Genomic DNA, 72,089 nt, shown 5'->3' on the forward strand with positions numbered 1-72,089 from the left:
CCCCTCCCTCTCTCTTTATAATCACATCTATCCCCAACACCCCTCCCTCTCTCTTCATAATCACTTCTAACCACAACACCATTCCCTCTCTCTTTACTAAATTCTATCCCCAACAACACACCCACTCTTTATAATCACTTCTATCCCCAACACACACTCTGTTTATAATAACTTCAATCCCCAACACCCGCTTCCCTCTATCTTTATAATCACTTCTATCCCCAACATCCCTCCCTCTCTCTTTATAATCACTTCTATCCCCAACACCCTCCCTCACTTTTTATAATAACTTCTAACACCGACACACCTCCCTCTCTCTTTATAATCAATTCTATCCCCAACTCCCCTCCCTCTCTCTTTATAATCTCTACTATCCCCAACACCCCTCCCTCTCTCTTTATAAACACTTCTATCGCCAACACACATCCCTCTCTTTAAAATCACTTCTATCCCCAACACCTCTATCTCTCTTTATAATCACTTCTATCCCCAACGCCCCTCCCTCTCTTTATAATCACTTGTATCCCCAACACCCCTCCCTCTCTTTATAATCCCTTCTATCCGCAACACCCCTCCCTCTCTCTTTATAATCACATCTATCCCCAACACCCCTGCTCTCTCTTTATAATCACTTCTATCCCGAACACCACTCCCTATCTTTATAATCACTTCTATCCCCAACACTCCTCCCTCTCTTTATAATCACTTCTATCCCCAACACCCCTCCCTCTCTTTATAATCACTTCTATCGCCAACACCCCTCCCTCTCTCTGTATAATCACTTCTGTCCACAACACCCCTCCCTCTCTCTTTATAATCACTTCTATCCCCAACACCTGCTTCCCTCTCTCTTCATAATCACTTCTAACACCCATACACCCCTCCCTCTCTTCATAATCTCATCTATTCCCAACACACCTCCCTCTCTCTTTATAATCAAATCTATCACCAACACCCCCTCTCTCTCTCTTTATAATCACATCTATCTCCAACACCCCTGCTCTCTCTTTATAATCACTTCTAACCCCAACACACCTCCCTCTCTTTATAATCACTTCTATCCCCAACACCCCTCCCTCTCTTTATAATCACTTCTATCCCCAACACCCCTCCCTCTCTCTGTATAATCACTTCTGTCCACAACACCCCTCCCTCTCTCTTTCTAATAACTTCTATCCCCAACACCCCTCCCTCACTTTTTATAATAACTTCTAACACCGACACACCTCCCTCTCTCTTTATAATCAATTCTATCCGCAAAACCATTCCCTCTCTCTTTATAATCACTTCTATCACCGACACCCATTCCCTCTCTTTAGAATCACTACTATCCCACACACCCCCTCTCTTTATAATCACTTCTATCCCCAACACCCCTCCCACTCTCTTTATAATCACTTCTATCCGCAACACCCCTCGCTCTCTCTTTATAATCACTACTATCCCCAACACCCCTCCCTCTCTCTTTATAAACACTTCTATCGCCAACACACCTCCCTCTCTCTTTAAAATCACTTCTATCCGCAAAACCCCTCCCTCTTTATATTCACTTCAATCCCCCACACACCCTCCCTCTCGTTATAATCACTTCAATCCCCCACACACCCTCCCTCTCTTTATAATCACTTCTATCCCCAACACCCCTCCTACTCTCTTTATAATCACTTCAATCCCCCACACACCACTCCCTCTCTCTTTATAATCACTTCTATCCCCAAAACCCCTCCCTCCCTCTTTATAATCACTTCTATCCCCAACACCACTCCCTCCCTCTTTAGTCAATTCTATCCCCAACATCCCACCCTCTCTCTTTATAATCACTTCTATCCCCAACACCCCTCCCTCTCTTTATAATCGATTCTATCCCAAACACCACTCTCTGTCTTTATAATCACTTCTATCCGCAACACCCCTCCATCTCTCTTTATAATCACTTCTATCCCCAACACCCCTCCCTCACTTTTTATAATCAATTCTATCACCAACACCCTCTCCCTCTCTCTTTATAATCACTTCTATCCCCAACACCCCTCCCTCTCTTTCTAATCACTTCTATCCCCAACACCAAAGTCCCTTTATAATCACTTCTATCCCCAACACCCCTCCCTCTCTCTTTATAATCACTTCTATCCCCAACACCATTCCCTCTCTCTTTACTCAATTCTATCCCCAACATCACACCCTCTCTTTATAATAACTTCAATCCCCAACACCTGCTTCCCTCTCTCCTTATAATCACTTCTATCCCCAACACCCTCCCTCACTTTTTATAATAACTTCTAACACCGACACACCTCCCTCTCTCTTTATAATCAATTCTATCCCCAACACCCCTCCCTCTCTCTTTATAAACACTTCTATCGCCAACTCACCTCCCTCTCTCTTTAAAATCACTTCTATCCGCAAAACCCATCCCTCTCTTTATAATCACTTCAATCCCCCACACACCCTCCCTCTCTTTATAATCACTTCAATCCCCCACACACCACTCCCTCTCTCTTTATAATAACTTCTATCCCCAAAACCCCTCCCTCCCTCTTTATAATCACTTCTATCCCCAACACCACTCCCTCTCTTTAGTCAATTCTATCCCCAACATCCCACCCTCTCTCTTTATAATCACTTCTATCCCCAACACCCCTCCCTCTCTTTATAATCACTTCTATACCCAAAACCCCTCCCTCTCTCTTTATAATCGATTCTATCCCAAACACCCCTCTCTGTCTTTATAATCACTTCTATCCGCAACACCCCTCCATCTCTCTTTATAATCACTTCTATCCCCAACACCCCTCCCTCTCACTTTATAATCACTTCTTCCCCAAAACACCTCCCTCCCTCTTTATAATCACTTCTATTCCCAACACCTGCTTCCCTGTTTATAATCACTTCTATCCCCAACACCCCTCCCTCTCACTTTATAATCACTTCTATTCCCAACACCCCCTCCCTCTCTCTTTATAATCACTTCTATCCCCAACACTCCTCCCTCTCTTTCTAATCACTTCTATCCCCAACACCAAAGTCCCATTATAATCACTTCTATCCCCAACACCCCTCCCTCTCTCTTTATAATCATTTCTATCCCCAACACACACTCTGTTTATAATAACTTCAATCCCCAACACCCGCTTCCCTCTCTCCTTATAATCACTTCTATCCCCAACACCCCTCCCTCACTTTTTATAATAACTTCTAACACCGACACACCTCCCTCTCTCTTTATAATCACTACTATCCCCAACACCCCACCCTCTCTCTTTATAAACACTTCTATCGCCAACACACCTCCCTCTCTCTTTATAATCACTTCTATCCCCAACGCCCCTCTCTCTCTCTATAATCACTTCTATCCCCAAAACCCCTCCCTCCCTCTTTATAATCACTTCTATTCCCAATGCCCCTCCCTCTCTCTTTATAATCACTTCTATCCCCAACACCCCTCTCTCTCTCTATAATCACTTCTATCCCCAAAACCCCTCCCTCCCTCCCTCTTTATAATCACTTCCATCCCCAACACCCCTCTCTCTCTCTTTATAATCACTTCTATCCCCAAAACCCCTCCCTCCCTCTTTATAATCACTTCTATTCCCAACACCTGCTTCCCTCTTTATAATCAGGTTTATCCCCCACACACCCTTCCATCTCTTTCTAATCACCTCTATCCCCAACGTCCCACCCTCTCTCTTTATAATCACTTCTATCCCCAACACACACTCTGTTTATAACTTCAATCCCCAACACCCCTCCCTCACTTTTTATAATAACTTCTAACCCCAACACCCTCCCACTCTCTTTATAATCAATTCTATCACCAACACCCCCTCCCTCTCTCTTTATAATCACTTCTATCCCTGACACCCCACCCTCACTTTTTGTAATAACTTCTAACCCTGACACACCTCCCTCTCTCTTTATAATCAATTCTATCACCAACACCCCCTCCCTCTCTCTTTATAGTCACTACTATCCCCAACACCCGTCCCTCTCTCTTTAAAATCAATTCTATCCGCAAAACCCCTCCCACTCTCTTTGTAATCACTTCCATCCACAAAACCCCTCCCTCTCTCTTTCTAATCACTACTATAGCCAACACCCCTCCCTCGCTCTTTATAATCACTTCTATCCGTAACACCCCTCCCTCTCACATTATAATCACTTCTATCCGCAAAACCCCTACCACTCTGTTTATAATCACTTCCATCCCCAAAACCCCTCCCTCTCTCTTTATAATCACTTCTATCCCCAACACCCCTCCCTATCTTTATAATCACATCTATCCGCAACACCCCTCCCTCTCTCTTTATAATCACATCTATCCCCAACACCCCTGCTCTCTCTTTATAATCACTTCTATCCCGAACACCCCTCCCTATCTTTATAATCACTTCTATCCCCAACACACCTCCCTCTCTCTTTCTAATCACTTCTATCCCCAGCACACCTCCCTCTTTCTTTATAATCACTACTATACCCAACACCCCTCCCTCGCTCTTTCTAATCACTACTATACCCAACACCCCTCCCTCACTCTTTCTAATCACTACTATACCCAACACCCCTCCCTATCTTTATAATCACTTCTATTCCCAACACCCCTCCCTCTCTCTGTATAATCACTTCTATCCCCAACACCTGCTTCCCTCTCTCTTCATAATCACTTCTAACACCCATACACCCCTCCCTCTCTTCATAATCACATCTATTCCCAACACACCCCCCCTCTTTATAATCACTTCTAACCCCAACACCCCTCCCTCTCTTTATAATCACTTCTATCCCCAACACCCCTCCCTCTCTCTATATAATCAATTCTACAACCAACACCCCCTCCCTCTCTCTTTATAATCACAACTATCCCCAACACCCCTCCCTCTATCTTTAAAATTAATTCTATCCGCAAAACCCCTCCCACTCTCTTTATAATCACTTCCATCCCCAACACCCCTCCCTCTCTCTTTATAATCACTTCTATCCGCAACACCCCTCCCTCTCTCTTTATAATCATTTCTATCCCCAACACCCCTCCCTCTCTCTTTATAATCACTTCTATCCCCAACACCACTCCCTCTCTTTATAATCACTTCTATCCCCAACACCCCTCCCTCTCTTTATAATCACTTCTATCCTCAACACCCCTCCCTCTCTCTTTATAATCACTTCTATCCCCAACACCCCTCCCTCTCTTTATAATCACTTCTATCCCCAACACCCCTCCCTCTCTTTATAATCACTTCTATCCCCAACACCCCTCCCTCTCTCTTTATAATCACTTCTATCCCCAACACCCCTCTCTCTTTATAATCTCTTCTATCCCCAACACCACTCCCTCTCTTTATAATCACTTCTATCCCCAACACCCCTCCCTCTCTCTTTATAATCACTTCTATCCCCAACACCCCTCTCTCTTTATAATCACTTCTATCCCCAACACCACTCCCTCTCTTTATAATCACTTCTATCCCCAACACCACCCCCTCTCTTTATAATGACTTCTATCCCCAACACCACTCCCTCTCTTTATAATCACTTCTATCCCCAACACCACCCCCTCTCTTTATAATCACTTCTATCCCCAACGCCCCTCCCTCTCTCTTTATAATCACTTCCATCCGCAACACCCTCCCTCTCTCTTTATAATCACTTCTATCCCCAACACCCCTCCCGCTCTCTTTATAATCACTTCTATCCCCAATACCACTCCCTCTCTTTATAATCACTTCTATCCCCAACACCCCTCCCTCTCTCTGTATAATCACTGCTATCCCCAACACCACTCCCTCTCTTTATAATCACTTCTATCCTCAACACCACTCCCTCTCTACTTATAATCACTTCTAACCCTCACACACCCTCCCTCTCTTAAAAATCACTTCTATCCCCAACTCCCCTCTGTCACTTTTTATAACTTCTATCCCCAACACCCCTCCCGCACTTTTTATACCAACTTCTAACTCCAACACACCTCCCTCTCTCTTTATAATCAATTCTATCACCAACACCCCCACTCTCTTTATAATCACTTCTATCCACAAAACCACTCCCTCTCTCTTTATAATCACTTCTATCCCCAACACCCCTCCCGCACTTTTTATACCAACTTCTAACTCCAACACACCTCCCTCTCTCTTTATAATCACTTCTATCCGCAACACCCCACCCTCTCTCTTTATAATCACTTCTATTCCCAACACCCCTCCCTCTCTCTTTTTAATCACTTCTATCCGCAACACCCCACCCTCTCTCTTTATAATCACTTCTATTCCCAACACCCCTCCCTCTCTCTTTATAATCACTTCTATCCCCAATACCACTCCCTCTCTTTACAATCAATTCTATCCCCAACACCAACCTCTCTTTATAATCACTTCTATCGCCAACACCCCTCCCTCTCTCTTTATAATCACTTCTATCCCGCACACACCCATCCCTCTTTATCATCAGATCTATTCCCAAAACACCCTAACTCTCTCTATAATCACCTCCATCCACTACACCACCTCCCTCACTTTATAATCACTTCTGTCACCAACACCCCTAGCCTCTCTCTTTAGAATCACTATTATCCCAAACACCCACTCTCTTTATAATCACTTCTATCCCCAACACCTGCTTCCCTCTCTCTTTATAATCACTTCTAACCCCCACACCCCCTCTCTCTTTATAATCACTTCGATCCCCAACAGCCCTCCCTCTCTCTTTATAATCACTTCTATCCGAACACCCCTCCCTCCCTCTTTATAATCACTTCTATCCCCAACACCCCTCCCTCCCTCTTTATAATTACTTCTATCCCCCACACTCCCCTCCCTCTCTCTTTATAATCACTTCTATCCCAACACCCCTCCCTCCCTATATAATCAGATCTATCCCCTACACCCCCTCTCTCTTCATCACTTCTACTGCCAACACCCCTCCGTCTCTCCGCATCCGTTTCCAGCCCCTACAGTTTTCCTTCTGCAACCTCTCTCGGTCCCTATACCCTCCTTCTTGCCCCCATACACCTCCTTGTTTTATAACCTTTCAACCCCTTGACCCCTCTATCTCACTGCTAACTCTCCTGTCCTATACTCATTTCTGTCACTACAATCTTCCCCAGTTCCTACACCTTTCACTTTCTATAAACTCTTTCAGCCCTTACACCCTTCTAAACAATATCCAGCGTTCTAGGAACCCTCATCTGTGTCCAAAGACCAACTCCACACTCTGTCACCAATCCATTTGTGACAGTGCTGTTAGTTTGGCCCCAGACTCTGGAATTCACTCTATAAACCTTCTCTCTCCCGAGCCATAGCTCTACAAATTTCAAAGTAAATTTATTATCAAAGTGCATATATATCACTATATGCAGCTCTGAGATTCATTTTCTTGTGTGCATACTTAATAAATTTATAATAGAATAATAACCATAAGTCAATAAAAGACCAGACCAACTGGATGGATACGTGGAGCTTAGAAAAATAGAGGGCTGTGGGTAAGCCTAGGTAGTTCTAAGGTAAGGACATGTTCAGCACAGCTTGGTGGGCTGAAGGGCCTGTATTGTGCCCTCCTATGTGGTTTTCTGTGTTTCTAACTTGAGTGTTCAACCAATGTGCAAAAGACCACAAACAGTGCAAATACAAAAAAAGTTATAAGAATAAACAAACCAGCAATAAATATCGATAACATGCAATGAAGAGCCCTTAAAAGTGTTGTGAGATCAGCTCAACCATGGAACAAGTTCAAGAGCCTGATGTTTGAAGGGTAATAACTGTTCCTGAACCTGGTTGCCTGAGTCCTGAGGTTTCTTTTTGCAGCAGCAAGGAGCCAGCATGTCCTGGGTGGTGGGGACCCCTGATAATGGACGCTGTTTTCCTGTAACAGTGTTTTGTGTAGATATGCTCAAGGGTGGGTGGGTGGGGGGGGGGGGGGCTGCCCTACCCATAATGGACTGGGTTGTAGGGTTTTCAGTTCAAGGACATTGGTGTGATTCAGCCAGTCAATATACTCTCCACTACACATCTACAGAACTTGCAGATATCATGTCGAATCTTCGCAGACTAAGGAAGCCGTGTTGATGCGATGCTCTCATTGGAATTGTACTTACGCCCAGGACAGATCCTCAAATAACAACACCGAGGAATTTAAAGTCACTGACCCTCTCCACCTCTGCTCCTCCGATAAGGACTGGCTCGTGGACATCTGGTTTTCTCCTCCTGAAGTTAATAATCAGCTCCTTGTTCTTGCTGACATCGAATAAGAGATTGTTTCTGTGGCACCACTCAGCTAGATTTTCAATCTTCCTTCTGATACGAAGGATCTCAGCTTGAAACGTCGACGGTTTATTCCTCTCCATGGATGCCTGAAATCTTGACCAACAAACACAAAACACTGGCTAGGAATAAACAATTAAGACCCAGCCCGAAACGTCAAACTTTTATTCCCTTTCATAGATTTTGCCCGACCTGCGGGGTTCCTCCAGTATTGTGTGTGTGTGTGTGTGTGTGTGTGTGTGTGTGTGTGTGTGTGTGTGTGTGTGTGTGTGTGTGTGTGTGTGTGTGTGTGTGTGTGTGTGTGTGTGTGTGTGTGTGTGTGTGTGTTACAGTGTGTCTGTGTCGTGCAGAGTATGAGTCGTCCCTGTGCCGTCCCAGTATGAGCTTGAGAAAACTACACACACAGAAAAAAGACGAAGTGACGAACGGAACAGGTTGTACACTGAAGGGCGTGCCGCTTAAACTGTAGGTGTGTCAGATGTCGGTGCTGATTCTGCCCCAACCCCTCCCTCCCTCCCTGCCCCGTATAAGTGGAGGCGATCCGCTGACGCTGGCTACTGTGCTCCCTGAGCGAAGCCTAGATCTCGTTCCGCACCGCACCGCTGTCTTCCTGACAATCAGCCGACGACCGATAGCGCCACGGCCTCAATGTCCGCACGATACCTCAGTTCCGGCAACATGAGCCGAAGTTCGAACCGTTCCCTGGGCAGATCTGTCCAGCGCCCGTCCTTCACTAGTTTCTCGATGCAGAGCTACGGCTCCAGGCCTCAAGCCAGCATCTCCTCGCTGGGGTATGGGCGAGGGGCTTCAGTCCTGCTGGGCCCCCGAGCCGCAATTGGCTCGGCTCTCGCCTCCGGCTCGTTCTCCATCGTGTCCGGCGGCTGTATGACCGGCAACGAGAAAGGTGTCATGCAGGGCCTCAACGACCGTCTCGGCAAGTATCTGGATAAGGTCCAGATGCTGGAGGCGTGCAACAAGGACCTCGAGAAGCAGATCAGGGAGTTAGCCTCAAGTAATACCGTCCAAGGATTCGATTGGTCCATTTACAACAACACAGTCAAGCCTCTACAACAACAGGTATTTTCACAGAGTGTTGGTTGACAAGGGTGTCAGGAGGATTTCTTTAGCCAGAGGGTGGTGAATCTGTTGGCGCCAATTCACTGCGTATATTTAAAGCGGACACTGATAGGTTCTGGATTAGTAAAAATTACTGGGAGGAGGCAGGAGAATGGGATTGAGAAGGTCAATAAAACAGCAAAGAGGGAATGGCCGAATTCTGCTTCTCTGTCTTGTGGTCGTATTGGCAATGTTGGACAGGGCGAATTGGAATTGGAACTCGCTTCTTATTGGCACAGTTACTGAGATAGAGTGAAAAGCTTTTATCGGCCTGCTGTCCGGACAGTGATCATTCTGCACATAATTGCATCGAGATGGTTAGAAAGGAAAAACAGAATACGGTGTTGCAGAGAAAGTGCAATACAGGGAGACAGGTAAACAGCGGGGTAGATCGGGAGGTCGAAAGTTCATCTCTTAGCGTATGTGAGTTCCGTTCAAAAGCCTGATAACAGCAGGATAGAAGCTGTCCTTCAGCCTGGTAATGCATGTTGTCAGACATTTGTATCTTCGGCCTGACAGAGAGAATGGCCGGGCTGGAAGAGGTCCGCGATTCTGTTGGCCGACTTCCCGAGGTGGTGCGAAGTTGTGAGACGCGCAAAATGCGAGAGGGACTCAGCAATTCGGGTAGTATCTGTCGGGCCCCCGAAACTTCGACTGTCTGCTCCCCTGACTTGCTAAGTCCTCCACTATTTTGTGCGAATTGCTCAAGATTCCCAGCACCCGCAGAATCTCTTGCGTTCGCGAGGTTGTGAGTTTAATTTTCGTGTGCGCGCACAGCTCCATTGAACAGAGACTGGATGTGGACTGCTGGTGGGGTCACACTCCCGCCGATGCAGCCTGTAGGTCTCCTCGGGTAGGGAGTCACACCCCAAGGAGGCGACGGTCAGGGAAATTGTGGATTTCCTCCCGCGATGCTTCCCTCCACCTCTCAACCCTCTTGACGCCATTGCTTTTACTTTCCCCAGATCGTCAAAGCCATCATGGACAACGCTCGCATCGCCCTGGAGACTGACAACGCCAAGCTGGCTGCTGAAGACTTCAGGAACAAGTACGTGATCTGGTTCTAAGCTTTAAACCCCTAGCTGTGGCATTTCATGCGTTGGGAATCCTAAAGCGTGTAAGCCATAACCCTCTGCAACTTTGCCTCATTTTAGCAATGATATAGCAAAAAAAAACCGCTAGAGGAACACCAACCCCTCATTCCACATCAGGAAAACTAAGGAGCTGATTGTTGACTTCAGGAGGGGGAAGCAGGGTGAATATGTACATCAGGAGGTGAGTGGTAGAGACAGCAGTCAGCAGCTGTCAATTCCTGGGTGTTAACTCATTGGACAACTTGTCCTGGGCCCAGCACATACACACAGTGGCCACCTGATTAGATAGTCCTGTAGCTAATAAAATGGTCACTTAACATATATTGGTGGTCTTATGCTGCTGTAGACCATGCACTTCCAGGTTTGACATGTTGTGCGTTCAGAGATGCTCTTCTGCACACCAATGCTGTAATGTGTGGTTGTTTGAGTTACTGTCACCATCCTGCCAGGTTCAACCAGTCTGCCCATTCTCCTCTGACTTCCCTCCTCTCTGATTAACAAAGTTTTTGTTCATAGATCTGCCAGTCATTTGATTTTTCTTTTTTTTTGCACCATTTTCTGTAAACTCTACAAACTGCTGTGCATGAAAATCCCAGGAGATCAGCAGTTTCTGAGATACTCAAACCACCCCATCTGTCACCAATAAGCATGCCATGACCACAGTCATTTACGTCACATTTCTTCCCCATTCTGATGTTGGTCTGAACAACAGCTGAACTTCTCAAACATGTCAAGAAGTTTTAGGCATTGAATTAAAATTAGAATTGATGCTTAGAAATTAGCATTAATGATCAGGTGTACATGTGTAGCTAATAAAATGGTGGTACTGAGTGTAGATACAATCACAAGGAAAGCTCACGAGTGTCTTTACATTCTTCTGGAAGTTAAGGAGGTTTGGCTTATCACTGAACACTCCTAACAAACTTCTACAGATGTACTATCGAAAGGTCTTGACTGGAAACTTGTTCACTCAGAGTGTTATGACAGCGTGGAATGAACTGGAAGCTGAAGTGTTGGGTGCAGGTCCAATTTCAATATTTATAGAAATTCCGGTAAGTACATGGATGGGAGAGGTACGCAGGGCTATGCTCCAGATGCAGGTTGATGGAACTAGGCAGATTAACAGCAAAAACTAGCTGTTTGAAATGTTTCTGTGCTGTAGTGCTCTATGACTCTACGACTGGTTCATCATGGTTTGGTAAGGCAATTTGATTTAAGGCAGAGGGCAGTGGCCTTTGCCGAATACATCACAGGCACATACCTCCCTACAAGGGGTAATGTCAACAAGAGGTGCTGACTCAAGAATGCAACATATATCATCAAAGATCTCCATCATCCAAACCAATCAAGGCTGCCGTCAGGCAGGAGGCACAGGAACATGAAATCCCACACCGCCAGGTTCAATTCTTGAGCCAACTGGCACAGCCCTAATCACTACAGTTTTGCAAAACTAGGCCCAGGTGATCACTTTCTACTAAACTCGTCTTTATTTTTGTTCTAATCGTGCTTTTTTTCTTACAAAGGCATTTATTGTTTATATTTTTCTAGTGCATACTGCTTATATGATGCTATGTGTCTGTGATATAGCTGCAAGTCTTTCATTATACCTACAAAAAAAACTCATTGGGTCAGGCAGCATTCATGGAGGGAAATGGACAGTGGAATGGACCTTTCACCCCGCCACAGATGTTGACTGACCCGCTAAGTTCCTCCAGCTGTTTGGTTTTCACTTTACTGTTGATTCCAGCATCTACAGTCTGTTGGGTCCCCAGGTGAATTGGGATCAGATTCAGGTTTATCGCTGACTTGTATGATGTGAAATTTGTTATTTTGTGCCAGCAGTAAAATGCAAAGGCATAAAGTTACTATAAATTATCAAATAAATAAATGAATAGTGCAAATGAAATTTGGTTGACCGACATAGATTGGGTGACTGCTTCATCGAGCCCCCTCACTCCATCTGCCACTAAAGGGATTTCCCTGCAGCCACCCATTTTAATTCTACTTCCCATTCCTATTTCAGCATGTAGGTCCATGGCTTCTGCAGTCACACTGAGGCCACTCTCAGACTGGAGGAATAACTCCTCATATTCCATCTGGGTAACCTCCAACCTGATGGCATTGACATCAATTTCTTTAACTTCCAGTAATATTCCCCCTCTCCATTCTTTCTTTTTCCATTCCCAGTTCTGGCTCCCTTCTTACCCTTTCTCTTCTCCTCAGTTATCTATCAGTTCCATCTAGTGTCCCTTCTTCCCTTTCTCCCATGGTCCACTGTCCTCTCCTGTTAGATTCCTTCTTCTTCAGCTCTTTCCCTCTTTCACCTATTGTCTCACAGCTAGGATTTTCTATCAAAGGACATTGGTGTTTTCATTCCAGTCCGTGATGCAGCCAGTCAATATACTCACCACCACACTCTATAGAAACTTATCGAAGTTTTAGATGTCATGCTAAATCTTCACAAACTTTTAAGGAAAGAGAGGCACTGCTGTACTTTCTTTGTAATGACCTTCCATGCTGGACCCAGGACAGATCCTCTGAAATAACAACACCAAGGAATTTAAAGTTGCTGACCCTCTCCACCTCTGATCCTCTGAGGTCCATCTTATGAGCCTCTGTTTCCTCCTCCAGAAGACAATAATCTGCTTCTTGTTCTTGCTGACATTATGTGAGAGCTTATTGTTGTGGCACCACTCAGCAAGGTTTTCAATCTCCCTCCTATATGTTGATTCATCATCACTTTTGATTCAGCCATTGACTGTGGTATGTCAGCAAATTTGAATATGGCATTGGAACTCTGCTTAGCCTCGTAGTCATAAGTATAAAGTGAGTAGAGCAGGGGGCTACGCACGCAGCCCTGTAGTGAGTCGAGTGGGGGGCTATGCACGCAGCCCTGTAGTGAGTCAAGCGGGGGGCTACGCACGCAGCCCTGTAGTGAGCAGAGCGGGGGGCTACGCATGCAGCCCTGTAGTGAGCAGAGCGGGGGGGGGGGGCTACGCACGCAGCCCCGTAGTGAGCAGAGCGGGGGGGCTACGCACGCAGCCCCGTAGTGAGCAGAGCGGGGGGGCTACGCACGCAGCCCCGTAGTGAGCAGAGCGGGGGGCTACGCACGCAGCCCCGTAGTGAGCAGAGCGGGGGGCTACGCACACAGCCCCGTAGTGAGCAGAGTGGGGGGCTACGCATGCAGCCCTGTAGTGCTCCTGTGCTGATTGGGATTGTGGAGACACACAGATTGCTGGAAGAACTCAGCAGGCCAGGTAACATCTATGAAAAAATGTACAGGTCCTTCCAAAGGGTTTTGCCCGAAATGTCGACTGTACTCTTTTCCATAGACGCTGCCTGGCCTGCTGAGATTCTCAAGCATTTTGTGTGGGATTGTAGAGAAGTTGTTTTTGCCAATCGGAATTTACTGGGGTCTGCAAGTGAGGAAATTGAGGATCCAATTGCACAAGGAAGTATTAAGGCCAAGTTTTTGAAGCTGATTGATTAGTGTTGTGGGGGTGATAGTATTGAATGCTGAACTGTAATCAGTGAAACATCCTGACGTATGCGTCTTTGATATCCATATATTCAAGGGTTGAGTGAAGATGCAATGAAATGGCATCTGCTGTGGACCTTTTGGAATGGTGGGCAAATGGGAGTGGATCTCTCACTTCTCAGGCAGGAGTTGATGTGTTTCATCACCAGCCTGTCAAAGCACTTCATCACAAAGGATGTCAGTGCTGCTGGACAATAGTCATTGAGGCAGGTTATCTTGTTCCTCTTAGGCACCGGTATAATTGAAGCCTGCTTGAAACAGGTGGATTTCCAGCATCTGCAGAATCTCTTGTGTTTGAAAAGAAGATGCAGCTGGGTTAAGGCAGAAGAGATTTAAAAGATATTTAGCTCAATAAATATAATTGTGAGATGCCCTGCTCATTTCACAAGACTGCTGTCATAAGCGGCAAGAAGATTTGAAAAGGTGACCAAATGCTAAGCCAAGGAGGAAAGCGTGAGATGGGTAAGTGGAAGCTTCAGTTTATTGTGATGGGCATACACACCCGTGGTATAACTGCCTGAAAATTAGCTTGTTTTGTGGCAGCAGCACCGTATAGTACAAATCTGAGAAAAATACATCAAGTTAACATGAGCCATACATAATTTACACTAAAATAAACATATGTTGATGCAAGTTGAAAGAACTGTAGTAGAACTAGGTCAGTTCAAGAACCTGCTGGCAGGAGGGAAGAAGCTGCTGTTGAACCTTTCAGACTCATGTACCTCCTGCCTGATTGCAGCACTGAGAAGAGGGTATATGATCTGGATGGTGGGGTTCTTCAATGATGGAAGTCACCTTCTTGGGCCATCACTCTTGCAGATGTCCTCAATGGTGAGGAAAGCTGTATCCACGATGGAACTGGCCAAGTCCACCAGTCGGTGTTGCCTCACGTGTTCCTGTGCATTGGAGATGCCATACCAGACCCTGATGCAGCTAGTCAGAATGCTCTTCATTCAATGCAGTGAGTTAAAGCCCCAAGCTCACCACCAAACGGGAAGTTAGGAAGAATGGGGTAAGCACTTGTCAATGAGATCCTGTAGGATTGTAGGTCAAGCAGAGATTCCAGAGGGTGGGAGGTCAGGAAAGGTAAGCTGTACAATCTACAATTCCCAAGGGATGGAATCAGAAATAGATTTGGGTATATTATATGGCATGAAATGGGTTGTTTTGTGGCAATAATACAGGCAAATACATAAAATTACTCTAAATTGTAGAATAGGTAAATAGTGCAAAGAGAAAAGGATGATGAGGAGAGTTATATGCAGGACTCCAACTGTTGCCTCACCAATGACTTGTGCAGATGCAACTTAATGTCCTAACTCCTACACCTGTGACACCTCATTCAATGAACTATGTCCTATGTCCTATGTCCCTCTGCTCCATTACACTCCTATACTGTCCTATACTGGTGTGAATTTCCAAACTATCATGTTAAACTTCAGAATCAATCAGTTTTCGTCACTGACATGTTGTGAAATTTGTTGTTTTGCGGCAGTAGTATAGTGCAGTGCATAAATAGACCATAAATTATGAGAAGAAAATTATATAAGTAGTGTAGAAAAGGGAGCAAAAGATTGTACTGAAATCTGTGCTGAAATCCATTGGCCACTCCAGCAATTTTACCTCTAATTTTTTTTTTACAGCTGTGCAAACCAGCTATTGCTCTGAGCAGGAATTTTTACATGGCCTGAAACATGCTGCATTTTAATTATAGATTGGTAATATGCTTACTATGAATATTTAGAATGGAAACTGAAAAATCACATAGTTTTGGTTTTATTTAATTGAAGGGTATAATGAAATACAGGACAACAAAGGAAATCTTTCATGTTTTGTAACCTTTTTCTTGTCAGTCTTTATTAAAATATATTGTTGACATGTCAGTCCAAGGTCTCCTCTACTGTCGCAATGAGGCCATACTCAGTTTGGAGGAGCAGCACTTAATATTCTGTCTGGGTAGCCTCCAACCTGATGGTGTGAACATCAATTTCTCAAACTTCTGGTAGTGCCCTCTCCCCATCTCTCCTACACCATCCCCCTTTCCCTTTTCCCTCTCTCCTTACTTGCATCACCTCTCTCTGATGCTCCTCCCACCTTTCCTTTCTTCCATGGCCTTCTGTCCTCTCCTATCAGATTCCCCCTTCTCCAGCCTGTATCTATTTCACCAATCAGTTTCCCAGCATTTTACTTCACCCCTCCCACCGCCCCCCCAGTTTGACCTATCACCTTGTGTTTCTTCCACACCTTTTTTCTCAAGTCTTAATGAAGGGTCTCTGCCCGAAATATCAGCTGTACTCTTTGTACTGCTGCCTGGCCTGCTGACTTTCTCTAGCATTTTGTGTGTGTTGCTTGGATTTCCAGCATCTGCAGATTTTCTCTTGTTTATAAACACTAATCAGATTAACTTTGCATCTAGATGAAAGATCAGTCGTAATCCTCATTAGATCATCTGAATGCCTGTTTCTGGATTTACATTTGATTGAATTCATAGAACTGAATCCACGTTCACAGTCAGTACTAGAAGTTTGAAATGTTCCAATGATGTTAGCAAGAATTGACAGTTCTTCAAATTCTTTGTTTCTAAGCATGTAGTTCAGCATATCAGTGAACATCTTAAAATTGAACCAGTCTTAACTTTCACAGAAACATTAAATTTGAAATCACTGTATTGTTGTGATATTTTTGAATCAATGCTTTCATTGTATTTCGTAATAATAGCTAAGTAGTTTTTTTGTCAGTAATACAACATTCTCTCTTCCAAATTCAAAATAGTTTGCATTTGCAATAGCAACAGGATCAAAAGCCTGCCATTTTCTTCAACATCGTTGAGAAATCTATTATCCAAGCAACTTTACACAGGTTGAATGGAACAAATAATAGGCTCAGTGTCAACATCAGAATTTACAGATGCAAGCAGAACTTTCACTTGGTAACTCCAATAACTGCTATCAACAATGTACTGTGTCTGTCATTTGTCAATTTTTGTTTTTGCACACTGCAGTGTTCCAATTGTATTCAAACACCTTTTCTGAAGGAATTTACAAAGAGATGCAGATCTCCGAAAATGTCATTAAGGACAGTTACTGATACTCAATATTGTAGATTGGTCAAAATCTTCAGGCAGTAGTTGCTGATTGGATTGTTATATTCGTGAACTTCCTCTTTGCAATACTGGATCAAAACGTCATAATTCCTCATTAAAGCAATAACAGCAAAAAGTCTTTAACGGCCATCTTGCCTTGTTTAGTGGACTAAATGAGACAACATCACATTCTGTGACATTAGCTAGTTCTATGTTTCCTTTTTGAACTGAACTTGTTAACCATTGTATACACTGTTCATAACAGTGTTTCTATATCCTACATAATTAATACTTCTTTCCATACATCTGCTAATCCCTGGATTCCTGGTCTTCTCTGTGTGCAACACAATGTTGCTCAGACAGCTGCTTTATTTCTTGTTGAAGAATTGCTGCCACACCATTATTCTTTCCAAGCATACCACCTGCCTCGTCTGATATAAACATCATCATCTTTTGAATATCAAGGTTTTTTTTATTGCTTCATCAATACTGATACTGTCATATGCAGTTGGATTCAAAATACCCAGAAATACAGTCTTGTAGGAGTTTTCCCATTGCAACTTAAGATACAACATTATCATATTCGGTACAGAAATGTCTGTACTTTTGTCAGTAATTAGTGTATGGAAGGCAGATTTCTGCAATTCTTCCTTTAATCTGTTTCTGAAGCACAATAGATAGATAGATAGATACTTTATTCATCCCCATGGGGAAATTCAACATTTTTTCCAATGTCCCATACACTTATTGTAGCAAAACTAATTACATACAATACTTAACTCAGTAAAAATATGATATGCATCTAAAATCACCCTCTCAAAAAGCATTAATAATAGCTTTTAAAAAGTTCTTAAGTAGTTTACTTAAATACATTGAGTCCTAACCCTGGCACTTTAACATATCTTACTCCTGGCAGTTGAATTGTAAAGCCGAATGGCATTGGGGAGTATTGATCTCTTCATCCTGTCTGAGGAGCATTGCATCGATAGCAACCTGTCGCTGAAACTGCTTCTCTGTCTCTGGATGGTGCTATGTAGAGGATGTTCAGGATTTTCCATAATTGACTGTAGCCTACTCAGCGCCCTTCGCTCTGCTACCGATGTTATACTCTCCAGTACTTTGCCCACGACAGAGCCCGCCTTCCTTACCAGCTTATTAAGACGTGAGGCATCCCTCTTCTTAATGCTGCCTCCCTAACACGCCACCACAAAGAAGAGGGCACTCTCCACAACTGACCTATAGAACATCTTCAGCATCTCACTACAAACATTGAATGACGCCAACCTTCTAAGGAAGTACAGTCGACTCTGTGCCTTCCTGCACAAGGCATCTGTGTTGGCAGTCCAGTCTAGCTTCTCGTCTAACTGTACTCCCAGATACTTGTAGGTCTTAACCTGCTCCACACATTCTCCAATGCTGGTGCACAAAGCACAAATTCAAACGCATCGTTTTTACTGTGCCAGCTCTCTGGTATATTTACATATTTGGCCATGTTTGCAAGAACTTCTTACATGGAATACAGAGAAGTATGAATTTTAAATGCAAAGATAATATTATCAGTGACCACCTTGACCATATCAGAGTAAGACTTCTTTTGCACATCTTATTTTACTCTTGCTTCATGCTGTTTGGGAGTTCCAGTTAACCTGCCCAAAATTCCACATTTCTTCTCATTGGATAATTTCTTGCTGAATCTTTGTGAATTCTCTGGTTAAGATGTCCTCTTAAGAAATTTAACTTCCATTCTTCCTAATCTTTTCCACTACTGAACATTCCCCCAACTTTTGCTTCTGCACAAATGATGCGTCATGTCACGAGGATCTTGATATCCTGGAGACACATATCACCAATATCGCCAATTATTTATTCTTTTTGATGTGAAGACAGTAGTTTAGTATCTATGATTTGCAAAAACCATTCTACCTTAAACTTTGTACAAGCTTTTATCTTCAAACCATTTAATTCTTCTGGTTTTTTTTCTCATCCTTTTGATACTAAAAATAATTTTTATTTGAGAAAATAATCATTATTTGAAAACTTTAACAAGATAAGCCATAATCTTTATAATTTTAATAAAATAACCAGTCGTGTAAATAGTTTTATGGAAACAAATTTTTGCCTTGTTTTAACATTTTTAAATTAAAAATTCTTATTAGGTTTTGATTTTTTGAAAGATTACTTGTCAAAAAGGTCAGAATATAGAATTTTTCACGTCAAGAAAACACAAACCACAAATCACAACACAAGTGCACTAAGTCAGGCAGTCAGAGCACCTGACAGGCACAGTAGCAAAAGTAAAATGTTTAGACTAGACGGCATTGGCATTCAGCAGCTGGTGGTTTATTAACAATGAGCTGCCAACTTCCATTCTGTGTTTATTTACATTCTGGCAATGTAAGTATGTTGACACTCTAAAATATTTAAAAGTAAAGACTGTGGTATGTTTAGTATTTAGAAAATGTCTGGATTATATTCGTGAACACAATTACAGGGTGTTTCATAATTACGTTAATATAGATTTCAAAATTATATTAACGTTATATAAAAGAAAATTCTAGCTGTACAGCAACAAAGGCCACGTGCTTGGGAGCAATTCTGTTACTGCCTGGCCATGCTCCCGTGCAGATTTGAGGGAACAATACACTCCACCCAACTACCCTAACTGATCAACATCCCCCTGCAATCTACAGTAACATACATTTTGCAAAAACCATCTACTTCTATGTCGTAGCTAAAATGGTGAATTTTAGTGTTTCAGAGTTTATATATTTCAAATGATAGCTATCATATAGGGAGCTTTTCCTTCTGCAGTGAAAAGATTCCTCTTGTTTCAATGATGTAAAACCAACGAATGTGTGAAATGTGCTCTGTGGTGGATTGGTACGTTTCTGTGTGTCGATGAGAAGGAGGCAGGAGGCTTGCTTCATTCTTGTTGTTTTTGTTGCTTGTTGTGCTCTCTGTGTCGTTTTGTCAAGCCTGGTGGGCATCCTACTGTACGTTTACACTTCCAGGCTGCCCCAGCCCATCCTTAGGTTGTGCTGGTTGTTAATTGTGCTGCATTTCTCTGTACAGTACGTACCCATGGACACCAGGTAATGAATCTGAATCTGGGTCGGATTTCAGGACGGGGCATTTGAGCTGTAATGAGCTCAGGTCTTTCAGCTACAAGCTGGGAGTTGGTTTACAGGATGGGAAGGGTTTCAGCTTTGGTCCCTGGTCCTGTGGTGGAATTGTTACCCTGCCCTCTCTGTTACAGGTGGCTGACAGAACAGATGCTGAGGCAGTCGGTGGAGACTGACATCGAAGGCCTGCACCATCTGAAGGAGACCTACCTGCAGCTACAGGACGGCCTGACCAATGACATCGCTGGGCTGGAGGACGAGATTGCGTTCCTGAAGAAGAATCACAATGAGGTGCGTGGCTCCAGTGTCCTGTTTCAACACTGTGGAATTTAGAGGAGCAGAAGGAGGTGTCTATCTGCTGGGAAAGTGCTCGCCCTCAGACAGAGAGTGCCCTCCAGCCTTCAGCAAGCAGAGATACAATTTAGGATCCACCCTGGCCAATGGGGAACCGGAGCCAACTGATAGGCTAACTGATTGTAGCCCAGTGAGGGATCAAATGAAATAAGGAGTGATCTGAACCATTTACCTCCTCCTTCTATCATGTCCTATCTTCTCACGTCATTCCCCCTTTCCCTCTCATCAGGTCTCACCTATCACCTGCCAGCTTGTACTCCTTCCCCACCCCCACCCCCCACTTTCTTCCGTTCTTCTTTCTTCCTTTCCAGTTCTGATGAAGGGTATTGGCCCAAAACATTGACTGTTTATTCCCCTCCGTAGATGCTGTGTTACAAATGATAGAATGCTGCTCCCTGGTATTAATTAATTGGGGTAAAGTCAGGGGCACTTTATGTCAACCTGTCAATCTTCAGGCCATGCCACTCAGGGACTTGTGCTAATATTATTTTGTGACTGTATGTACTCAATTTTGCACCTTGACCCTAGACAATCAGTGTTTTTGTCTAGCTGTACACGTGCTTGACTGAAGGATGATAACCCCGAACTTGTGTTTCAGGAGGTGATTCTGAGAGAGCAGATTCTACAAGATTGATCTGGTCTCAGTTCCATCCATTTATTTGACTTGACTTTAATGTATCTCATAGATCCTAATCCCCTGGAGAATTTATCACAAGCAACACTGTAACACCAGGGAGATCTACAGTGCATTGCCAGTCGTAAGTGGGCTGTACTGATCCAGCCTTGTGTTGCCTTGTTTCTCAGGAACTGAAAGTGTTGCGGAAGCAGTGTGCCCAAGAGGTGCACGTTGAGGTGGACTCAGCTCCAGCCGTTGACCTGAATAAAGTCCTGGCAGAAATGCGGCAGAAGTACACCACCCTCGTTGACAATAACCAGGCAGACCTGGATAAGTGGTACCAAGAACAGGTAAGGATTGGAGCAGCCGCTCACACCAGCTCAGACTGCAGGACAATAAACGACTGCTTAATCTGCACATCATTGTGGCATACAGTGGGCTGTGGAGTGATTAATTTCTGAATGCATTTAAACTCTGGAAGGATGGCATGAGCTACTGATCAGTGTGGGATATCGTGAGCTCAGGAAACATACCAGATAAATGCAGGTTATTGTCCCTCACAGGCTTGGCTTGCATAATGAAGTCATGCCAAGCACAACCAGGGCCCCATTTATTGTATGCTGACGCAACAGTCTCGCTCCAGTCTGTCTGTGTTGTCTCTGACGTGGGAATTGAATGATTTGCTGTTTGACCTGTGAGTGTTTCTACAAAGCTCTCAGTGATACTTTTGCTTCACTGCTCTGAGTAAAGTCATTGCTAGCAGCCCCATTGTGATGGGTTGGTGCTCTTGGTCACCATCTGAAAGTCAAAGTAAATTTATTAGCGAAGTACATATACATTACCATATACTACCTTGAAATTAATTTTCATGCACACATTCACAGCAGAACAAAGAAATAAAATAGAATTAGTGAAAAACCACACAGAAACAAAGACTGACAAGCAACTAATGTACAGAAAAAGACAAACTGTGCAAATACAAAAAAACCTATAATATAAATAAATAGACCATCCACCATTGACGAACAGTTGCAGCAGTGTGTACTATCTGCAAGATGCACTGCGACAACACACCAAAGTTCTCAAGGCAGCACCTTCCAGACTCACAACCACCACCATCTAGAAGGACAAGAACAGCCAATACCTGGGAACACCACCACTTGGAAATCCCCTCCAAGTCACTCACCATCCTGGCTTGGAAACATATCACTGTTCCTTCATTGTCGCTGGGTCAAAATCATGGAATTCCCTCCCTAACTGCACTGTGGGTGTACCTACACCTCAGGGGCTGCAGCAGTTAAAGGAGACGGCTCATCACCACCTTCTCAAGGACAGCTAGGGATGGGCAATAAATGCTGGCTTAGTTGGTGACGCCCACATCCCGTAAATGAATAAATAAAAGAGAAAGCATGAATACCAAGAACACGAGTTCTCGAGTCCTTAAAAGTGAGTCTATAGATTATGTTTAGTGATCAGTTCAGTGTTGAGTGAAGTTGTCCATGCTGTCTTCAGGAGCCCAGTGTTCAGAGGGTAATAACCATTCCTAAACCTGGTGGCACGGGGCCTCAGGCTCCTGTACCTCCTTGCCAGTGATAGCAGTGAGAATAGAGAATGGGGTGGGGGCAGAGTCCTGGATGATGGATGCTGCTTTCCTGTGGCACTACTTTTTGTACAGTATGTATGTGTCACCATATACTACCTTAGGCATTTACAGGAAAATAAAGAAATCCAATAAAGTTATGAGAATCTGTACATAACCAAAAGCAGACGAGCAACCAGTTTGCAAAAGAAGACATATTGTTAAAATAAAACTTAAATAAATAATACTATGTTCATAAGTTGTACAGACCTTGAATGCAAGTGTGTATGTTGTGCAATCAGTTTAGAGTTGACAATGTTTGGACAACTCTTACCAATCTGAACTCGGTTGTCTCCCCAATAATCTCCCACTCATTTTCTTTCTCAGGTCTCGATTAAAGAAGTCCAGATAACTCAGAACGACCAGGCTCTCACCGGTGTTAAAACTGAGCTGTCTCAGCTGCGAAGTAATTTGCAGACTCTTGAAGCTGATTACAATGGCTTACTTGGAACTGTAAGTGACCTTCTGCTTGATGTGGTTATCTAAAGTTCTTCTGCTCCCCTGGGGTGGGGCATCACTGATTCCCACTCTGATTACCCTGTTTTATTACAAAACTATAAAAGTTTATTTACATCACATATACACAAGGTACGGATGTTCAATATTTACAAGAATTGAATTGAATTGACTTTATTACTTACATCCATCACAACAATGAGGAGTAAAAGTCTTTACATTACATCTCCATCTAAATGGGCAATTTATAGTAACTTATAATAAATAGTATGTACAGGAGGACAGTCAATATAACATTGAAATACAATTGTATCAGCATGAATTAATCAGCCGGATGGCCTGCTGCAAGAAGCTGTCCCGGATCCTGTTGGTTCTGGCTTTTATGCTGCGATACTGTTTCCCAGATGGTAGCAGCTGGACCAGTGTGTGGTTTGGTGACTCGGGTCCCCAATGATCCTCTGGGCCCTTTTTACACACCTGTCTTTGTAAATGTCCTGAATAGTGGGAAGTTCACATCTACAGATATGCTGGGCTGTCCACACCATTCTCTGCAGAGTTGTGTGATTGAGAGAAGTACAGTTCCCATACCGGGCAGTGATGCAGCCAGTCAGGATGCTCTCAATTGTGCCCCTGTACAAAGTTCTTAGGATTTGGGGACCCATACCAAACTTTTTCAACCGTCTGAGGTGGTAGAGGCACTGCTGTGCTTTTTTCACCACACAGCCCATGTGAGATCCTTGGTGATGTGTATACCGAGGAACTTAAAGCGGTTCACCCCCTCAGCCCCAGATCCATTGGTGTCAACAGGGACTAGGTTGTTTTCTTGACACCACTGTGTAAGGGTGATGACTTCTTCTCTGTGGGCTGGCTCGTTATTATTTGCAATTAGGTCAATCAATGTAGTATTGTCAGCAAATTTAATTAACAGATTGGAGCTGTGGGTGCTGACACAGTCATGGGTATCCAGAGAGTAAAGGAGGAGGCTTGGGACACAGCCTGAGGGGCAGAGCTGAAGGACCTCACTCTTACCACTTATTGGCAATCTGAAAGGAAGTATACTCAGATAAAAATCTGGTTGCTACTGTCTATAAAACAGTCAATACCCTGGGGGGCCCAACACTCCTTTAAGCCCACTGTGACCACGTTCCTCCTCTCCAAGCACGAACATATCCTCAGAAAAGGGGAAGGCAGTGCCCTCCACTTTCCGCCACCTAGACCTGTGAATGGCCAACTTGGTTAGGCCGAGCCGCAAGCCCACCAGGAGACCCTCCTCACAACTCGACCCGTATATGAGGAGCGCGGGACTAAAGTGCACAGCAGCCCCCTGAGAAACTCGAAGAGGGGCCGCATTCCGCGTAAGCCCACAGAATGGACAGCTGGACGGGGTGTCAGTGACCTGCTCCAAAACCTGTTGTACAGTACTGCCCGATGCAGGACCTTGTGCCCCAGGTCCCAACGTACAGGGGAAGCACCCCTGCGTAAAGACTGAGTGGCCATTTCAGGCGGCTGTTTGGGGTTAGCCTGCAGCCTGTTGGTTTGGCTGCTGCATAGTCCCTATCTCCTTCCTGAAGGGAATTGGGGAGGGAGGTTTCCCACAACCACGTTACATTGTAAGCGATGTTTGGCCCAGATTTTATTAACCGGTTTTATTCAGCTGAGGTGATGGAATTTGAAATCGGATTTCAGGTTAACAATCCAGTAACCTCTGTCCTATGAAAGTAAAGGCTTAAGATAATGTCCAGGCATGGATAGTTAACAGATAGTGTCAACCCAGAGAAATAAAGCCTTTGAAAAAATGAGCCTTTTTGCACAGCAGGGGCCAGGGGCCATTTGGCATACCAAGTCCAGATAAGAATGCAAGTGAAGGATTCTAGGGGGACACTAACTTTAGATTACTTTTCTAAAGTCAGCTACATTACTAATTCTGAAGTATTATTGGCATTTAACATGTAGATTCAATTGGCTGTTAACACCTTTATTACTGAAATGTGATTAGTGATTGATCAATTTGAACATACACAGGTTACCAAATGGTCAATATCTGTAACGGTTCGTCAATTTTGTATAAAGATACCACCTCTTCGTTAAAACTTAGAACATTTGGTGATTGGGGCCACGCAGTTCTCTTTATGCACAAGCAAACAAGTGTGACAGAGGAATGAGTGAGTTTTCAGAGTCCGGTTAATGCACGCCGATGCCCCTAAAGCCCCTCCAGAGCCCGTCCTGTTGAAACCTGTTCCAAGCAGCCCATTCATCAGTCCTTGTGCTTTCAGGTGGGTGCACTGGAAAACATGCTGGCTGAAACTGAGGACTCGTACGTCAAGCAGCTTCAGAATTTGCAGCTCAAAATTCGGCAGCTAGAGAGTGAGCTGGCAAGCGTCCGAAATGAAGTGCTGAAGCAGAACAGTGAATACAACAGGCTCCTTGACATCAAGATGAAGCTGGAAGCCGAGATCAACCAGTATAAAATCCTGCTGGACGGCGGTCAACAGAGGTAAGCACAGGTGGGAGGTGGTCACTAGTGGAGGCACGGGGGGAGACAATGGGAAGCTTCTGCTCCATTCTCGAAGGCCATGCAAGAGGGAGGCATGCATGAGTGCTGGTCAGTTGATGTGCCCAGGTTTCGAGCCTGGAGTTCAGGGTCCTGTCATCAGCTGGTCTGGGGATCAGAGCCCAAAAGTCAATTGGAAGTCTGGAAGTCAAAGCTTGATGGCCGAAGCTTAAAGGCTTGTCCTAGAGTTGGAAGACTGTCCATGCATGTGGGTGGGAGGAAGGAAGCAAATGGGCCTGTTTGCTCTGATTTTGGGTTTTGTGTTGTTCTGCTGAGTGTTGAGAGCTCTCTATCTGTACTCTTACCTCTAGATCCGTTTGTAGTCCATGCCTCAGTCTCCACCTCATCCAGATGCATGGAGTCAGTTTTCATTTGCATCGGAGACACCCACTTCACCACACTTCCCCGTCCCCCTGCCTCTGTGTTACCACCGTGGTGTCTCAAGTGCCGTCAGGAATGAAATTCGGTTTCCTCCAAGCTTGAGATCAAAGCCATTAACTCTGAGAGGACTCCTCATTAACTGCTTCCTTCAGCCTCTCACTGTCTAACTCTATCGCAGGTCCGCAAATCTCTCAGGCACCTTCTCGTCTCTCGTACATCAACAGGTGGACACACACACACACTCACTCACACACACACTCACTCACTCACTCACACACACTCACTCACACACTCACTCACTCACACTCACACACACACTCACTCACTCACTCACACACACTCACACACTCACTCACACTCACTCACACACACACTGACTCACTCACTCACACACACTCACACACTCACTCACACACACACACTCACTCACACACACTCACACTCACTCACTCACTCACACTCACACACACTCACACTCACTCACTCACACTCACACACACACATACTCACTCACACACACACACACACACACACACACACTCACACACACTCACACACACTCACACTCTCACACTCACTCACTCACACTCACACACACACTCACACTCACTCACACACACACTCACACTCTCTCTCTCCCTGTGAAGTCACTTTTAAGCAATTATGGATCTGTATTCCCAGACGTTCAGCCTCACTCACCACTCACTGTGTAAGTCTCACCCTGGTTTGTTCTCCCAAGTGCAACTCCTTATTCTTGTCTGCATGAAATTCCAGTCACCGTCTTCAGCCCATTTTCCCAGCTGGTGAAGCTTTGATATCCTTGCTTGCTGTCCACTACACTGCTGCCCCCCAATCTTATGGTCTTATAAACCTAACAAACCCAGCAGTCTGTTGAAGATTGAAACACAATAGTCCATCTCACATACTGACATACAAACAGACACACACATACTCATTACATACACTACCAAAAACACTGTCTCTCACTCTCTTACTCTCTCACATGGAGTGACATCTTCACTTACACAGTGACTCACACTTACTGTAGTCATATAGTGACGCTACCAGAAAAACACACGCGCATGCGCACGCACGCACGCACGCACGCACGCACGCACACACACACACACACACACACACACACACACACGTGCTCTCCTTCCTGGAAGTCCGTTGGGAATGACGATGCTGGTGCATGCCTTCTATGGCCTGGTCAATGGCCTTTTCAGCAGCTGGTTGAAGTGGTCTGCCTAGCATTGGACAATGTTGCCTTTGTCAGTCAGGATCGCTGCATCCAAGGAGCGGACTGGTGCCGTGATGTTGGAGGAAGATCCGTATGCTGCCTTCAGACCATCCGAAAACCCCTTTGTGTTGTTCTGGTCAGTGCGGTGCTGAAACTCTACTGCATTGTCCTCCCACCACTGACCTTCCATCTTCCACAGCTCAGCCTATGCAGGTGCTTCAGGTGGTCGTGGAGGTTGACTGCTTGTCACTGAGCCAGCTTGCAAAGTCTTCCTGCTTCTGCCTGAGGAGGGTGACGATATTAGAGTTGTTCTTATCGAATCAATCCTGATGCGTCCACTTGGGGTGCCCGAGAATGGCACTTGCAGCGCTGTACGGGGTGTCTTTGAAGACAGCCCGTGCTGTTTCTGGGTCAGCTTCCTCAGGCAGTTGCTCAGGTTGTTCCTCCAGTTTGCTGATCAGCTCTTTGACATCGGGGTCAGCGAGCCGTTGAATATTCAGCTTCTGCTTTATCCCAGCCTGCTGGCGCCTGTGCGCCTGGCGATCTGAAATGACAGCTTGTTTCTCAGCAGGATGTGGTCAGTCCCGCAGTCTGCACCCCTCATCGCTCTGGCGGTGATCACATCCCTGATGTCCCGGCGCCTTGTGATCACATAACCAATCAGGTGACAGTTCTTGGAGCGCGGTGCATCCAGGTTGCCTTGTGGATGTCTGGAAGCTGAAAGAGGGTGTAGGTGATTGTCAGTCCATTTTCTGCACAGTGGGTGAGTAGCAGCTGTCCATTTGAATTCACCTTTCCAAGGCCATGCTTGCCAATAACCTCCAGCCAAGACTGATGGTCACTGGCCACTCGGACTCCCATGTAGTAGGATCTTGTCGTCTGTGGGGACAGAGCGTAGCAGCTGGTAAGACAGTTCCTTCTGTTTAGAGGTGTAGGCCGTGGTGGGTTCGTAGGCATTGATCAGAGTCAGAAGAGTCTCGGCTTTCAGAGGCAGCCTCATTACGATGAGGCGATCACTGATGCCTCTGGGAAGGGACCCTGGGTTCCTGACGATTGTGGTCCGGATGGCAAAGTTAACTCCAGCTTCTCTAGACTCATTCTTTCCCTTGCCACTCCAGAAAAACATGTAGCCAGCCCCTACTTCTGTGATTTCACCGGTCTCAGCTAGGGGTGTCTCACTGAGCGCTGCAGTGTGGACATTGTACTTCTGAAGCACGTGTCCTACAAGTGCGGCTCACCTCTCTGGTCTGTTACTGGTCTTGTTCTCCATGAGCGTCCTGACGTTCCAGGCTCCAGCACAGAGTTTGCTCAGCTTTCTGGCGGTTCTTCTTTCTTTTGTGGTTTTTGAGGTAGTTTGACCGCAAAATAGATGTCCAGTCAACTGCAGTATGCTGATGGAATAGGGTGAGCCGAGCTTTCTTTAGGTCTCCTCTTCCAGACCCTTTCCCATGAGGTCCCAGAAGAGGGCTGCTCTGTCACCAAGGTGGCTGCTGAACTCTGTCCTTGCCTCGTGAGAAGAGTGACCATCCTGTCTTGGCCATCTGAGTGCACGTCTGTGACTAGTGGCTCCCAGCACCATCTTGTCCCTGCCACTCGCCCATTGCCCCAGGTCTTGAGTTGGTTGTGGAGATTGGCATCACCAAACCCTGGGTATGAAGACCATGAGTTGCCCAAGCATCATGATCCCCCTCTCGGTCCAGATGCTGATGTCAAAAGGGATGCCAGGCATAATGTTTTGATGACAGCTGAACTGCAGGAGCTGTCAGAATGACGTTGAATCAACATCGGACTGCCTTATAGAGGTTCCCACTCCAGAATTCTTCCTCGGTTTATAGCCGCAAGGCATCTGAGGTTTTATATCAGTTTTCCTTTTCCTGGGTGCGCTGTCTTCCCAGGCAAACAAACCCCATCTGCCCAAAGTGACTGGTTTTAAGGCACCAGTGACCTGTATTTGCCCCCTTCTGTCAGTGTAAACTGTTACACCACATGAAGGCCAGGAGTTGGACTCGGTTATCAGAGGCTAATTTGAGACACGCACCATTGGGAGCACTTTATAGGTAGTGGGAGCTTATCCCCCACTACCACTCTGGCTATGACAACCACTTGGAACCTATGTGCACAACAGTATCACATACTGTTGCAAAGGTTCACACACAATCGTGAACAATTGTGCACACAGTCAGTTACTCTCAGACTCAGACACACAGATTTACTGTCAGACTCCTGACAGATTTGATGGGCAGATTGGCCTTCTTTGGTGCTGTAAAAGCCTTGTGATCCTGCCCAGAAAGGGTGACTGGAGGGAGACAGATCTGAACATCTGCTGGGGGAGGTGGTGGATGGGGGGAAGGAGCATCACGATGCAAGAGGCCCATTTTAATAATTTTTCTTTTCACCCTTTAGCTTCAATACTGCCGGAATCTCCTCATCAAATGTCTCCTACTCCAGTAAGTTTTCCACATGGACTCTGGCTGACCAACGGATTTGGACTGTGGTGACTTGAATTATGGAGACCAAACACCCTATTTTGAAATGAGAGACAAGGGACTGCAGTGGTAGGAATCTGGAGCAGCTCACAATCTGCTAGATGAGTTCACAGAGTTGGGTAGCATCCGTGAGGCAAATGACAGATGACATTTCAGGTTGAGACCCTTCAAACGGACTGAAAAATAAGAGGGTAGATGACCAGAATAGAAAGATGGAGGGAATGGGTGGAGAATGAGCTGGTAGGTAATAGGTGGATCGCACTGAGGGACAGGAGGGATGGAGGTGGGTGGGTTGTGGTGATTCTGAGGTAGTATATGGTAATATATATGTAATTTGATCAAAAAATAACTGAAATGAGGAGGAAGGGAGTGGGAATGTCTTCAGAAGCTGGGAGGCGATAGGTGGAAGTGACAAAGGGCTGAAGATGATGGAATTCGATGCGAGAGGAAGTGAAGTGTGGAGTGAAGGGAGGGAGGTGGGGAGGGGTACCAATGGGAGGAGTGTGTGAGTGATGGGCATATTGGAGAGGGGAACTGGGGTGATGTGGGGCTAGTGGGTCAGGATGAGAGAGAGAAGTGTAAAGGGACAGAGGAGGAGCACTTATTGGAAAATGGAGAACTTCATCCTCGAGCTGCCATGTTATATACGACCCAGGCAGAACTTGAGCTGCTGTTCCTCGAGTTAGCATTGAGCCTTAGCTCGGTAGCGGAGAAGGCCAAGGAGAAACATGTCCTGATGCAAGGCTTCAACCCAAAACATTAACAATTCCAAATGCTGCTCGATCCGCTGAACTCCTCCAGCAGCGAGTTGCTCCAGCTTGCCTGTGCTTTCAACTGCCCTGCCTGAGCTGAAAGACGGAGTATGAGAGCTGGAGGCAGACACACAGCTGGCATTTAGTGTCCCTGCCTGCCCGGGATCTCTGAGAGGATGGCACAAATCTCTATGGAGAGGAGTTGGTGCTAGTGGGACAGTGGGTCCTAGGTCTTCAACCTCATGGCTAGTCCTAGGTCTTTAACCTCATGTGCAAGTCCTTGGCAGTGACGGCAGTGCCAAGCATTAGTGCCCTTCTCCTGGGTTGGAGGGGAGAGAGAGAGAAGGTACCGTAATGTCTCCCTGGGTGAAAGGTCGGTCTGACCAGGTTTCCTCACCCTGAAATGTGGCACAGGGCATCTTTTTAGTACTTTGTTTAAGACTTGCCTTTTGTTTTTTGTTGCAGGCATGGGTCCATCATCCTCTGTGAGCAAGTGAGTTTTTCTCTGACTTTGACACTGCATTTTGCAAGGCTGAGAAATCACCGTGACATTGCCCTCTACATCTCGCCCAGAGAGAAACAGATGGGCCAAGTTAGTCCAATGGCTGTTTTACCAGTGAACACTTCCAGGGCAAAGAGAGGCCAGGGTTTGTTCAGAGAGTCACATTATCCCTCCACACAGCATGTTCCACAGGCATGGAATCAATGGGTATGGAGAGGGAACCGGAAAGATAAAGATCAGCTCTGTCACATCTATATTGAAACATGCAGTGGAATGCTTGTCACTGAGCATTATGTGGGCAGTGTGCCAGAGCCAGCAGGCTTTCAGCTCTAACATTGCACGGCCACAACGAACTAACCCTGAGCCCACGTCTTCAGAATGTCACCCGGAGGAAACCCATGTGGTCCTGGGGCGATCGTACACACTCCTTACAGGCAGTGGTGGGAATTGAACCCCAATCGGTGACCATTGTAAAGCAAAGCGCTACACTACCATGGAAAGGGATTGAGTACAGCTTTAGCTAGTGATTAATGGAATGCCTTCAAGGGGTTGTACTGCCAACCAAGCATTCCCTCTTAGCTTCTTGCAATGTACCATGGTGATTAGATTTGATATGGCTCTCTGAAGATCAACTCTAACATTTTATCTTTTCTCTCATTTTTCAGAACCAGAATCCTCACAGGTAATACACTTCGCTTCCCACTGGGATGAAGGGTCTCTTGGTGTGAATGCAATGAAATTGAGCCCCAGTGGACCTTTGGTCGGTGCTGAGTGGGTCCCCAGGCAGGAGTGAGTGGGATGTACCACCCTGATTGTTCTCAAGTTGGTCAATGGAGCTGAACAAGGAGAGAGGGAGAGGGGGAGGGAGAGAGAGGGAGAGCGCGCACGTGCTAAGCAATGAGGGTGCAGAGGAGATTTACCAGGATGCTGGCGGACTAGAGGGGATGTCTTCTGAAGATAGTTGAATGAGCTAGGGCCTCTCCATTTGGAGCAAAGGAGGATGAGAGTTGACTTGATAGAGGTGCACGAGAGGGCATAAATTTAAGCTGATTGGGGGATATCAGAGGTAAGTTCTTGACACACAGAGAAGTGGGTCTGTGGAACACCCTGCCAGGGCTGGTAGTAGAGGCAGATATATTAGAGGAATTAATGACATTCTTAGATAGGCACAAGGATGATAGAAAAATGCAGGCCATGTCAGAGGGAAGGGTTAGATTAATCTTACAGTAGGTTAAAAGGTCGGCACAACATCATATCATGGTCCCAGGGCCAGTACTATGCAGTAGTGTTCCAAGTTCAGTGTTCTGTGAGGATCATCAGATACTGACATGTCACTTATGAAACTTGCAACAGCTTTATGTTTCACAGGATAATGGTAGAAAGAAGAAAGTGTGAAATTAAAAATTTCTCTTTATTTACTGTCTTCACAGAACGTGTGACAACTCGTTAATTAGGAGAAGTCCAGGCTCCAAGGGTGCCGCCTGATCAGTGGGCCTCCACTTGCTGCTGGGCCTTCCGCTGGAATCTCTATGATGTGCAACCTCTGGCCATGAGCTCCCTGCGTCTGTCCTCTACCCTCTGCTCTTCATGTCCTGATGCTGCTGTTGCCTGCAGAAGGTGTAGCCACTCATCAGCCACTCGCTTTCAACCAAATCGTACCACTTCTGAATGCAACACTCGGGTTGCCATGGAGACTCCCATCGGTGACTTCACCTTCACATGCTGCTGTTTAGTTAAAGCCAGCAATCCACCAGCCCCACACCCAACAGTACATCACCCACCAAAGCTACCCCACCAACCCACACCCACATCAACCAACACAACACACAAAATCCAACACTCATCAAAACTACTCATAACAACATGGCACCTACCAATACAGCACCCTATATCCACCAACTCTACACTCATATGCCATCCCATCCATCAAGTATGCTGGTTGCCACTTCCTGCACTCAGACAGTCAGACCCTCATCACCCTTGGGGTCCCAACCATGACACGGGTGGTTGGCATTAACCTATCTGATCCACCACCTGGTCTGATAGTGTCACTGTTTGTGGGGATGGGCTTCCTGTGATTGGGGGCGAGGAACACCCCCATCCTCTCTGAGTGGGTCCAGCCCTGGAGCCCTGGTGGGAGCCTTGGGAAGCTCAAATATTAAACATCTTTGTGCACGATTGCTGCAAATCTATCCAATAAATACTTTCCATCTCAGCCCTCTGCGTGTTGTGTCTCAATTAATCGTCAGAAGGAAATGGATCAAATGCATCTACTTTTAGACATATCACAGTGAGATCCAAGCCAGTGTTTATGCCCAATTCCATATTAGTATTACAGAAGGGATTAAGACTTTGCTTGCTGTATTTTTTTCTTGCTAATACATCCATTGATGTGGCCTCCAGAGTACTTCATGGTAATGAATTCCAGAGATTTGCCACTCTCTGATGAAAAAAACCTATCTTTAACTCAGTTTCAAAGGGATGTTCCTTTATTCTAAGTCAATGGCCTTAGATCTTAGACTCTCCTGCCAATTGAAACATCCTCTCCATATCTACTCCATCCAAGCCTTCCAGTATTCGGCAAGTCCCCCCTCATCCTTTTGAGTTCCATCAAGTATAGGCCCAGAGATATCAAACACTCCTCGTGTTAAGCTTTTTATTCCTAGGATCGTTCTTCTGAACCTTCTCCATAGTTAGCACACCTTTCCTTAGATGTGGGGTAAAAAAAATGGCAGACACAGAGTCTGCGAAGGATGTAGAGGACATTGACTAGGGTCTCATTGCAAGCTCTGAGTCAAGTGAATGGACAAATTCTGACAGGAGAGGTTTGCTGAGGAAAGTGTGGAAGTGTAGGGTTAAATGGAAGGAGGATATAGAGGGTTTCTTGTAAATAAGAACAGGAAAATCTAGGGAATTAGGATGGGAACGGTAAAGGTTTTCTTTATTGTTAAGTGGAGCAGGCCGGTTCAAGAACCTGAGGGCTGTGGGGAAGTATATGTTCCTGAAACTGCTGGTGTGGATCTTCAGACTTCTGTGTGCCTCGCCTGACAATAGCAGCAATGAAAGGCTTGACCTGGATGCGAGGGATCTTTAATGGTCAATGGTTCTTCGTTAAGGCAACACTTCATTTTGACGTTTTTAATGGTGGGGAGGTCAATGCTTGTGATGAACCAGGCTATGTCCACAGCTCTCTGAAGTCCCTTGTGCTTCACAAATTTCATACCAGACCATAATGCAACCAGTCAGGATACTTTCAACAGTGACACTGAAGAAGCTTGTTAAGAGTTTTGGCTACATGCCAAATCTTCTTAAGCTTCCAAGACAGGATAAGAGCTGGAACACCTTCTCCATGATCGCATCTACGTGCTGGGCCCAGGACAAGTCATCTGAGATACTAATGTCCAGGAATTTGAAGCTGTAGCTTTCTTCACATCTGATCCACCACACGGTCTCCCTGCTTCCTCTTTCTGAAGTCAACAAGTAGTTCCTTAGTCCCAGGAGCCCATTAAATGGAGAGAAAGCCCTGCATTTCTGTAGCACCTACCAGAATATACAAAGGACCACAGCTAATGATATAACTGCAAACTGACAGTGTGACCCATAGCAATGTTGTGATGAAGATATAACAGCAGCCGATCTATATACAGCCAGCTCACAATACAGAATGCACTCAGTGACACCAAAATCTCCAAATCAATTGTGGATTGAAGTTCAAATAATTGCAGGTAAGTTAGAACAAACTGCAGAACAGTACGACATAGGAGCAGGCAAATTAAATTCATAATTAAATTGATGACTAATTAAATTAGTAATCTAATTAAATTGGAATAATTTAATTAATAAGTAAACTAATTGAGCTGATAATGTTGCCCAAATAAACAAATTGTTTCTGTCTACACAATGTCCATATCCTTCCATTTCCTGTACATTCATGTGCCTACCTAAAAGCCTTTTTGAAAGCCTGTGATATATTTGCCTCCAGGACCATCCCAATCGTGGGCATGACAAACCAAATTCCAGATTTTGAGAGTAATTTTCAGAAGTCTGCAAGTATAAATCACTGAAGGGAAAAATTGATTCAAACTTCATGAACATATTGTCAAGTAAAGCTTTGATATCATGATTCACATCAGGAACCACTGTTTTGCATCACATTTCCCTTGGTGAATTGCTGCTTGTTAGTCTAACCTTAGATCGGGGGTCTTCTGCAGCAAGGGGCTGGATTGGATGGGCGGATGGCAAGCCCCAGGAGAGGACAAATGGGAGATCAGAGATACCAGGAGTAGCCAAGAGGAGGCTGGAAGCATCAGAAGCAGAGGCAGGTCAGTATAGCATAGGGGTTCCCAACCTGGGGTCCTCGGACCCCTTGTTTAATGGTGTTTGTCCACAGCATAAGAAAGGTTGGGAATCCCTGGTTTAGCAGCATTGCTGTCAATATCTGATATTACTTGATTGGTAATATCAACATTTCGGCAGAGAAAGTGAAAACTTTATTGGGACGGTTGTTAGAGACTTTAATGCAGCCATCGTCTTCACAAAAGAATGTCACTGTACTTGGCCATCTGAGACAGCATTTTGCTGATGATGTCACCCAGTGAAACAAACAATAGGTGACTGACTCTGTAACGTACTCAGCCTGCAACTCCCCTCTTCAGCCTATAGATGGTGCTCCCAGCGCAAAGGATTGAGACCTTGAATATCAGTGGTAGAGCAGTAAGACAAGCTCTTCAGCACATCTCATCCCTGGAGGGGAGGGCCTTGTCTATGACTCAGTTCTATATACCTAAGGTCACTCCATCAAGTCCTATCCGACCCAAGTTGTCCCTATAATTTAGGCCTTAAGTCCTGGCAACATTCTCTTTGTACTCCTTACACTTTAATGTTGTTTTCACTGTAGCAGGGTGACCAAAACTATGCACAATACTCCAGGTGCAGCCTCACCAACTTTTTGTAACAACTGCATTATAATGCCCCAACTACCCTGAATGAGTTTTGATGGAAGCTCGGTGATACCTTCTCTTACTGCTCCTCCATTCTCCGTTGCTCTCTGACTGTTCACTAGCCTCCTTCTCCTCCCCCACCTTTTTAATCTGTCATCTTTCCCCTTCGTTTCCAGTCCTGAAGAATGGTCTCAGCCCAAAGCGTTGACTGTTAGACATGTCCTCCACCGTGAAGACTGACACAAAATAGTCATTCAATGCCTCAGCCATTTCCTTATCACCCAGTATCAATTTCTCCTTCTCGTCTTCCAAGGGACCTACATTGACTTTAGCCACCCTCTTCCGCTTTATATATTTATAAAAACTTTTGCTATCTGTTTTTATATTTTGTGCTAATTTACTTTCATACTCTATCTTCTCTTTCCTTATTTCTTGTTTAGTTGTTCTCTGTTGCTTTTTAAAGTTTTCCCAATCCTCCAGTCTCCCACTACTCTTTGCGACTTTGTATACATGAGCTTTTAATGTGATACTGTCTTTTATTTCCTTAGTTATCCAAGGCTAGCTCTCCCCACACTTACTGTCCTTACTTTTGACTGGAATATACTTTTGTTGAGCACTGTGAAAAATCTCTTTGAAAGTATTCCACTGTTCCTCAACTGTCCTACCAAATAGCCTGTGCTCTCAATCCACATTAGCCAACTCTTCCCTCATCCCGTTGTAGTCTCCCTTGTCAAACATAATACACTAGTTTTAGATCTAAATATTTCATCCTTCATCTGTATGCGAAATCCAATCATACTATGATCACTCTTTCCAAGAGGATCCCTGACTACAAGATTGTTAATCTTACCATTGCACAGGACTAGATCTAAGAAAGCATTTTCTCTTGTAGGTTCACTAACATGTTGCTCAAGAAAGCCATCACGGATGCATTCTATGAAGTCATCTTATGAAGTCTCAACTGACAAGCAGAGTGACCTCCCTGGTCAGGAAAGACTTTATCCCACAAGAGTAAGAAATCCTCCACAGTGATTAAATCTTTAGGCCTGAATGAAAAATTTACAATTTACCATGCAGTGGATGTCTGGGTATAAAAGCTGTATTATATAGTATATTGTGTACATACACATGAGATGTATTCTACATTGAGTTTATAGGTAAGCAGGGAGGAGAGTTGTGTAGTTAATATTGGAGTACTATTGTAAATACATTGTTTGAGTAAGCATTCTACATTTGTTTAAATAATTAATTACAGGCTATATGTAAAATATGTGAATTGCATACATCATGACATCTACATGCCTCACTTGAAATAAACATGAAGTTAGATACATTATTCCAGACTCCCTTGTTTTTATTTTGAGTAGTTTTTATGGTTTGGAGTTACAAAATATAACTGATAGAGTGCAGATATATATCCAAATGTGTGTAAATTCACAAATACCTGTATGTGTTGTACTTACAATGTAAATGGCATTATAAAATGTGGTCTAAAGTGTTTGCAGTGAATGAGGTGATAGAGGTGGTCAGGTGGGGCTAAAAATGGTTGGCCTGCTTAACTGGCTGTTCGAAGAAACTTCCAAGATGGTATGATCAGAAACAATTTGCTAGACGATCTCAGTGGGCCAAGCACCATCTGTTGGTGGGAAGAAATTATTACCATTTTATACTGAAGCAGTCCATTATGGGAGAGAGGAGATGGCCAGTATATTGGAAGGGGAAGCAGTGTGAAAGGAGTTGGTGGACTGGTGTGTGATGGATGGGAAGTTGTGTCAGCTATTAGAGGGCGGAGGGAAGTAGAATTGCGAGACAGTGAGTGATGGATACAGAGGAAGAAAAGGAAATGAACGGGGTGGATGGAGTGAGGGGAATGTGAAGGTGGAGACAGCTGCTGGAGGGAGATAAGCAGGAACACAAAGGGCTGTGGGTAGACAGAACCAAGAGGGGCTAGGGATCAGTGACGGGGGCTGGGGAAGGTCAGGGGGAGGGGATTATTCGGAAGATGATGGTCTCATATCCGACTCACTCATTGGTCCAAAATGAGAGTCAGCAATTCAAGCAGGATATGAACCAGATCTGGTCTCACCTTCTTATTCGGAATTCAGACTGTGGGCCGAGTGTATGGCTGGACATCCAGAATGTGTGTGGGGATGTCAACTGAGATGGATCCAGAGAGCCTGCACATTTATCACTCCCTTTAAACTGCAGGTTCACGAATTACACTGTGTAACGTGTGCACTACGCACTCACAGCCATTTTCACATCCTCACACAACATCCACAGCAGGACCAGCAGACTCAAAAACGGTTACTTCCACCAAGCTGTTAGGCTATTCAACATGTCCACCTACTAACCCAGCCCTCCACAGCCCCAACCACCATTACCTGTCAGAGTATCCTGTACAATACTCCTGTACCTGATATCACTTTATCTACAGACAATCAGTCTATGTCTATAAGCTAATCTTGTGTATTTATATTTATTCTGTTATTTTCATTGTGTTCTCAATGTTTACTTTTTACATTGCTTCAGATCCAGAGTAACAATCATTTTACCCTCTTTTACACTTGTATACGATATATGAGAATGGCAATACACAAAATTGAGTTTTGAAAATAGCCGAGGGAAAATCACCCTGTCTTCAGGGGTGTCAGATTAGAGTTTCTGTCAATGACAAGGGTCAGTTTCGCCCACCCTTCCCCAAATCCAAGGAGGGGTTTAAAACAAGAAACACGCGGATCACAAAGCAGCAACATGACAGAGAGCCGAGGAAAAATAAGACCTGATGTCAAACTCACTGACACTTGGCAAAAACATTGTTCAAAAGTCTGGACAAAGCAATATGGGAGGCAGAATCATTCAGAACTTGAGAGGCGATTGACAGTGCAGTACAACTCAGTCCATGAAGAAGTCATGCAAGGGTGGGGTCAAATACCAGGACAGCCAGAGACAAAGATCAAGGGGAGAGTTACGAGGGTGCAGGTGAGAACTGAGGGAAGGTTGTACCACATAACCTGCATTATAATAAGGGACTACTTTATGTTGTAGTAACACGTCGTTATATGCGCTATTAGGTGTGTATTGATCAGCATGTGTGTGTCAAGTTCGGACTCTACCGGTAAAGAACCATGAAACTTAGTTCCCGTCTCCAATGTTTTTATTAATAACTTGGTTGTGTAAACAGGCCACATACACAACAAAGGTAAGTAGTAGTAAAGAAGGAACAGGGCATAGCAGATTTCATCCACTGCTCACTGTTTTGCAGGATTCATACCCCTCTCAGCATCATCTGTCTGATTCGGAATGATCTGTCCAGATGGTATGCAACAAGATATCAATTCTACCAAGTAAGATGAATAAGGGCAGCACGTAGTGTAGTGGTTTACAGCACCAGTGTTTTCTATGTCTCCCACAATCCTGTCTATGCCTTACTCTTGGTTACCGTTGGCCAGTGGATCTTGTACTGATTAGTTTCAGCTTCCAGCTGCATCTTGATGTTACAGCTCCGGCTGTATACGGCCCTGAGGTGCAGCTGCCCATTCCAGAGATCTCCCAGCTCACCCTCAGTGTGTCTGATTTGGAGCTGCTGGTCAAATGAGGCTTCTGCTTGAGCCAGGGTGTGCACTTATCTAAAAGCACAAGGTCCTCTCGCTCAGAACAAGTTTCAACGGAAAGGACATTGGAGGGGCTTAAACAGAGGTTACTATTTTAACCCAGAGATCAGAATTCAAATCCCACCACCACAGCAGAGGATTTTGAACTCAGGACCAATACTTCCAACCATGTTATAGGAAACACGCCATTCCACACATACACCTCCCTCCCAACAACTCTTCAACAATTTTGGGACCCTTATCTAAGGAAGGATTTGCTGACATCAGAAAGGAGCTCACAAGAATGATCCCAGGCATGAAAGGAGCATTTACTGGTTCTGGGCCTGTACTTGCTGGAGTTTAAAAGAATAAGGGGGAGGGATCTGAATGAAACTTATCGAATATTGAAAGGTCAAGACAGAGTGGACATGGAGAGCATGTTTTCAACAGCGGGGGAGTTGAGGGCTAGAGGACACAGTCACAAAATACAAGGACATTACTTTAGCTGGACAGTGATGAAGCTGTAGAATTTATTGCCACAGATGACTGTAGAGGCCGTCATTGGGTATATTTATAGTGGGGGTTCATAGGTTAGGAAGGGCGCCAAAGGTTACAGGGAGAAGGCAAGAGAATAGGGTTGTGTGGGAAAATAAATCTGCCATGATGGAATGCTGGAGCAGGCACAATGGGCTGAATGGCCCAATTCTGCTCCTCTATCTTATGGTCTTATGGATTGGAGATCAGATCATCCGGATGATACATCACTCCCTATGCCACAGTCAGTGGACTGAGCCCATACAAGCTCAGCAGTCCAGGTATGGTCAGGGTGGGAATCAGTGTAGCTCATGCCTCATGAGAGCAAAAATACATCATTATCATTCTACTCACAAGCAAAGACCACTTACGTTACCGAGTAAGCCACTGTATTCCGTCTCGAAAGACAGCTCGGTCACAGCACAGGTGAGAGCCTAATCATTCGGAGTCATCTGTAATTCTTCAATCGCAAGCTGAAAAAAAATATTAGAGGGGATGGATGTGAGACAACTGACCTCAGTTTGATGAGATGCCATCCAAATGGTAACTAGGAACAGAACACAATGGAACTGCTGGCACTGACTACCCTCAGAGCAGTGAGTCAAAGCATACTCTCGGGCTCCCATATTTTTATTGCAATTCGTTTTTATGTCTTGAAGTTACATATCATAACAGTTAGATCAATTTCCAGAAAGTCTGAGATAACACAGATGTGCTGGAGGGAGACTTTCAGGTCAGCGTACAAGTACTAGCTTGTACCATCATGGGCACTGGGCTCTCCGTCATCAAGGACTGGTTCTGATTCTAGTCTGATTCTGAGAAGGTTGGGGTAGAACTTCTCACATGTCCTTTCTCTACGGGTCACACGGATCATTCCCTGGCTGCAGGACTGTTAGAAACTGGTGATGCTGTAGCTGGTGGCTGGCAGAGGGACTGCCTAGTTCAGAAGGTCCAACTATCATTGTAGATAACCCAACAATGTAACATGTACTCCACGATCCTCCAAGTGCAGCTTAAGCAATCTTTTATCGTCTTGCAGTCTGCGCTAGTGTTAGTGGCTGCTCCAATCCTTACCTGTTCCTGATACGCCTTAACCAACTCTGCTTGGTTGTTTTTAGTGAGGGGTGGTGTACCTCTCCCTGAGCAGGGCTGCATTCAGGTCAGAGGTCAAAGCCAAGTCCACCTCAAGCGACACTTCTTGGGTCTTTTGCTGCCGCAACATCTTCAGTTCCTGAGAAACAAAGCAACGGAAGGCTGGATCAGGACTGCTCACTTGTGACTGGCAATGCACAACAGATCCCCCAGAACCCTTGTCGGTGTTACAGTGCTGCATGCCATGAACACTGCAAGATGAAGAATATTTTCCTGCAAAGAACTCTCTGCCTGACAGGGTAGTCAAAGCAGAAGCTTGAACTTCCAAACTTATGCACCAGATCTTAACAAAATATGTCATTAAACTGAGGTGCACGCAAAAAAGATTCACAAGGTTGTTACCAGGACTGGAGGTCTTGGTTATAAAGAGAGGCTGGAACATTTTACCCCTTGAGCATAGGAGAATGAGGGGTGATTTGCAGAGGTGGATAAAACCATAAGGAACAGAGGAAAGGTGACTAGGTTTCTCCCCCAATCCCAAGGTTGAGGAGTCCGAAACTAGAGCAAATATGTTGAAGTGAAAAGGGAAAAAGGACTAAAAGGGCTGTTTCTTCTGCACAGCCTGGAGGGTATATGGAACAAGCTGCAAGGGGGAGTAGTGAGGCAGGTACCATCACATGTGCATAGTTATATACATCAGAAAGGAGGGATCTGGGCCTGACTCAGATAGGCAAACTGATCACATGGACACGTTGGGCTGAAAAAATTCACTTCTGTGCTGTAGAGCACCATGACCATCTGATAATGCAACTGACCAAAAGCTGGCGAATGGTGTCAGAGGTTCACAGCTGGTGTACTAGTTTATGAGGGGTAGTATGTAGGCCTCTGTTAGTCTCGATAGATCATGGATTTGCGCCTTGGGAAGTTTCCAAGCCTGGGCAAGGTTTTTTTCTAATGGAAGACTGGCAGTTGCCCATGCTGCAAGTCTCCCCTCTCCATGCCACTGATGTTGTCCAAGGGAAGGGCATTAGAACCCGTACAACTTGGCACCGGTGTCGCCGCAGAGCAATGTGTGGTTAAGTGCCTCGCTCAAGGACACACACACTGCCTCAGCCAAGGCTCGAACTAGTGACCTTTAGATCACTAGACGAACACCTTAACCACTTAGATAGGGTAAATGCAAGCAAGCCTTTTCCATTGAGATTGGGTGAGACTAGAACTGGAGGTCATGGGTTAACATTGAGAGGTAAATATGTTTAAGAGGGAACCTCTTCACTCAGAGGGTGGTATGAGTGTAGAACAAGCTGCCCGAGTAAGTGGTAGATGCGTGTTTGATATCAACATTTCAGAAGAGTTTGAATAAGTACGTGGAGATGGAGAACCAATGTCCATGTATAGGTCGAGGAGACTTGGCAGAATAATAGTTTGCCATGAACTAGATGGGCCAAAGAGCCTGTTACTGTGCTGTAGTGTTCTATCACTCTATAGCTGATACTTACCACTGTGAAAAAGAAGCAGTGAAGCAATTGGAGGGCACCCACCTCATTATTGTTCAACTTCAGAAAGGCAGTCTCGTCCCCCAGCCCAGCGATGTCATTGGCCAGGCTGTCCTGTAATTGCAGGTAGGTCTCCTTCAGACGGTGCAGGCCATCGATATCACTCTCCACAGACTGCCGTAGCATCTGCTCGGTCTGTTGTCTGCAACAGAGAGGGCAGGAGAACAAGACATAACTGAGCACCAAGCATGGATGATGATGGAGGTGGGTAGGATACACTGGGCAAGATCCAGCAGTGCAGAGAGGAATAAAACTGAAGGAAAATAGATTACCCACTTGTTTTGGAAGTCCTTAGCAGCCAGCTTGGCATTGTGAATCTCCAGAGCGATCTGGGAGTTCTGCAGGGTGGCTTCCAGCATCTAGGATGGGCGAAAAGGATAAGGTCAGAGGAAGGTGGAAGTCCACAGATGTGCATTACTAATCTGCATTTAATATAGAAAACAGTAAAAAGAGAGGCACTGAGATAGACAGAGAAAGGCAAAGTTCCAAGTAAATTTATAGATAGTCGAAGTATATCTATGTCACCATATACAACCCTGAGATTCATGTCCTTGCGCACTTGCTCAATAAATCCAATAACCATAATAGAATTGATGAAAGACCACAGCAAATGGGTGTACAACAAACTGTGCAAATACAAAAAGAAAGGAATAATAATAAAATAATAAATAAATAAGCAATTATTATCGAGAACATGAAATGAAGAGTCCTTGAGATTGAGTCCATAGTTTGTTGGAACATTTCACTGATGGGGCAAATGACGTTGAGTGAGGTTGTCCCCTTTGATTCAAGAGCCTGATGTTTGAGGGATGATAACTGTTCCTGAGCCTGGTGGTGTGAATCCTGAGGCTCCTGTCCCTTCTTCCTGATGGCAGCAATGAGAAGGGAGCATTATCTGCTGATCTGGGTGGTGGGAGTCAAACCCAGATATTCAATTCCTTCACACCAGATTCCTTTCTCATTAGTGCAGGTCCCTTCCTACCAGATTCCAGGTGCCACTCCTTTGCACAGATACATAAACAATATCCTTCTTAATAAAGAACAACGCAACCCAATCTGTTTCCTCACCATCAAAAGTGCAACTTTGAAAACCTTTATTCCAATTCTGTCCTCATGGTGTCAATCAGGACTTTCTCAGTCCGGCTTTCTCCCTCACCCCTCCACTTCGGAACATCAATTCTATTGAGTAGTTACTGGGCTCGGATAAGATGTACTCCAGGATGCTGTGGGAGGTGAAGGAGGAGATTGCTGAGCCTCTGGCAATGATCTTTGTATCATCAATAGGGACGGGGGAGGTTCCAGAGGATTGGAGGGCTGTGAATGTTGTTCCTTTATTCAAGAAAGGGAGTAGAGTTAGACCAGGAAATTATAGAGCAGTGAGTCTTACCTTAGTGGTTGTTAAGTTGATGAAGAAGATGAACATTTGGAGAGGTATAATATGATTAGGAGTAGTCAGCATGGCTTTGTCAAGGGCAGGTCGTGCCTTGCAAGCCAGATTAAGTTTTTTGAGGATGTGACTAAACATATTGTATTAATGGTAAGACTCTTGACAGTATGGAGGATCAGAGGGATCTTGGGGTCCGAGTCTATAGGACGCTCAAAGCAGCTGCGCAGGTTGACTCTGTGATTAAGAAGGCGTAGGGTGTATTAGCCTTCATCAATCGTAGAATTGAATTTAGGAGCCAAGAGGTAATGTTGCAGCTATACAGGGGCTTGGTCAGACCCCACTTGGAGTACTGTGCTCAGTTCTGGTCGCCTCTCTACAGGAAGGATGTGGAAGCCATAAAAAGGGTGCAGAGGAGATTTACAAGGATGTTGCCTGGATTGGGGAGTATGCCTTATGAAAACAGGTTGAGTGAACTCGGCCTTTTCTCCTTGGAGCGACGGAGGATGAGAGGTGACCTGATAGAGGTGTATAAGATGTTGAGAGGCGTTGATCATGTGGATAGTCAGAGGCTTTTTCTGAGGGATGAAATGGTTGCTACAAGAGGACATAAGTTTAAGGTGCTGGGGAGTAGGTACAGAGGAGATGTCAGGGTAAGTTTTCACTCAGAGAGTGGTGAGTTCGTGGAATGGGCTGCTGGCAAAGGTAGTGGAGACAGATACGATAGGTTCTTTTAAGAGACTTTTAGATAGGTACATCAAGCTTAGAAAAATAGAGGGCTAGGTAAGCCTAGTAATTTCTAGGGTAGGGACATGTTCGGCACAACTTTGTGGGCCGAAGGGCCTGTATCGTGCTGTAGGTTTTCTATGATAATTACCTCACTCCACCATCCCAAATGGAAAGCTGCCAAGTGAAAGTGTGATTCCCTTGTATTCCTGCCAACACAGTATTTGAATCTGTGCTCAGTTCTACACTGGAGAAGCCAGCCATAAAAAGGCAATCACTTCGTCACGCACCGGCCCCACCTTCTGCGTAGGCGAGTGAACCACCTGTTGCATGCCGGGAGCTCTCCTGGCCACTCATCCGTTTTTGATTCCTCATGTGACAGTATGAATGACAGCACCTCAGCTTCCATCTGGACACAGAATCCACATGACTCAAACTTCAGATAGTGTTCATTGTTCAGACTCAGAATCAGGTGTGGTATCACTGGCATATGTCATGAAATTTGTGAACTTTATGGCAGCAGTACACAGTAAATAAATATAGAGTCCAGTGCATAAATTTCAGAATTTAGATAACGTCTCCGAGAGCATCGAGACCCAGCAGCGACTCAAACGAATGGCCTCTCCAAGGGATTCTCCGAGAACCACTCACTCTCCTCCGCATTTGCCTCAACATTTCAGTCTTCCTCGACGCTTTAGTCAGCGAGAAATGTAGTCGATCATGGCTCCTCATCTTGTCTTTGAGCTTCTCTTCATGGTAGCTCGTGCTCACATTTCTCTGCTGGAGTTTTCTTGGAGACAGCAGGGCGCTAGCTCACTCGATCGAACTACAGATTGTAAGTCACTGGCTCCAATAGTTTTAAAAACAAAATTAAGGTAAAAAGAATAAGTAGAAGATATAGAAAAGCTGAAATCAGTGACTAACTGGAATATGTCGTCCGAGGAATCATTGTTTGCCTATGTCATCTTGACTCTATTAAATAGTTAAGTTAAAATTGGTGCAAAAAAACAGAAATAAAAAAGTAGTGAGGCAGTGTTCATGGGTTCAATGTCCATTCAGAAATTGAATGGCAGAGGGAGAAAAAGCTGTTCTCAAATCACTGAGTGTGTGCCTTCAGGGTTCTGCACCTCCTTCCCGACAGTGACTGTGTCCTGGGTTGTGGAGATCCTTAATGATGGACGCCATCTTCCTAAGACACTGCTCTTTGAAGATGTCTTGGATATTACAGAGGTATTATCCATGATGGAGCTGACTAATTTTACAAGCTTCTGCAACTTACTTCGATCTTGTGCAGTAGTGCACCCCCCCCCCATACCAGACAGTGATGCAGCCAGTCAGAAAGCTCTCTACAGTACATTTGTAGAAGTTTTCAAGTGTTTTAGTTGACAAATCAAATTTCCTCAAACTCCGAATGAAATATAGCTGCTGTCTTGCCTTCTTTATAGCTGCATCAATATGTTGCTTCCAGGTTGCGTCAGAGATATTGACACCCAGGAACCCTCTCTACTTCTAATCCCTCTGTGAGGATTGGTTTGTGTTCCCTCGTCTTACCCATTCTGAGGTCCGCAATCAGCTCTTTGGTCTTGCTGACGATGATTGCAAGGTTGTTGCTCTGACACCACTTAGCTAACTGGAGTATCTCGCTCCTGTACACCCTTTCATCACTGCCCGAGATTCTGCCAAGCTGTTAAACTTCTGTTGCTTGTTAAGCTGTAACTTTAACTTAGTTCTCCTCATCATGCTACATTATGGGCAGCAGCCTCCCCTCCATCGAGGACATCTTCAAAAGGAGTTATCTCAAGTAGGTGGCATCCATCATCAAAGACCTGCCCTCTTCTCATTACTACCATCAGCGAGAAGGTACAGCGCTCTGAAGACACACTCTCAACGTTTTAGATACAGATTCTTCCCCTCCGCCATCAGATTTCTGAACATACAATAAACCCATGAACACTACTTCACCATTTTTGCTCTCCTTTTGCAATAACACACATACATTTTATGCTAATTTACAGTATATTTTATGTGTTGCACTGTACTGCTGCTGCCTATATGTCAGCGATATGAAACCTGATACTGATTCTATAGTTGTTGCCAGGCCTGTTGAGGATCTCCATAAGACCATTAGATATAGGAGCAGAATTATGCTATTTGGCCTGTCGACTCTGCTCCACCATTTCCAATATTCTCCCACTTGATTTTCAGAAACCTCGTGTTTTTTCACCTAATTGTAGCCCCCTCCTCGTGCTTTCACCTCACTCCAAGGTCATCCACTGGAAAGCCATCACCACCTCCCCCAGCTGGAACCAATGTCACTAGTCCTATCACACCTAATCTGTCCACTTCTGCAAAGTAATAATAATCAGAATCAGAAGGAAGACGGAGTTTAGGAGGCATAATGGCGCCTAATGGCGACTCCTTTGCTTGCGTCTTAGAAAACAGCTCTATTTCTACCTTTAATATATTTATTTTTCCCTTTCAGGGTTCTTTTGAAAACCCTGACCTGGAGTTACACGCAGACCGATTCTTTGCGGGAACAGGACCCGTTCTCAGGGTTCCACGACTGGCCATTATTCGACATGCCAAGGGTTTGGCCTGAGAGTCTCGCTCGTGTTCGGAAGCCTAAGTCTCAGGTTTCTGGAGACGGGCGGATCAAGAGTCAATGTCACGACAGGAGACTCGTGTGTCGTCGGGGAGGCCGGAAAATCTTTCGCTGTGGGCCCAAAGACCCGAGGTCTTTGTGATCTTCGGACACAGAGCTTGAAAAAAGTGACGAAATGGACTTTTAACACCATAAACCAGCGGGTTGTTGTTATGTCTTCTACTCGCTGTCAAAATGGGAGACACCTCCCTCTCTCTTGCCAGGGAGAGACAGAACCTGTGGGTTGTTGAATTCAGATGAAATGCAAAGCTTTCGGGGTAACTTTGGTCTGTGTCTTTGCTATTGCTTAACACTCTCTTGGGCTCAGTGACAGAATCAATGCGCTTTTGTTTGCTGGGGTTGCGAGGGGGGGGTCATTGCCTTGCTGCCGCTGATGCACAGGAGGGGGGATCTGGGGAGGGACTTTGGGGTTCTCACGTTTAACTGTCGTTCATTCTTTGGGGCACTTCTCTGTTTTCGTGGATGTTTGTCAAGAAAAAGCATTTCAGGATATATATTGTATACATTTCTCTGACATTAAATTGGACCTTTGACCTTTGAACCTTTGAGAATCCTATCAGCACATGTGAATTCATACAGGCTCTCTGCTAGAGCAGTCCAGCTTTAACAGTCCCACTTCCTACAGGCCTGCAAATCCTTACCTTTGAAACACACGATCATGTCACCTCCACTCTTCCCCAGTGGTGCATTTGAAATGCCACTCACTCACTGCTTGGAAAAAACATGCATCCACACATTGCTTTTTGCCGGTCTTCATTCCACGTTACCTGTTTCTCAAACACAAGAGATTCTGCAGATGCTGGAAATACACACACAATGCTGTAGGAACTCAGCGGGTCAGGCAGCTTCTATGGAAAGGAATAAACCTGATGAATAGTCTCAACCCAAAACGTTGACTGGCTATTCCTCTCCATAGATGCTGCCTGACCTGCAGAGTTCTTCCAACATGTGTCTCCTCATTCTTAAACCATCTACCAGCAGAAGCATCCATCCCCTTCATGATTAAAAATCTCATCAGCTCTCGTTACAAACTCCCTCATCTAATAGAACCACACCAGTTTCTCTACCTGTGCATGTAATCCAAATCTCTCAACCTTTCTGCACTCTCTCCTTAGTCTTCAGATCTTTCCCGAAGTGTAGTGTCCAGAACAGGATAGGATATTCTGGTTATTACCAGACCAATATTGTTGAAGGTCATCACAACTTCCTTTTCTCCTTCTTGCAAAAGTATCCAAGAGTTATTCTTTCCTTAAGCCACTGTTTTTCACTTAGCATCAGCTCTACATTTTTTAAAGCTGTTCTGGTATACAAGATCTGCTAGTTAATCCCTTCTCAATCACCACACCTTTCTCAATATGAATTTTTAAGTGCCAATTATTCCATCAGCCCACGCATCTCACACTCCCCAAAGTCCATTACTATCCTCTCACTTCAGAAGGACTCCAAATTTGAACCAACTGCAGATTTGGAAATTCTGTCTCATTCGCTTGCGTCATACGAAAAATGGTAACAACCCTTTGGGAACTATACAGCATACCTTTCTCCACCCAAGATACCTCAGAAGCAATTTATTCCACTGCCTTCAACCTTAATTACAAACACATCAAAATTATTTGGAAGTAAGCCAGTAGGCTCTGTTTTTCTCTCCTCAGATACTGCCTGAACTACTGAGTATGTTGTTTTTATCTTGGACTTGCAACATCTGCTGTATTCTGCCCTTTCACTTCCCCCTTAGCTGCACAGGTTCAGATCCAATTCCTCCATGACCCCTGGACCCCGCAGCTCAGCAGTGATTGATCTGGAATGTGTGAAGTGGAAAATATGAAGCTGCTCATTTAAATCTTTCGGTTATCCGTCAAAAATATCTCGAGAGAAACCCCAGAAAGCCTTAGCGCCATGGTGTTCCTGCACAACATATACAGGAAGCTGCCACATATGTGGTGGGCAATGGGGAAGGCAGAAAGGGTATTGGCCCTTGTTTCAAGAGGGTTGGAGAGTAGAGCTAGGCACGGTGGTACAGCAGTTAGTGCAATGGCTTTACAGCGGAGGTGGTAAAATTCGGTTTCAATTCCTGCCATTGCCTGTAAGGAGTTTGTACATTCTCCAAGTGACCTCTTGGATTCTTCTGGGTGCTCTGCTTTCCTCCGGCGATCCAAAGACGTACTGATTAGAGTTCGTGCCCTGTGGGCTTGCTATGGTCGTGATTTGATGCAAAGACCAGCACATCCAGGGATGTGCTGAGGGATGCCTGCAAGTGCTGCCAGATGTTACGGCACCAAGGTAGCATGCCCAGCGTAGCAGGGTCCAGCGCACAGATCTAGTACGTTGGTCTGCCTCCATTACCCAGCCCTGGTCATGCAGGAATGTGATTCAGAGAGACTTCAGACACATTTGACTGGTAAGCAATCTCAGAGCAGGAATTTGTTCCAGGTGGGTCTGTACATGTGAGTAAGTAGCTGTAGTCCCACCAGCACACAATATCCCACTGTAACAGGCACGTCTCTTCCTCCTCAACCCGAGGTCTTGCCCGCACCCAACGTGATACCACCCCCTCAAAACCTAGCAAAGTGGAACTGAAGGAGTTCACATGCAAAACTGCAGGAAGAGGACAACTGGTTGTTATCAAGACTGGAGGGCTTGAGTTATAAGGAGACAGTGGGACAGTTTGGCTGGAATGTAGGAGACCAAGGGATCACTCGAAGCCGCCAGCTTCAAGCAGGTGCTCCCAGCTTTCATTCCCTCTGCCTAAAGTTTACCTTGTTGCCTGCTGTGGTTAGTTTCTCTTCTCCCTTGTGCCTTGTTATTTTACTGTCTAATATTAAGGTTATCATTCACCACTGAACCTGCATTTCCTGACAAATAGCTACTCCACATCTACACTTTGAATGAAGTACAGGCCCAGCGGCATCAAACAGCTCTCATATGATAACGCCTGTAATTCCTGGAATCATTCTGGGAACCTTCTCCAGGGTCAGCACGTTTGTCCTTGGAAACATAGCCCACGAGCGCTGACACAAAGATATGGACAACATTGCTAAGGGACTTATTGGAAGTTCAGAGTCAAATGGATGGACAAAGTGCGACAGAAGCTGCTTGGTGAGGGAAAAGTGGAAGAGCATTGGTTAAATGGAGTGAGGGTAAATGGTTTCTAAGAATAATACTAAGATAATACTAATAATAATACTACTAATAAAACTACTACTAATAATAATACTAAGAACATAAAAAGCTGGGGAATTTGGAAGGGAATTGAAAAGTGAGTCTTTATTGTAAAATGAGTAGGCTAGTTCAAAACCTGGTGGTTGTAGGAAAGTAGATGTTCCTGTAACTGGTAATGTGGTTCTTCAGGCTTCTGTCTGTCCTGCCTGACAGTAGTAGCGAGAAACTGCTTTACCTGGATGCAGGGGAACGTTTTGATTGATGGTTCTTTGTTGAGGCAGCTGTTCACTTCAATGCTGGGAAGGGGTGTGTCTGTGATGGACTGGGCTGTGTCTACAGCACTCTACAGCCTCTTGTGTTCCTACACCAGACCATGACACAACCAGTCACTATATTTTCAACAATCAATTTATAGAAGCTTGTTAGAGTATTTGGTTACATGCCCATTCCCTGTAAATTTCTGATACAGAACAGCTGGAATACCTTCATGATTGCGCCTATGTGCTGGGCCCAGGACAAGTCACCTGAGATGTTAATGTCCAGAAATTTGAATCTCTTAGCTCTCTCCAGCTCTGCACCATCAAAGGGTACTGTCACATAGTCTCCTTACTTCCTCTTTCTGAAGAAAACAAGCATTTCCTTGGTTCCCTTGTATACACTAAACTTTTATTCACTAAGTTACCGTCAGCCATCAAAATGCTTAAAATACCACATAACTTGATCTGATTTTTAAAAAATTGCTTCAAGTAAGACCACAAGACAAAGGAGCAGAATGAGGTGATTTAGCCCATCACACCTGCTCTGCTATTCCATCATGCTGATTCATTATCACTCTCATCCATGACAATCTAAATGCCTACACAAGCTAAGTCCATTTGCTACCTTTGGTCCATATCCCTCCAAGCCTTTCCTATCCATGCAACCATTGTCTTTCTCCGGCAATGGGGAATTGGAAACCACACTGCATCAATAAGAGAGAGATTTCAAAAGGACTTAATATCTCAGTCAAATCTGTCAGAAACACAATATGTGATGGCGTTCTCCACAGAGCAGGGCCATAGAGTTGTTTCACAGGGTAAAGTTTGACAGCTGATGGGAGCCACGTTAAACAGAAAGAAAGCCCTGCATTTCTGTAGCATCTTCCAAAACATACAAAGGACCACAGCTAATGATATAACTGCAAGCTGACAGTGTGACCCAGAGCAATGTTGTGATGAAGATATCACAGCAGCCAATCTATATACAGCCAGCTCACAATACAGAATGCACTCAGTGATACTACAATCTCTAACTCAATTGTGGATTGAAGTTGCAGCCAAGTTAGAATGTTCAGTCCAACAGTATGGCACAGGAACTGGCAAATTAAATTAGATTAATTCAATTTAATTAACTAATATGTAGACTTATAAATTAGTGATCAGTCATCCAAGTAAACTAAGACCTTCTGCCTAAGAATGTCTATATCCTTCCCATCTCCTGCACATCCATGTGTCTGCCTAAAACCCTTTTGAAAACCAATATTACATTTGCCTCCAGGACCATCCCAGTTGTGGGCAAGACAGACCAAATTCCAGATTTTAATAGTAATTTGCAGAAGTCTGCAAGTAAAAGTCACTTAAGGGGAATAATTATTTAAACTGCATGAACACATTTTAGAATAAACCTTCTATATCATGATTCACAACAGTAACCACAGTTTTTCATCACAATTCCCTTGATGCATTGTTGCTTGTTGGTCCAGTCCTAGATCATGGGGTCTTCAGCAACAAGGGACTGAATTGGGTGGGTAGATAACAACTCCCAAGAGAGGCCAAATGTGAGGCTAGAGATCCCAGAAGTAATTAAGAGAAGGCCTGGGATCCCCGAGCTCAGGCCCGATGTTAATAATATCATCTTTTAGGAAGGGAAACCAGAAACTTCAATATGGCCTTAATCTTCACAAAAGCACGTCACTGTGCTTGAGACTGTCTTGCAAATTTTGCTAATGGTGTAACACCGCCAAGCAAGCAATGATTTGCCAACATTGCACAGGGTTCTATCCCGGCAACAACCAACCTCAATCTGCAGATCCTCACTTCAGCCTGTAGGTGGCGATCAAAGCCCAAAAGATAGAGTACATCTGCAACTCGGTCATACAGCTGGGAAATACACCCTTCAGCCCCACTCACCCGTGACAACCAGGCTACCCACACAAGCTACTTCCATATCCTCCCAAAACAACTGCGGCCTGTGCAATCACAGTCTCTTTCCTGGGCTTGAGGATCCAAAAACCAAAAGCCACCAATATAAGAGGGGAGAGATTTCAAAGAAACCTGAAAGCATGTACTGAATATCTGAAATATGCTGCCAGGGGAAGTGAACAAGATGGCTGCAAATGCATCACGAGGTATTTGTATGGTACATGGAGGAGAAGGGTTTGCGAGTGACTCTCATTCCTATACAGGTAAGAACACTCCTCAGCTTCCTTTACACCAATGAATAACATCCTAGCCTACCCTACCTCTCCCTATAATTCAGGCCCTCAGGTTTTGGCAACATCTTTCTCCCCTTCCTTTCTTGTTCATAATAACAGGGAGACCAAAAACTGCACAATATTCCAGGTGCAGCCACAGCCTCGCCAGCATTTTGTAACAACTGCAACATAACATCCCAACTCCTACGTTCAAGGCCCAGAGCAATAAAGGCCCGTGAGCCGAATGGCATCATCACCCTGTCTGTGATCGCACAGTCAGAGAACTATGTACCTCTATTTCTAGGTTTCCTTTTCTACGGCACTCCCCAGGGGCCCTACCGTTCACGATGCAAGTCTTACTAAGATCTGTCTTCCCAAAATTACACTTACTCTGATTACATCTGCCATTCTTTTTAAGGATAAGCTGTATTTGTCACATGTACTTTAAAGAATACAGTGAAATGCCTCCAATCAGTGAAGATGGTGCTGGGAAGCCTATAAGTGTGGCCACACTTCTGGTGCCAATGTAACATGCCCACAACCCACTAACCGTTACCAGATCTGAGAAGTAGGAGGACCGAGACAAAACACACACAATCACGGGGAGAATGTATCAACTCCTTACAGGCAGTGGCAGCAATAGTACTGATCGGTAATAATTGGCCCCCTGATCACCAATCTTCAGTCCACTTCCTCAGTGGATCAAGATCCTTTTTAAATTTTCCCTACAACCTTCAGTCTACACTGCCAATTTAGGTTCATCTATGGATTCAGTGGAGTTAGTGCTCATGTTAAACAGATACACAACAGCATTATGGTTCAGGCAGAAGTTTATTGAAAGCAACCAAGACAAGTGTGGAACAACAGACAACACAAAGCCTTCAACCCTATCCTGGGCCCAGACAGGACAGAATCTCACTCACATGCTGTGCCCCCTGGACCAGTCACACTGTGTTTTCCACAGCTGTCAGGTGTTGGACCTGGGTTCAGGAGGGAAGCAGCTAGGAGTGACAATGTCCCTCTTTCAGTGAAGACAACCATGACATAACAACCATGTTGGAAGCACAGCAATTCCGCTTGAAGGGAGTTGCAGGACATCTGGTTCCTCCAGCCATGTTTATCTGAAGCAGAAAGTGAAGAGTAAAAGGACAGAGGGCAGCCCACATCCCAGGGATCCCAGCAGCAAGCAGGAGTTGTGGGGGCCTTTATCCAGGCTCCCCGGAAATCCCTCTGTGGCAGAGTCTTCATGTCACAATATTTTCTAAGCAAAACAAAGAGCACAGGTTAACTTTGCAGACCAGAACTTTATAGCCCAGGTCCCTCGATCTCCTCCCCTGCCATAGCTCTCCCCTCCAGGGATCCACATACAACCCTTTAAAATGGAAGGTTTTCCATTTCGAGACCAGTATTTATTGCCTCTCCCCACATGCCACCAAACTGAGCTGGGACAGTTGTCAACCATCTGAGGTGGGTCTGGAGTCACATTAGACAGACTGGGAAAGAAAGATCAAATTTCTATTCGAGGATGTCAGGGAACCAAATGGAATAAATTTAATTGTCCTTCATTTTGGATCAAAGTTAATGCTCTCAGTCATCTTTAGCACAAAGTGCCCCAAGAACTGCTGAAAGTAACAGGTTCTCATCACTGTGATCAGGATCTAAGTCTATGACATCCTCTGGTGACTCTCTCGGATCACTGGAGCATCATTCAAGTGTTTGTGCTCGTCTCTGCAATGGGGCAACAGCTCAGAACCGGCTTGAGGTTCTCAACGGCCAGCTCCTGTTCCCTGGCCTGGCCCACCAAGACGAACTGAAGCAAACGCTGGATCAGAGTGTCAGATGCTCCACACAAAACCGCCATGACTCTTCCCTTCACCTGCCCCCCAACCAAACACCCCACCAGCAGATCAATTTCTTGTTTCGATCCAAGCTGTGGCCAATTGAACAGAGTCTACTAAAATATCCAAAAGGAATAAAGATCAAACCTTGAATGTAATGTCAGCAAATCAGATTGAAGAGGAGGCTTACCTTTGATTTCAGTGGTCCTGAAATAGAATGAAGAACAACTGAATTAGCACCTCACAGGTTTTAAGCAACAGAATTTAAAATCCATACATCACACTTTGTCTCCATCTCCATTGTGAGTCTATAACTAGCAGGTAATTGGCAGCTTCCCATTTCATAAAATCAATGTCACAATTCTGAATTCCCATCAAACCACCATTAAGTTGAGAATTCAAAGGCAAAGATCTGTCAAGATTGAGAGAGATGACAGTAATGTGATGCTCCTTGGGCTGGTCCCTACTCTCTCCCACATCCCCAAGTAACAAGAAGTATTGTCCGCACACAGAAATAACTATTGATCAGAAAGGAATAATAACTGTTCCAGGAGAGGCAGCCACCACTGGAGATCATCACAATGTCTCGGGTGGAGTATAGTCAACAGTTTTAGGCGGCCTATCTAAGAAAGGATTCTCTGGTATTGCAGAGAGTCCAGACGGTTCACAATAATGATTCCGGAAATGAAAGGGTTTATATATGAGGGGCCTGTACTTGCTGGAGTTTAGAAGAATGAAGGGTGAATTTGACTGAAACCTTCCAAATACTGAAAGGCTGAGATAGAATGGACTTGGAACAGATGCTTCCTATAATTGGGAGTCTAGGACCAGAGGGCACAGCCTCAGAATAGGACAGCAGTTTAGAATACAGATGAGGAGGAATTTCTTTAGCCAGAAGATGGTGAATCTGTGGAATTCATTGCCTCAGACAGTGTCATTGGGAATATTTAAAACAGAGTGTGATAGGTTCTTAATTAGTAAGAGTGTCAGAAGTTATGGGGTGAAGGCAGGAGAATGGGATTGAAAGGGAAAATACATCAGTCACGAAAGAATATGGAGTTGACTCGATGGGCCAAATGACCTAATTCTGCTCCTATGTTTATGGCTTTGAAGTTTTTATCCCACCCATCACCCTCCCAGGCCAAGAATAGATGTCAAAAGGTACAACTTACTTGATGGTTATCGTATTGCTTCCTGTGCCTAAATTTGAGAGGAAGAAAAGACCAGTTAACCTCCAGCAAGATTAGATACAGTTGAAAGTGCAGGAAACCATTGATAATCTGGCATTGATCAAGGTTTAATTTTATTCACCATTTACATTTACATGTATTAGAAATTTACTTGTGTGTTGGCCCAGGTGCAATATGCAATAAAAACAACATTCTACAATTATTATGAACAAATTATATCAAAATAAATTTAGAGGTTAAAATACAGATATGCAAAAAATGTGCATTAATATTTTAATGCATTTACAATATAAACAGCACCATAAATTTGTTTAAAATGTTTACAGTGACTGAGATAATAGATTGAGAGGGTTAGGGGGGGCAAAGATTGGTAGATCTGATTAACTGACTGGGTAAAGAAATTTCCACGATGATGTGATCAAAAACAATTTGATCGTTTGCTCAGAAGCAATCTTCTGGAGGAACTCATGGATCAAGCTGCATTTTGGGGTGTATGTTGAGAGAAATTGCTGCCATTTTGCATTGAAAACACACATACTGGGAGAGAGGACGTGACCTGTATATTAGAGGGGGAATGGTGTGTTAGTAGTTGGTGGACTGATGGGTGATAGATGAGCAGGTTGTGTCAGTTAGAAGGGAGGAGGAAGAGGAGTTGGGTGACGGATGTGGAGGAAGAAAAGGAAATGAACGAGGTGGGTGAAGTGAGGGGAATGTGAAAGTGGAGACAGCTGCTGGAGGGAGATAAGCAGAAACTATGGGTGGACAGAATCAGGAGGGGCTGGAGAGGGTGAGGTGTAAATGGTCAGAAACTGATGGTCTTCTGTGTGACTTGCTCATTAGCCCAAAATTAGAGTCAGCAGTCCAAACAGGATGTGCAGCCAGAACTCCAGAACTGGGGGGTTGGGGGCAGGGGCAGATGGATTCAGACTGTGGGCTGAGTGTGTGGCTGGGGTCCAGAACGTGGCTGGATTTGTCAATGGAGATGGGGTCTAGAGAGCTTATACTCCCCTTTTGAACTCCAGGTTCACAAGGTAATACTGTGTAACGTGTTCATCTCCACGCAGCCTCTATACCAGGATCACCAGACTCAAAAACAGTTACTTCCACCAAGCTGTCAGGCTGATCAACCCACCCCACTGCCACTACTTTATCATTTCTTGTCTGTCACCTTACGCACAGATTCTCCTGTACCTACTGTCACTTTATGTGGCCTAAGTAAGAAAATCTTAAGTATTTATATTTGTGTTTTTAAAATTTTTATTGTGTACTCGTGTATTTTTTATGCAGCTTCAGATCCGGAGTGACAATCATTTTACTCTCCTTTACATTACAAAAATGACGATAAACAATCTTGAATTGTAAACGATGTTTGATTGTCAAGAGATGTAGTCCAAGCAAAGAAAATCAACTAACCAAACTCCCAAGATTAAAGTTTCTGTCAATGACAAGAGTCAATTTCACCCACCAAGCCCTCACCCTTCCCTACGTCCAAGAAAAGTCAATACAATGGGTCAGGTAGCAGAACAAAGATAAAACCTGACCTCAAACTCATCGACGGAAACAGTGTTCAAAGAGCCGGACAAAACAATACAGGAGGCAGGATCATTCCAGACTTGAGAGCCAAAAGGTAGTACAGTGGGATTCAGCCCCACAATGAGTGCGGGATGAATCAGAGATGCAAGGGTGGGTTCAAATACCGGGTCACCAAGAGACAAGGGTCAAGGGGAGAGAAAGATACAAAGGTGCAGGTAAAGAAAGGGGGTAAACAGTAGTACAGAAGGAGTAGGGTATGGCACTTTTCATCCATTGCTCAGTGTTTGGCAGGATTAACATAGCAATTTACACTCTTTGATACACAAAGCTTCCTCCTTATATAACAAGAGAAAAACACAGTACAAAACTTACCAGTCCCTCCAGATTTGAGGCCAGAGGAAGATATTCCACTGGTTATCATGCTAGGGGGAGGGAGGAGGGAAAAAAAGAAAACGTTCTTAGCAAAGGTTAACACAAAAATGGAGGTTTAGTGCACTGGGAGAGGAGGAGAGCTGGAGGCAAAATTCTGTAAGAAGGATGTGACTACATGGTACAGGATATAGAGGAGATTCACCAGAATATTTCAGTTATAAGGAGACACTGCATAGGCTGGGCATTTTCCCTGTAGCTGTGGCCGAGGAAGACTTTGAAGGAGGCAGACAAAATTATGCCAGGCATGGAGAGGGTAACTGGTAAGAAACATCCCCACAGAAGAGATGCTTGGAACTAGAGAATGTAGGAGTAAGGTAAACGGGCAAGGAAGTGAAGGAGGTGAGGAAGAAATTCATCAAATATGCTTAGAAACAGAAACATGCCTAAGCAGTGGTTAAGCAGGTACATTTAATTGTATGGATGTGTAGATAAATATCGAGGTACAAAATGCCAACTTCTGGTGAATGGGATCAGTACAGACGGGTGTGTGATTGGCACAGACATTTAGACACCGAAGGGTTCCTACTGAAACTGTAAGACTGGATTTAAAGCATCAAATGTAGGCTCTCCATAGTTGCTTAGCAGCCTTCAAAAAGGATGAAGATTAGCGAGGAACCATCAACATGGATTCAAGGCAAGTTCCTACTCAACCAAATGACTTCTACTGAAAGAAGAACTCTACCTCCAAGTTACTTTGTTACAGCTCTCACACTTTGTCTACGTGGCCTGTGCTTTCTAACACCATATTCCACGTTCAGTTTTCCTTTTCATTCTCAACATAGTTGTTTATGGAATGGCAGACGTTTGAGGAGATTTAATAAGTTTCTATAGCTGTACGGCAGAGAGCTTCCTGACTGGTTGCAGCATTCCCAAAGATGTACGTGTGAGGGTTAGTGAGTTGACAGCCTGCTATGTTGGCATCGGAAGCATTGCGACATTTGCAGGCTGTCTCCAATACACCTTCAGGCTATGTTAGTCGTTGATGCAATTAACGCAGTTCACTCTGTGTTTCAATGTACATGTGACAGATAAAGCTAATAATTAAACCTGGTACATCAATACCTTCTTCCACTCTGCCGTCAGAGTCCCAACAGTACATGTATTCTTCTGCACTATTTCTGTGATTTATAATTGATTTTAGTTTGTACTGCTGGTGCAGACCCAAAGTTAGACATCATAGATCTGATTCTGAATGATCTGTCCGGATGGTATACAGCAAGAAATCAATTCTAACGAGTTAAGTGAATAAGGGGCAGCATGATAATACAATACTTTACAACACCAATTTTTTTAATGACTCCCAAAATTCTGTCCATGCCTTACTTTTGGTTACCGCTGCCCAGTAGACATTTGTACTGGTTTATCTCAGCTTCCAGTTGCATCTTGATATTAAGGATCTTGTCATATTCGGCCTTCAAGCGCATCTGCTCATTCCGGAGATTTCCCAGCTCAGCCTCGAGGCTTCTGATTTGGAGCTGCAAACTCTGAAGCTGTTTGTCATACGAGGCTTCTGTCTGATCTAGGGTGTTCTCCAGTGCATTTATCTGGAAGCATAAGGCCATCTCAGTCAGAACAGCTTTCAATGGCATGAACAAGAGGTTATGACACTGGACTCTTAACTTTGAGACCAGGAGTTCAAATCCCACCATCACAGCTGAGGAATTTGAACTTTGAGCCAAGTACTTCCAACCACGTTATAGGAAACATGCTGTTCACACACACGCCTCCCTCCCAACAACACTTCAACATTTTTAGCTTCCTTATCTAAGGGATGGACTAGCCTTAGAAAAGGTCTTGAGGAGGCTCACGAGAATGACCCCAGGAATGAAGGGTTCAGATATGAGGAACATTCAATAATTCTGGGTCTGTACTCTCTGGACTTTGGAAGAATGAGGAGGTGGGATCTCCTTGAAACCTAGCTAATATGGAAAGGTCTAGGTAGAGTGAATGTGGTGAGGATGTTTTCAATAGTAGGGGAGTATAGGACAGCCACAGAATATAAGAAAACCGTTTAAAATGGATGGGAAATTTCTTCAGCCAGAGAGTGATGAGGTGTGGAATTGATTCAGATGGCTGTGGAGACAGAGTCACTGGATATACTTAAATGGGGGTTCATAGGTTATTGATGATTAAGAGCGTCAAAGGTTAGGAGAGGTAGGAGGATGGAGACGAGAGGAAAAAATTACTCAGCCATGATTGAATGGCACAGCAGGCTTGATGGGCCAAATGGGTTGACTTTGCTGATACTTCACTCCCAAACCCACAGTCAGTGGACTGACCCCAAGCAGCCCACTGACACTGCCCAACAGGCAAATCCGTCGAGGTGCAGTCAAACCCACACCTTGAGAGCAATAACTTTTTATTACTATTCTACTCATAAGCAAAGACTACTTACATTGCCGAGTAAGCCATTGTATTCGGCCTCGAGAGTCTGTGATTGATGTCGGAACTGAGACAGCTCAGTTTTAACACCGGTGAGAGCCTGGTCATTCTGAGTTACCTGGACTTCTTTAATCGAGAGCTGGAAGAAGGAAAAAAGATTAGGTGGATGGATGTGAGGCAACTGACCTTGGTTGATGAGATGCCATCCAAATGGTAACCAGAAACACAATCCACAATGGTACTGGCCCCCCTCAGTACAGTAAGTCAAAGCATCCCTTCATAGCAACACTCAGAATATAAATAAAATTCTTCAATGCCAAGCAAGTCCTTGAGATAACAGAAACTGGGAAGAGACTTGGGTCAAGGAGACTGTTAGGTCAATCCCCAGTAAGTGAGATAACACAGGTAGACTGGACGGAAACTGTTGGGTAAGTCTACAGTAAGTTGGCTACCAGTTGTGTTCCATCAAGTGCTCCATCATGAGAGATTATTCTAACTGGTTGCATCAGCACCTGGTATAGAGGGGCCACTGCAGAGGGGTGAAAACTCAGCCAGCTTTATCATGAGCACTAACCTCCCTACCATGAAGGCCATCTTCAAAAGGCAATGTCCTCTAAAAGATGGCATCGATCATTAAGGACAACCACCACCATCTCCTGTTCTCATTCCTACCTTCAGAGAGGAAATACAGGAGCCTAAAGACCCACATTCAATGTTTTAGGAACAGATTCTTCCCCTCTGCCTTCAGATTTTTGAATGGACTCCCCCAATAAACTCATTATTTCCCCTTTCTTTGTAATATTTAATGTTTTATATATATATATATATATACACACACACACGCACACTCACACTTGTTATACGTAGACATATAAATATATACACACTTCATAGGTATGGATAGTAGTAGAGGCAGATACAATGGGGACGTTTAAGAAACTTAGATAGGTACATGGATGACAGAAAAATAGAGGACTATGTCAGTGGGAAGGGTTAGATTGACCTTAAAGTTAAAAGGTTAATTTAATATCATGAGCTGTACTGTGCTGTAATGTTCTAAGCTAATTTATGAACTGCCTCTAATCCTAGAGCAAATTATTGGTGATCTCCATGGAATCTTTTAATGGCACGAGCTAGCTTGCTAAATCAGAGTGTAATCAGACCTTTTACATTTGACATGTTAGGATTGTGAACCACACATTACAAACACAGTTTGTAGGCCCAACACTGAATACAAGTAGTCATCAGAGAACAAGACTGAAGGAGGAAGTTTGAAGCTCTTGGTACTTGGATCACTGGCAGGTGACCAAATAGGTGACCACTATCCTAAAGTGATTGTGTTGTGTTATTAACTTTGTTATTTTATTAACTGAAGCAGTTGCCAAATCAAAGAACGCCATTCAGTGGTAATACAGCTCCCTGTTTGGTCACTGCATACGGAGCCCATTCTTGATCTCCATCAATGGTAGCTTCTATGGTGGCCTCAGAAACCATCCAGAGAACAGCTTCACAATGGATTCCCACTGTATCTATTCAAAGATTCAAGGACCTTGGCCAATTTCTGAGTCATCAGGACTTAAGGTTTGGGTAACCAGCCTATGAAGATGGGTTGATTTCTGGTTAAACACACCAAATAGGAACAAGTGTAGGGAGGTTCTAACCACTGAGGACAGACTGGAGCTGAAGGATCTGTGTTTAAAGTATTTGTCTCCAGATTGTTATCATCGGATACTACGAATGCTGATGCTGCTTTCAATGGGGAACCTGCCCTGTCGAATTGACTGGGAAGAAATCACATTAGCTGGAAGTATTTTCTAGATTGCACTAGGTCTATGTCACTCCAATGGTTTTTAATCCACTGTTCTACCCTACACTCATGACTATGGCTAAGCATGGGCTTAAAAGCATTGAAAAATTTGCACCAGTGCTGTTGGTAGAATCTCAGATGGTGATGAGGCAGTTTAAAGGAATGAGGTAGATCAGCTGGTTGAGTGGTGTTGCAACAATTTCTCACTCAACATCAGTAAGACCAAAGAACTAATTTTCTGGGCTCCATGAGGGCTGGGGGATGGGGGGTGGTGGGGGATAAATTGGGAGAGCACACACTAGTCCTCATTGAAGGGTCAGCAGTGGAAGAGGTGATCAGCCTCTGGTTCCTGGGGATCTGTAAACATACGAGATTCTGCAGATCCAGGAAATCCAGAGAACCACACACAAAATGCTGGAGAAACTCTGCAGGTCAGAAAGCCTCCATAGAGGGGAATAAACGATCAACATTTCAGGCCAAGACCCTTCATCAGGACTGAGGATCTATTGTGGTTCCTACACTGATGCAGCATGCCAACTGATCTACTTCATTTGGAGTTTGAAGAGATTTGACATGTCAAAGACTCATAATTTCTATAGATATATGGTGGAGAGTATTCTGACCGGCTGCATCACAGCCTGGTATGGAGGCACTGATGCATAGGATTGCAAGAGGTTGCAAAGGGTTATAGACTCAACCCTCCACCATTGAGGACATCTTCAAGAGGGTGTCTCAGTAAAGTAACATCACGAAGGACACTCAAGGTCCAGGACATACCCTTTTACTACCATTGGTGGAAGTTGCTGGATTCTGAAAACCCATAATTATTCAAATATTTTCACCCCTTACACCATCAGATTCCTAAATGACACACATAAAATGCTGGAGGAGCTCAAAGGTCAGGCAGCATCTACAGAGAGGACAGAGTCTACATTTTAGGCCAAGACCCTTCTTCAAGAGTGGAGATAAAGGTCTTTTACCTATCATCTCTTGGCTTCTCACTTCTTCCCTCCCCTTCCCCAGCCACCTACCAACCTATCTTACCCCTCACTTGGTCTCACCTATCACCTTCCAGTTCCATCCCCTCTCACCACCTTCTTACTCTGGCTGTTTCCACTTCCTTTCCACTCCTAATGAAGTGTCTCAGCCTGAAATGGTGACTGTTTATTCTTTTCTATAGATCCTGCCTGATCTGTTGAGTTCCTCCAGCATTTTGTGTGTAACTTTGGATTTCCAGCATCTGCAGAACCTCTTGTGTTTAAGATTACTGAATGATTCATGAAACAATGAACACTGCCCCATTCCCTTTATCTATTGCACTGTTTTTGTTGTTGAAAGGTTTGTACCGCATTGCTGCCATGAAAACAAACTTCATTGCATGTGTCAGTGATATTAAATCTGATTCTGAGAAGGTTGGGGCAGAATTTCTCTCAGGTCTTTGAACTGAAGGTCACTTGGAGCATTTCCTATCTGCAAGAGCGCAGGAGTTAGGCAAATCAGGAACGTTGTGGCCAGCTGAGGACCTGTACAGTTTGGAGCTCCAACTATTATTGTGGATAGCACGGCAATATAACATGTCCTCCACAGCCCACTGACTTCCAAGGACTATTCCACAATGATGTGCAGATTAAGCAGTCATTTATTGTCCTGCAGTCTGAGCTGGTGTGAACGGCTGCTCCAATCCTTACCTGTTCTTGGTACCACTTATCCAGCTCTGCCTGGTTATTGTCAACGAGGGTGGTGTACTTCTGCCGCATTTCTGCCAGGACTTTATTCAGGTCAACGGCTGGAGCTGAGTCCACCTCAACATGCACCTCTTGGGCACACTGCTTCCGCAACACTTTCAGTTCCTGAGAAACAAGACAACACAAGGCTGGATCAGTACAGCCCACTTACGACTGGCAATGCACTGTAGAAGCCTTGCTGGAGTTACACTGCTACATGTGATGGATACTTCAAGAGAATTAGGAGCCAAAAGTCAAGGATTGGATGAAACATTTCCCCTACCCTTGAAAAAGAATTGTTTGGGGCTAAAATTCATTGCACAACAGGGTAGTCAAAGTAGAAACTTGAGCTTCTAAACTTACATGTGCCTGTATGTCATTAAACTGGAGAAAGTAAAATCAATATTTACAAGGTGGTCATCAGGACTAGAGGGCTTCAGTTATAACGAGAGCCTGGAAAGTTTTTTTGTACCCCTAGACCATTGAAGAATGAAGGGTAAACTTGTATATGTGGATAAAGCCATGAGGGACAAGGTGAATATAGCTCTTTCCCCAATTCCAAGGTTGAAGAGTCCAAAACAATGGAGAATAAGTTTCAGCGAAAAGGGGAAAGGAGACAAAAGGGCACATTGTTTTTCTGCACAGGCTGGTGAGTATATGGAACAGACTGCCAGAGGGAGTACTGAGGCAGGTACAATTAAATTTAAATAGTTATATGCATCAAGAAGGTTCAGAGGGATGTGGATCAAATACAGGCAAATTGGACTGCCTCAATTAGGCAACCTGGTCACATGGACAAGTTGGGCTGAAAAACCCACTTTTGTGCTGTAGAGCACCATGACCATCTGATAATGCAACTGAGCCATCGCTGGGGAATGGTGACAGGGGTTTTCAGCTAGGGTACAGAATTATGAGCGGTATAGCTAGGGTAAATGCAAGCAGGCTTTTTCCCACTGAGGTTCGATGAAACTAGAACTCGAGGCCATGAGTTAAAGGTGAAAGGTGAAATGTTAAAGGAAGACTACTTCAGTCAGAGGGTGGTGAGAGTCTGGAATGAGCTGCCAGTGGAAGTGGTAGATGCGGGTTCAATTTCAACATTTAAGAGACATTTTGATAAGTAAATGGATGGAAGGGGTATGAAGGGCTAGGATCCAGGTACAGGCTGATGGGACTAGGTAAAATAACAGTCCAGCATGGACTAGATGGACTTAAAGGCTGGCGTCTGTGCTGTATCTGTGTCTATGACTCTATGCTAGATACTCCCCTCTGTGAAGAGGAAACAGTAGAGCAATGAGAGGTCGCCTACCTCATCGTGATTCTTCTTCAGGTAGGCAATCTCATCCTCCAGCCCAGCGATGTCATTGGCCAGGCTGTCCTGTAATTGCAGGTAGGTCTCCTTCAGACGGTGCAGGCCATCGATATCACTCTCCACAGACTGCCGTAGCATCTGCTCGGTCTGCCACCTGCAACAGAGAGGGCAGAAGAACAAGACATAACTGAGTACCAAGCATGGATGATGATGGAGGTGGGTAGGATACACTGTCCAAGATCCAGCAGTGGAGAGAGGAATGAAACTGAAGGAAAACAAGTTACCCACTTGTTTTGGAAGTCCTCAGCAGCCAGCTTGGCATTGTCAATCTCCAGAGCGATTTGGGAGTTCTGCAGGGTGGCTTCCAGTATCTAGGACAGATGAAAAGGACAAAGGTCAGAAATCAACAGGCATGCCTTTCTAATCGCTATTTAATATAGAAAACAGTTAAGGCACTCAAGAATAGAATTGGGAGTTACAGAGGAAGACAAACAGCTTCACCTAGACCTCTATCATTGGTGCAGGTCCATTCTCACCTGACACCAGCTGCTGCTCTTTGCACAGATACATAATTCCCTTCTTTATAAAGAACAACTTTGCCTCAACCCAATCTATCTCCTCCACATCAAAAGTGCAACTTGGAAATCCCACATTGAAATTGTACCTGTCCCTGTGGCTGTGAAGCTGGTCCTTTTCCAGTCCTTCTCAAGCTTTCTCCCTCACTCTCCTTGTCAGGACATCACTTCCAATGTGTTATCTACTCATCCCACCATCCCAGAGGGAAATCAGTGATTCTCTTATGTTCCTTCCAATCCAGTATTTGAATTCAGTCTTAATTTCTGCACTGGAGAAGCCAAGCGTAAATGGGAAATCATTTTGTCAATCAGTCCCCACTCAGCTTGCAAGGGCAACCGAACTGCTTGTTGCTTGTCACAAGCTCTCTGGGCCACTGATCTGATTTTAACTCCTTATGTGATGGCATATGTGAACAACACCTCATACTACAATGCTTTATTCTTCTTTTAATGACTTGTGGTCCAATTCCCTTCTGATCTCCCCTTACAGACCCTATTCGGATTTAGTAATCACACCTGTACATTGACACATACAGTAAAATGCACCATTTGTCTTAACCTACACACCCAGGGATGTGCTGGGAACAGCTGTCAAATGTAGCCACACATTCCAACATTGCAAGGCCCAAGGTACTGATCTGGTGGGTCGGTCTGTCTGGTCATTTGACACTGTGGATGAGAGACTCTTCAGACGCAGTTGACTGGCAGAAACGTGTCCCAGGTGAGCCGGTACATCTTTCAAAAGTTAGCTGCAACCCCTCCTCTATAAAATATTCAGATATCTCACCCTGACACCCACAAGTCTCTATCTCCTCACCCTGAGGTCTCCTTCCCACCCAATGTGACACCGCACCCTTAGAGGAACTGCAGAAGACAAATGAAACAAAGAGACTGACTCATTCCAGGCCACCTACAAAGCTGCAGGAAGAGGACAACTCTATTATCAGGACCGGAGGGCCTGAGTTATAAAGAGAAGCTTGGTCATTTTTTCTGCAGTGTAAGAGATCAAAGGGTGACTTCAGAGGTTCATAAAATCTGAGGGGCATAGATAACGTGGGCAGCTGATCCTTTTCCCATTTTAGAGGAGTCTAAATCAAGAGGTGATAGATTTAGAGAGCATGAAGACTTAAAGGCGACACAAGGGAGTAGGTTTCCCCACAGAGAGTGGTAGAAAATGGGATGAGATGTCAGATGCAGGTACAATTGTAACGTTTAAAGATTTTACACACACATGGATAGATCAGAGACTGCGGATGGTGGAATATGGAGCTAAGCAGATGCTGAGGAAACTCTGCAAGCCAGACAACATCAGTGGAGGGAGGTGGACAAACAACCCGAAACATCAACTGTCAAGGTTTCTGAGCAGATCCTACCCGACCTGCCTAGTCCATGCCGAATCTTGCTTGTCCCATGTAGATAGGAGAGGAGTTAGAGGAACACAGGTCAATAACAGGCATCTTGCAGTGGGATAAGACACTGTCTGCAGCCAGAACCCCACCCACCACGGGATGGACAGAACGCAGAAGCTTCTTACTATAATGCTGTGACCGGTCTGAGCAGTAAACGGGTTACCCACCTGCGTCTGAAGGGGTTTGATCGTCTGGTCGTACATCGACCAGTCGAACCCTTGGACAACAGTGTTGTTTGACAATTCGCGGATCTCCTTCTCCAGCTCCGTGTTGGACTGCTCCAGGCGCTGCACCGTCGCCAGGTAGCTGGCCAGGCGGTCGTTCAGGTTCTGCATGGTGACCTTCTCATCACCCACCAAGCCGCCGCCGCCGCCGCTTCGCAATATGAGCGAAGTAGCAGACAAACCAGGAGTGGCATAGCCGAAGCCAGAGCCAAAGCCACCACCGGCTATGCTCCCGCCACTGCGACCGGCGGAGTGCAGGATGAACGAGCTACTGCTCATGGTCGGCTGCCGTTGTGACAGATGCAGGCTCTGGGAATACCTAGGGGCCCGCGTAGTGTAGCTCATCGTACTGCTGGAGGACCTCATGTTGGCGAATACAGAGACTACCACACCACTGCTTAGAACAAACGTGAGGAACACTCGCCGCCCTTCTTCCTTTATATCTCCACCGGTGTCCTCGGCTCCTCCCTCCCACCGCGACCTCATTGGACCCAGCCCGCAGGTGTGTGTGTCAGGGGTGGGGGGAGGCGGAGTGGGCTTCCGCGGGAGTGGAAGAAGTGCAACCGTGTATGTAAAACACAAGATTTTATCTTTCAGCTGAAGGTAGTTAGGGAGGCTTAGTAAAATATCGGGTTTTATTACAAGAGTTGTGGATTAAGAATTACGAAGTTTTTATAAGGCGTTGTAAAACGCTGGCGAGACAGCACTTGGAATATTGTCTGCGTGTTTGAGAAAATCTACACTGTGGCCGCTTTATTAGGTATCTCCTGCACCTAAAAAAAGTGGCCACTGAGTTCGTGGTCTTTTGCTACTGTAGTCGATCCATTTCAAGGTTCAACGTGCTGTGCGTTCAGAGATGCTCTATGCACATCAGCGTTGTAACGCGCGATTGTTGGAGTCACTGTGCCATCTTGTCAACATGAACTAGTCTAGTCATTTTCCTCTGACTTCTCTTAACAATGCATTTTGTCCCATAGAGCTGCCGCTCATTGGATCACTGGTGCGCTCATTGCCGCACCAGACTCTGCAAACTTCAGAGACTGTTATGTGTGAAAACCCCAGGAGTTTCTGAGATACTCAAGTCACTCCATCTGACACCAACAATCATTCTATGGTTATAAGCACCTAGATCATATTTCTTGCCCATTTTGATGCTTGGTCTGAACAACAGCTGGCCCTCTTGACCATGTTTGCAGGCTTGTATGTATCCAGTTGCTGCCAGATGATTGGCTCGTTAGATATTTGCATTAAGGAGCAGGTGTACTAAATAAAGTTGCCACTGAGTATATAAAGTACAAAAACTTGAGAACATATGCCTCCAAGCCAAAGGATAGCTTCTATCACACCATTATCAGACTCTTGAAAGGATCTGTCCTACCCTAATAGATGAACTCTTGATCACCCAGTCTACCACATATTGGCCCTTACACCTCAGCTGCATAAAGTTACAAGCTCAGCCAGCTCTAGCCTCCCCACAAGTGAGGACATCTTCAATAGGCAATGCCTCAGGAAAGCAGTATCCATCATTAAGGACTTTCACCATCCAGGACATGCCCTCTTCTCATTGCTACCAACAAGGAGGAGGTACCGGAGCCTGAAGACACACATTCAACATTTCAGGAACAGCTTCTTCCCCTCCACTGTCAGATTTCTGAATGGACAATGAACCCATTATTTCTTTTTTGCACTTCTGCAAAACAACCTATTTCACGACATATTTCCAGTGTTATTAAACCTGATTCTGATTCTGTAACTGGAAAAACTATGGGAAGTCTGAATGCAGAATATATCTGCATTCTATTTTCTTTTTCCTACCTTATTTCCTACTACCAATTAGTAGGTAATGATTCCTCTGGTTGGACACAAGCAGAGGGGCGGCATGGGTATAGCTCTACTGCTGTCTGTAAAGAGACTATGTGTTCTCTCTGCGAGCGTGTGGCTTTCCTCTGGGTGCTCCAGTTTCTTTCCACATCCCAAGAGATGTATTGGTTAGGATTAGGGTTAGTAAATTGTGGGCATGCTGCATTGGCTACAGAAGCATACCGACACTTACCAGCCTCCTGAAGCACTTCCGCAAACTGTGTTGGTTGTTAACTCAAACAACGCATTTCTCTGTAAGTTTTGATGTTTCAACACGTGTGACAAATAAAGCTAGTCTTTATCTAATCTCCATAATGAAAAGCAAGATCCATTCACTGCATTTCAGTACATGTGACAATAAAAACCCATACTCACACCAATAAATATTGCAGAGAAGATTCACTGAGATGATTCTAGAGTGAAGAAATATTCAAATTCAGATCAAACTTTTGTCATATAACCAAGGTGCAGTGAAATTCCATGTTCAGGTACACTGACTAAGCACATTTGGAATTTACACAAATAAGAGGCTTCATTGAAATTGAATGAGAGAATGAATGTCCTTATTGAAGTATGTCAGACTTGGAATTAGCATAGTGATGTCATGGTTCCGGTTGGCCGTTCCCCCGTTCCCCTTTAACACTTCTTTCTCCCTGGTCATGCCCCAATTTCAGTCAATTGCTGCTAGTTACCCAATAATCGTACACCTGACTTTCATCAGAGACTGGGAAATAAATATTCGTTGGTTAATTCTTGTGTGATACTTCGTTCCCTGTTCCGATTAGAACTGCTAGTTCTAAGTTCTGCTCTAGTTTCTGGAGAGTCCTGTGAATCCCGTCTCCTTGTCAAGGTCCCTCTGGTTTCCTGCTCTACGTTCAGGTCTACGCCAGCCTCCCCAACTGAGTCGACGTGCCAGTGTCCTGCACTTTGGGTTCTCCTCCGTCGCCCTTGTGTTACAAGTGAATCTCTTTTGGACTTCTTCCATTGCCAGTGTATCCCTTCTAAAATAAGGGGGGGTCAAGATCATGCACATGCTCCAGATGTAGCCTCACCATTACCCTGTATAATTGCAACACACTGTACTTCTCAATGTCTAAACTCCAACCCCCTTGCAGTAAAGTTTGCAGATGTGTGAAGTTCTGAGGGATGTAGAAGTCCTTGTGCATCAATTGCAAAAACATAGACAGCAGGTAGTATGAATTGGACTTTACAGTAGTGTAACAGCTCGTATTACTGCACCAGTTATAAGATCGGGGTTCAAATCCTGTGCTGTCTGTATGGAGTTTGTAAGTTCTCCCCATGACTGAGTTTCCTCCAGGTTCTCTGGTTTCTGTCCACACTCTAAAGACATATGGCTATTGTTGGTGAGTTGTGGGCATGCTTTATTGGCGCTGGAAACATGGCAACAATTGTGGGCTGCCCAGCACAATTTCTACTGATGCAAAATGTCACATTTCACTGTTTCAATGTACATATGATAAATAAAGATAATCTTTAAAATCTTTTATCTTTAGAATCTACTATATAGCAAGACTGGAGACACAAGAACCTGCAGATGGTGGAATCTGGAGTTAAAAGCAAACTGATGGATGAAAGCAATGAGTTAGGCAGCGTCTGTGGGTGGCCAAGCCGCTTCAGCTGGACTGAATGATAGAGGAGAGATAACCAGCCTGCTAGGATAGTCGAAGGCCCAATGTCTTCATCAAATATCAAAACCGTGAGCTGTTTGTCTCCCTCTCACTGTGGCAGGAGTGATACCTCTCTGTTCCTTGTTAGTGAGAGAGAGCTAGCCTGTGGTATGTCAAACTATTGAGGGTGAACAGTATTTTCTGATTGACTTTAGATCATGGTCTCTTTGGTGGTTTTGACATCCCTTGGATGGCAGGTGGTGGAGGCTGATGCTTTTTGCTGAGGCCGGAGGAGGAGAATTGATGCTTTTGCTGTTGCTTCTACATAGAGGGGGGCCTTTCGGATTCTAACATTTTCCTGTCATTCACTCTTTGGGGTTTTCCTTCTGTTTCGTGGAGAATAAACATTGCAGGTTGTATACTGTATAGTTCTCTGATATTAAATGGAACAATTCAACCATTGACCTCAAGTCCATAACCATTGGAGGTTGGAGGCTGTCTTGGTGTTGGAGGACTATGTATGTGTATAGATAGGAGGGATGAACAAGGTTTGTTTCGCTGTTGTCATTTTATTGCTTACTGTGCTCTTGTTCTGCCAAGCATTGTGGGCATTCTATATTGGCATCACAATGTGCAGCAATACTTGCCGGCTGCCCCCAGCATATCCTTGCATGTGTTGGTTGCTAACGCAAGCAACGCATTTCTCTGTACGTTTCGATGTACACATGATAAATAAATTTGAATCTTGTATCTTGAAAGTATAACGGGCTCAGGGAGAGCTAGTGCAAGAAGTGGCAGGTGGTTGGTAGATCCAGGTGAGGGGTTTGATTGGCTGATGGAGAAGGAAAGGGTAGAAATAGTGCGAGAGGCTGGAAAGTCTTGGGTGGTGACAGCAA

At 44.7% G+C, this 72,089-nt stretch overlaps 3 protein-coding genes across 3 annotated transcripts; 1 reads left to right on the forward strand and 2 right to left on the reverse strand.

The window, feature by feature from the left end:
- The first annotated feature begins 8,784 nt into the window (after window positions 1-8,784).
- On the forward strand, window positions 8,785-33,399 carry LOC140740129 (keratin, type I cytoskeletal 13-like). Its single transcript, XM_073069061.1, has 10 exons — window positions 8,785-9,329; window positions 10,334-10,416; window positions 20,339-20,495; window positions 21,363-21,524; window positions 23,141-23,266; window positions 25,543-25,763; window positions 29,848-29,891; window positions 31,148-31,175; window positions 31,850-31,866; window positions 32,615-33,399. The coding sequence occupies exons 1-10, from the start codon at window positions 8,901-8,903 to the stop codon at window positions 32,632-32,634; spliced, it is 1,287 nt and encodes a 428-aa protein (XP_072925162.1). The 5' UTR covers window positions 8,785-8,900; the 3' UTR covers window positions 32,635-33,399.
- Window positions 33,400-41,357: 7,958 nt separating this feature from the next.
- Window positions 41,358-43,032, reverse strand: LOC140740398 (keratin, type I cytoskeletal 50 kDa-like). Its single transcript, XM_073069535.1, has 2 exons — window positions 42,885-43,032; window positions 41,358-41,482 (listed from the first exon to the last, which is right to left on the reverse strand). The coding sequence occupies exons 1-2, from the start codon at window positions 43,023-43,025 to the stop codon at window positions 41,366-41,368; spliced, it is 258 nt and encodes an 85-aa protein (XP_072925636.1). The 5' UTR covers window positions 43,026-43,032; the 3' UTR covers window positions 41,358-41,365.
- Window positions 43,033-54,094: 11,062 nt separating this feature from the next.
- Window positions 54,095-68,206, reverse strand: LOC140740130 (keratin, type I cytoskeletal 19-like). Its single transcript, XM_073069062.1, has 10 exons — window positions 67,649-68,206; window positions 65,786-65,868; window positions 65,495-65,651; window positions 64,153-64,314; window positions 60,671-60,796; window positions 59,599-59,819; window positions 58,216-58,265; window positions 56,293-56,320; window positions 55,311-55,327; window positions 54,095-54,543 (listed from the first exon to the last, which is right to left on the reverse strand). Exons 1-10 carry the CDS (start codon window positions 68,189-68,191, stop codon window positions 54,527-54,529), a joined length of 1,404 nt encoding a protein of 467 aa, XP_072925163.1. The 5' UTR covers window positions 68,192-68,206; the 3' UTR covers window positions 54,095-54,526.
- Between the last annotated feature and the right edge of the window lie 3,883 nt (window positions 68,207-72,089).

The sequence above is a fragment of the Hemitrygon akajei genome, chromosome 16 (assembly GCF_048418815.1).
Source record: "Hemitrygon akajei chromosome 16, sHemAka1.3, whole genome shotgun sequence".
In the NCBI taxonomy this organism is placed as follows: domain Eukaryota; kingdom Metazoa; phylum Chordata; class Chondrichthyes; order Myliobatiformes; family Dasyatidae; genus Hemitrygon; species Hemitrygon akajei.

What these genes read in the sequence shown, in the direction of transcription:
- LOC140740129 (XM_073069061.1), top strand. Translation starts at nt 8,901, where the DNA reads ATGTCCGCACGATACCTCAGTTCCGGCAACATGAGCCGAAGTTCGAAC. An exon ending in TCAAGCCTCTACAACAACAG is followed by an intron (nt 9,330 to 10,333) that starts GTATTTTCACAG and finishes TACTTTCCCCAG; the next exon opens with ATCGTCAAAGCCATCATGGA. An exon ending in GCTGAAGACTTCAGGAACAA is followed by an intron (nt 10,417 to 20,338) that starts GTACGTGATCTG and finishes TCTCTGTTACAG; the next exon opens with GTGGCTGACAGAACAGATGC.
- LOC140740398 (XM_073069535.1), bottom strand. Translation starts at nt 43,025, where the DNA reads ATGCTACGGCAGTCTGTGGAGAGTGATATCGATGGCCTGCACCGTCTG. An exon ending in TGAAGTTGAACAATAATGAG is followed by an intron (nt 41,483 to 42,884) that starts GTGGGTGCCCTC and finishes TTTGTTTCTCAG; the next exon opens with GAACTGAAGATGTTGCGGCA.
- LOC140740130 (XM_073069062.1), bottom strand. Translation starts at nt 68,191, where the DNA reads ATGAGGTCGCGGTGGGAGGGAGGAGCCGAGGACACCGGTGGAGATATA. An exon ending in TCAAACCCCTTCAGACGCAG is followed by an intron (nt 65,869 to 67,648) that starts GTGGGTAACCCG and finishes CATCTGTCCTAG; the next exon opens with ATACTGGAAGCCACCCTGCA. An exon ending in ACAATGGCTTACTCGGCAAT is followed by an intron (nt 59,820 to 60,670) that starts GTAAGTAGTCTT and finishes TTATGCTTCCAG; the next exon opens with ATAAATGCACTGGAGAACAC.